The sequence below is a fragment of the Anser anser genome (genome assembly GCF_964211835.1).
Source record: "Anser anser genome assembly, chromosome: 5".
NCBI lineage: Eukaryota > Metazoa > Chordata > Aves > Anseriformes > Anatidae > Anser > Anser anser.
Genome location: NC_139725.1, coordinates 41,035,273 through 41,107,361, shown reverse-complemented (window position 1 = coordinate 41,107,361; position 72,089 = coordinate 41,035,273). Strand labels below are relative to the sequence as shown.

At 37.9% G+C, this 72,089-nt stretch overlaps 1 protein-coding gene across 2 annotated transcripts; it reads left to right on the top strand.

The window, feature by feature from the left end:
* Window positions 1-32,625: 32,625 nt before the first annotated feature.
* On the top strand, window positions 32,626-49,332 carry MBIP (MAP3K12 binding inhibitory protein 1). 2 transcript variants are annotated; one of them, XM_083837741.1, is made up of 9 exons: window positions 32,626-32,819; window positions 36,243-36,362; window positions 38,656-38,877; window positions 38,971-39,067; window positions 40,507-40,572; window positions 41,763-41,915; window positions 44,345-44,442; window positions 45,833-45,871; window positions 46,987-49,332. In XM_083837741.1, exons 1-9 carry the CDS (start codon window positions 32,694-32,696, stop codon window positions 47,092-47,094), a joined length of 1,029 nt encoding a protein of 342 aa, XP_083693867.1. In that variant the 5' UTR covers window positions 32,626-32,693; the 3' UTR covers window positions 47,095-49,332. The 2 variants fall into 2 exon arrangements, with proteins under 2 accessions (XP_083693867.1, XP_083693866.1); XM_083837740.1 differs by having other exon boundaries at window positions 32,629-32,819; window positions 46,984-49,332.
* Window positions 49,333-72,089: the final 22,757 nt, after the last annotated feature.

The following is a 72,089-nucleotide window of genomic DNA, read 5'->3' as shown; positions in this document are numbered from 1 at the left end:
TCCATCTTTCAGGTATAAAGGAGTACTGTCACAGGGTTGGGATCCTAGATCCTGGGCATTTCTGCTGGAGTCAGGAGTAGACCTTTCAGCATTATCCTGATCCACAGTCGCCTCACCCAGTTTCACTGTTAAGTAACTGTGTAGAAAGGTTGCTTCTCCAGCTGAAAGAAAAACAGTTTGTCAAAATTGTTATATGAATGCAACGACATAAAAAAAAAAAAAAAAAAGTTAACAAATTTAATTCCTTAAAATACCTTCAATTTAGTTTTCTGAATTATTTCCATTTACTTTGCTCTGGACATAACATTGTCTCCCGTGGTGAGGCCCAAAGACTACAGCCCCATGAAGAACGAAGGACAGGCTGATGCAGAAACTGGGCTGTTATGAAACCGTTGCAGTGGGAGCATTTCAGTGTGGCTATGGGAGAGCAGGAGATCAGGCCCATTGTCTCAAGTATCATTAACTGGCTTTTCTTGAGGACTGATTGTAGTCTGGAGTAAGTATCCATTTAGCTTGCCTCTGACTTTTGTCTCCTCATATCTGTTTCTGTTCTTATTCCAGATGATTCATGGAAGAATCTATCTGGAGAGAAGAGGTTCAGGTAAGAAGGGAAAAACCCTTCAAAAATCACTTTCTAAACTGCTTGCCCCCATCTTAGCTTTTTTAATAGATTTTTCACTCCTGTGCTCTAGGGGAACAGGAAGTATATACATATTGGTTATTAACATTTATTTAACCACTGCTGCTGGCTGAATTGAAAGGAGTTCAGACCCCATGATTATTTTATCTAGACATATTAGTTAGATTTTTTTTTTTTACCACCATGGTTCATACAAGATAGATCCTTATATGTAAAAATGGTGACAAATCTTAGAGTGGTTTGTTGAACTTTCATTTTTCGTCCTGCTAGAAATCATTCTAAGGTGGTAGGAATTTCCTTTAGCTTTTTTTTTTTTTTTTTTTTTTTAAATTTATAGTATCAAGTTGTATCAGTTTCCTGCTTTTTCTTGTTATGTCTGAAGTTGATTTTTTTTTCCAAATGCTAAGAGATGCTGTGGACTTACTAATTTTAAAAGAAGAAAACACAAAACTATGCTAATGAAGAGTCATGATTTTCAGATATCTTAGGCAGCATATTGGCACTAATCACATGGTATTCAAAACAGCGAACATTATACACAAGGTATTATTTTTATATTTGCATTCTTAACAACCAGTTTTTTTCCTGCTCTTCTGGAGACCACACAAATTTGGTGGTATGATCTGCTCTGGTTCTTTGTACCCCTCATTACATATCTCAGAAAAAATAATAAATATATCAAAAATGGCAATATTTCCTTTTGAAAGGAAATGCAAGTTGTGCCAGTTACTAGTGCTGTGCATCCTGCCTTCTCCTTCAGTAAAGGTTACACTGGGAAAAGAAAGAAATAGCTACAATGGACACTTAGAGTATGGCCTTTTGCTATTGATACCCTCTTTGGCACAGGATCAGATGGGAATCCTTCATCACTAGAGAAATCAGGGCTACTAGAAAACAAAGGGCAAATTCAGTAAAGACCAGTCTCCACCTCCTGCATGGTGGAGACTGCAGAAGTCTCTGGGTAGAAGTAGGAAGAAGAGGTTCAGTAACTGATGCCAGGTCACACTTTGCTGCAAATACAGTTGAAGAATGCCAAGTCAAAATGCAAATTTCATTTCCATTTGGATTTTTTACTGACAAGTTCAGAAAAGACCAGAAAGTGAAACTGGGAATAATTTATTGGAAAGCTTGTGCAGTAAGGTTAATTTTATAAAATAGAAAGATTCACCTCAAAAAGTGATATCTACCTGGAAGCACTTCTGATGAAAGAGTTAGTTGTGCCCTTTGTAATTTCCTCAGTTTTAACCAGACCTTTACATTTCTGCTCAGATTTAATATTATATTGTGTTAAATTTATTTCTCCATCTCTCAGTAATTTTACAGTTATTTTTTGACTGTCTTGGGCCTGATCCTTACTACTTTGGCAAATGTTTTATCAATTCAATTGCAATAATATTAGTAGAATAACTCCTGCCCAGCACTTGTTCCAGTAAAGACAGGTTTTGGCTTTATATTTCAGAACTTCTCCAAATGACAAGTTTCTATACTAAGCGTTTGCTTGAATCCCTAACAAGAATAATATATAAGATAAATGCCTCCTTTACAGCCTAATATTACAAAGCAATGGCCTCTGTGAGGGGAATAAAGTTGCTCAGTAGGAAAATAACTTCCACCTAGTGGCTTTCCAGAAAACTGCCATAGTAGTGAATTCCTCGTGGAACTCAAATTTCTATTTTTACATAAACTGAGGATAATCTTGTCACCACAATGCGTATTCAGTTTAAGTGAACTCAAATGCACTACCCACACATATATAGTACTTAGTATACAGTTCACAGTTATTTTAGCATCACCATGCTTTTGAATTTATCAAAACGTAATTCTGACAAACTTTAGATTAAAAACTCTTACAATTTCTAGTGGTAAACAGACTTTATTTCAGCTTTGCTATTTCACATTGAAAACATGTTTAAACACTAACTATACTAATATCCCCATACCCACTTCAGAAAAAGCTCTCTGTATTATCTCTGTACTTAAACAACCAGCTCATCAAAACTGTATATATAGCCATTTTGGGTAGTAGAGCTTACTGAAATATAAATGAATAATAATTCTGATAAGATCTGAATCCACCGTTTAATTTAAAATTGAATTATTCAAGAGTTTAGTATTATACATCTGGCATAGCTGAATAAAGAAACGCCTGGAAATGTGTGTCCGTACATTATTTCTCATGCTATTGAAACAACTATTCTGGATCAATGATTCCAATGCTCTCACTAGCTAAGAATTTGGCCACTAGGCTACTCTGAATGTTTTCTTTTTATTCTGGAACACGAATATTAAGAAATTATTTTTAAATTCGGGCAGAGATTATTTTCTCTGCTATGCAATTAGTGTTACATAGAATTCAAGTTAAGCATCAAAGATATATGTATTGGTTGAAAATGGACTCTGATGAATAGCATTGCTTGATAAATAATTTTTATGGGACTTATTCAATTGCTAGCTGTGGGCTAAATTCTGAAATGTAATCCAAACTCATGCTTTTATAACATTAATTTTTTTCCAAACAAAATAATCAGTAGAAATATTTAATATAGCAAAAGTATTTGTTGGAATCTGAGAAGCTAAAAGGAATCTCATAATAAGCTGCAGTGAAATTTGTTTCATAATTTAGAAATTCCAGTGAATTTTGGACTTTTTTCCATTTCAGTAATGTAAAGTATTTAGTAATACAAAGAAAGGAATAAACCATTTTCCTCCTGCTGTTTTGCCCTTTGTACAACCTCATATTATTTTGCAAAATTATCAGAAACTGAAGGCTGCAAATTCTTTGCATATGTGTGTAAAATTATGTGTGATGCAAAACAGGCAATAAGACTGTACTTTTCAAGTTAACAACAATTCTCTGTACTATTATAGCACATACTTAATTAATTTAGAATAGTTCTCTTGGCAAGTAAATGCAGAAATGTTAATCTCTTAATATTATCAATGTATGTGCAATTGTATTTGTAACTTTATCTTAAGCTAGCTGGTTACCCCGTATGTATCTACTATAAACTCTGATTGCATACACTGCAACTGAGGCTTTGCCAAAGGGAAAAATAAGGATTAGAGTCAGAGCAGTAGAATTTAGTTAACATGTTTTGCACTGATGTTTAAAAGATCCCATTGTGTTCTTCATTCAGAATGCTTATCCCAGATAGAAAAGTTGTTTATATTTGGGTTTTGTGTGAAATGGGTAGAAACCGAGTTCAGAATAAACCAGCTGTGTGCAAACTGATTAACTTTGATTCTTATGATTTCTAATGGTAAACTGATTTTATTCCAGCTTTGCTATTTCACATGGAAAACATGTTTAAACACCAGCTATAATAACATATCCATACCCACTTCAGAAAAAGCTTGGGAGCTGGCGGTATGCAAATATTTTTTGTATTTGTGTGAGTGGTTAAACTAGTAAATTAAGCTAAATCAACATTATTTTGAATTAGGTGATTACTATATGGCAGTTTTCATTAGTATGGTTCTTATCAACAGAGTTTTTGCTAATTTTTCTTTACATCATCCACCATGATGTATAATATTTTAGTCATTATGTATCAAGCTGTGCACTATGTGGACTATGTAAATTCAGTTACATGAATTATAACAGTAGGATGTGAAGAGAAGTCTTTAAGTATATGACAGGAGATCCGCAAAGCCAGGCAGCCTCTCTCAACCCTAACTATGGCTTTGTTGAAGCTCAGTGATTTCTAAATGTGATGGGAATTATCTTTAGAGTACCTTTAAAGGGTGGTGGGGCCATATGCCTCTCCTTCAGTCTGGCTTGAAACAGGAAGTTACCCTAGTGGAACCAGGAGCAATGGGAGAGGAGATGCAAGTCTCAAAATCATCATCTGGCTGGCCACCTCCTTGCCCTCTGAAGCTGTGAGCCTATTCAACTAGCTTTTAAAAATCTTCATTTTCAGGATCAAATGTTTTTATCCTGATGCCCTGTAGTGAGGTGTCAGAAACAGTTTGAGGATTGCAGTGCACCCATTTACACCAGACTTAAATTATCATTACAGCTCAGACGCAGAATGCCAGTAATTGATTATTTACTATAATGGGTATATATTTATTCAGGCTAGCGAATTGCAATTAATCTTGTTTATGGAAGGCAAAATTAAACAATTAGGCAATCAAACATACCGTACAAATTTGTCAGAAAACACTACAAGAAAAAAATAAATCAAAAGACATATGGCTCCTTCACTTTGTTCCCAAGATTTTAAATTCTATTTTGGAATAAAAATACAAAAAAATAAAAAAATAAAAAAAATAAAAAGAGAACTCATAAAAGTTTTTAAACAAATCATTTTATAATTACAGGAGGTTTTTGTTTGTTTGTTTGTTTGTTTGTTTGTTTGAATTAAAATTTTTTATTACAAGCAATTCTCAGCGTAGTGAACTGACAAGTTGCATATCATGACTCTGGATAAGAGATAATAAAACCCACACCTTGCCACATCCTCCAAATTAGGCAAATAAAACTCTAGTCTATGAATGCTCTATTAAAGCTATGAAAAAAAGCATCTGGAAACACTTTGATATAAAGCTGGAAAATGAATTAAGATGAACACAAACAATATTATAACCAGTGAGAAAAATAGAGAATTGTGATAGAATCTGACACCCAAATACGTAGGCAAGTACTGCATCTTGTCCAGGAAGACAGGCAGTATGTGAAGAGTTAGGGAAGGGATATTTCAAAATATGTCTGTGATGGTTATTTGCACAGTAGACAGAGAAAGAAGATTATTTTTGTTCCTATGGAAAAAGTGCTGGAACTGAAAAGGTATTTGTTGCTCTAAAAATGAACACGTTCATAATTTTTTACATTTTATCAAAATACAGACATAACCATCACCTTTCTCCTTTTCTCTCTTTTTTGACAATAAAATACTAACATTGGGTGAGTTTGGATAATAAGAAATCATTTTATTTCTAACTGTCTGAACAAAATGTTAAGTATTTTATTTCTTCAAGAGAATTATTGCTGCTGATATTTTCCAAAAAGGCTACATTTCGACAACAAACAAACTACAAAACCATGTCAATCAAAAAAAAAAAAAAAAGAGAGAGAGAGAAGTTGATATGCTTATTTATTACTTTTCATATCATATAAACAAATACATCTCCACCTATCCAAAACTGCATGTCTGTTTGAGGGGAGATTGATCCATGCATGTAGGGGTGAATATAAATATTTTACGGTATGCTTAACAAAGGGGAGGTGCAGACGTTTTATATCTTATTACCAAAAATGTCTAACAACCACTGCAGCACTCTAACAACACACATTGCACCACCAGCCACACTGTAGAATGGATTTATAAATCCACAGCAGAAAGTACACTGACAGGCGGCCTCCAACAGCCATATAATAGAGAGCCAGCCATAACGCTCGCTCTTTTCTTTGAAACTCAGTTGCTTCTGTTGTCACCAATCAGGTTGAAGTACTTTGTATTTACAGCTTAAAACTACAAAATGGATTAGTTTATCACAGCATAATATCATGACACTAGGATATGAAGGATAGAAGATTTATTCTCTTTGATGCAAGTAAAAGAAGCTTTTATTTTTAAATTTCTACCACTCAGTGCAGTACATCAAACAATCAGTTTTAATATCTTTAGGGTTAAGTGCACTCTTGTAATTTAGAATTAAATGATTTTTATTAAGCACTTTTACTGAATATCTACATGCTGTACAACTCTGCTGATTAAGGATCTGATAGTGACTGGTAAAGCAGCCACCTCCACGAATTAGGGAAGCATTAGTGAATGCATTGTGTCTATGGTCCTTAGCGCTCAGGGAGTATTTCAAAATAAGTGCAATTTCTATAAAATGTATCCATAAAACTGCGAGTGAGTCAATGCACATGAAGCCCAGTGCCTGTGCTGCACAGTGACATCTTTTAACAGGTTAAAGGCATTTTTCCAGAGTGAGGAGAAATCAAATAGAGTCCCCGTGGGGTGAAACTTGCACTGCAGGGGTTATGAAATGTTCCTCTGTGACACTGAAACTTGAAATGTAAAGCTAGCTAGCAATACCCCACATGAGATGGCCAGCTTGCCACTGAAAACCTAGACCTGAGAGAGGCCTGGTCGGACAGCCTGAGCGTGGCTCTGGGACGAAGGAATGTCCGCTGCATACTGATAGTAGCCTCCTCTGCAAGCTTCCACAAGCTCCTTTATTTCCAGAGATGTTGTTCCCTCCACACTCTCATTAACTTCAATGGGAGCCAAGAATGCACAGCACCTTTGAAAATCAAGCGGCTCAACTCACAGCTTCAGTTTCCCCAGCTATAAAATGAGGCTAAACCTTTCCTATCAGCCTCACAGATCTGTTGTGAAGATTAATTAGATAATGACTGCAAAGCCCTTTGAACATGAAAAGTGCTAAGAATTGTTGTTACCAAATGATGGCAAAGATTGGGCTATTCTTCATTGCTGTCAAATAATAATAAAGAGATGTGCTAGTCTAAGGAAAGAAGAGGTGGGAAATAAAGGGCAATAATGGCTGCTGTTGTTTGCGCATATGGTACTGAATAATCTTTGCAAGAAGAAGCCAATCTTGTGAAAAGCTATCTACTGTAATGGTGCTAGGGTTATTGACAGGTCTGGCTATAAGTGCAGGTTCCATTAGATACATCAGCCGCAATGTATTCGCGGCAAATCTCACTGATGATTGCCCTCCTGCAGAGGGAGAGATAAGACAAACTATGATTGAAGTAAAAATGTAAACAGTTAAAAAAGAAATAGAAGTCAACCACCGCTCTCCCACAGGGGCAAGGACCAAGGATTGTTGCACCTGCGAAGCTGTAATAACATCAAATGTTAATGTGATATGTGATTGTAGCACGGATACTGCTTCAAGCTCTTGCTGAAGAATTTATGTTGTTTAGTATTTTTATATGTATATTAAGTGAAGTGCACTTTCCTAGCCTGGGGCAGTGCAGGGCACAATACTGGCAAACTGAAGGGGTTTTACATGAGTCGCATTAACAAGAGCATTCTTTGGCAGTACAAGTTATAGCTTTTGCTTTTTACAGGTCTCCAGCAAAAAACTCTGACTGAATACTGACCCTCTTAATCTCAGGGCTGCGTTATGAAGTATTTGTGCTACTGTTTTCTCTCTTGTATTTGAAGTTTCTATTAGACTCACTATTGTAAGGAGATATTGTTAATTCTTGTCAAAACATGACATAAATACTTGTATTTGGCAACTAGAAAGGAACTAGGTGGTACCTCAGTGATAACAAGGTACCTCCCACTTTCCCAGGGACAGGGAACGTGCTAAGCACTGATGTTAAATCATTTTCAGATCTGAAGGGAGGCATAATATGCATCCCAGAGTTTTGAAACAATTGGCCAAAGTAGCATTCTAAGGTTGATTTGTGTGCGTGTCTAAATAAATAATGAAGTTCACGTGACTGTTCCTTCAGCTGCCTATTAACTCTCCTTCCCCACCCTTTTTCCCCCACCCCAATGTAATTTTCACCCTTTTGGTTAGTTGCAGTCATATTTAGCAGAGGGATAGAAGCAGCAATTAATTTTCTACACATTTAATTGAAAAAAAAAATCATGTCTGGGTAGAAGAGAGACTCTATTCATGCCACAGAAGAGAATTCATTGTCCATCACACGTAGCAGCAGCCAGCTCATTCAACGACTACACGTGTACTAGCCAGCTAGTCAGCGTGCCTGTGCCAGATGTGTTGTCTTTCTCCCAGCTGGCAGGACAAAATACAGAGGTAGAGAACGTGGGAAAAAAAAGAAAAAAAAAAAAAGAATATAGAGAACACAGAGCTTTTGTTGCACTGGACCTACCGGAGATAGAAGGAAGCTAGAGACAGGTACAACAGTATCAGAGATCAAAGACACTGGAAGGAGTGCACAGCAGTGTTGTGGGGAGTTAGGTGATGTGATGGAGAAGAGCTGGAGACATGGAGGGGAGGGCATGGCAGAACTATGTTGGGAAAGATTAGAAGATACAGAGAGAGCTGGGATTAAGCAGTAAGCAAGTGCAAGATACAACTCCAAAGATAATAAGGTTTAATTCTTTCAACTACTCAGGGAACAACCTCTTAAAAATATTGCAATGCTGTTAAAGTTTCAGTAAATACTGGAAAATACTTAATACATTGACATTTTTGAAGAAGCCTGAACAACATTACCAAAGGTACTAAAAATTGAGTGACCTTATATTCATTCCAGACAGTACATTGGGATATAGAAGAGAATGGGATCTAATCAGTAAATCCATAAAGACAGTAGCATAATCCATTTCAGTGAATGAGGTTTCATGGAAAATTAGTGATAAATCTGGTTACATTTTTTGATGAAATGAAAAGGTTTTGTTGCTAAAGGAAGTTGCATAATATAACTGATCTAAAATATTTTACTTTGTATTCTGACCTTCTAGTTAAAAGTGACACAACATAAAATCTGTGTAGCATATTTTAACTGGCTTGAAATTGCTGATACAGCAAAAAAAGTAATTGTATAGAGGGCATCGTTATATAATGGGGTTCCACATAGATCTATTCTTAGTTCAGCGCTATTCAATATCTTTATCAATGAGATGGAAGAAAATAGAAACTTGTTGTTGGTAAAGGCTGCAGATGCCATATTCATATATAAGAAGATAGTACGTGACCTGATTTTTAGAGGCGTTATGCATATTTAGGCAATCAAAAAGGAGGGTTTTGGCTTAGAAAATAAAACCACAGATATGGAGCTCTTGCAGTGCCAAGCTCTTAAGCACCTTTTGGGCTAAACTCATCTCAAAATGGGCTTCATAACAGATGGTAAGAGAGAGATGCCCAAGACGGCCAGTACAAAATGGCCCTGTTCTTCAGTACTTAGGCACCTATTTCTGATTTGTCAGGCCAGAAGGAAACTGCTTCATCACAAAACCCTCACATTGAAATAAACATGTAATTTCTGCTCTACACAACCAAGCTGTCTAGAAGTGAGTGCTCACTGGGCTACTTGGGATACCAGGGCTGGGCAGGGCTGGCAGGGATACCATACATACCCTTTTGTATGAGCAAGCTGATGTGCACCTCTCTCATTCTAGGAAGGTGTCTTCACATACAGGATGGTTTTGATGGAGGCACTTTCCATCCCTCCTGTCTAAAGTGGGGCACTATGTAGAAGTGCTAAAAGAACACCATACATACTCAGGTAAGTATTATATGACGTAATAGCTACAGTGTTTTCAGCCCTCACTACCTGATAGTGAGAAACAGACAACCACTGACATAAAATAAAATTACTCAGAATTACTCAGTGTTATCACACTTTTTTTTTTTTTTTGAGGCAAAACTTGGGGCAAGAGAGAAAAGGCGAGCAGATGAGCATATGCTGGCAGGTTTTCTCTTTCTATGTATGTAGAAAAAAAAAAAAAGCATTAGGATCTTGCTTCTTTATGGTCCATGTAGGAACCTGACCAGACTATGTTACCACCACTGTTGCTCCTCACATTAAGGTTCGTTCTCCATGAAAGGAAGAGCAGAGGGGACAGACAAAGAAGACATATACACTCCAGCTGAGAGATAAGCTCCTACTTACATCATGTACCTGGAGCAGAAGGTGGAGAATTATTCCCAAATCTTGAAGTTAAGACATAGCCTGAGGGAACAGAAGTTCCTCCTCAGTCTTCTGTCTCTTTATTCATCATACATACTCTAATCTGATCCCATTTATTCACTTCCTCTCTCAGGTAATTATTTCTAGGCTTTTACATTTCTCTTCATAAAACTTTTTCTAGCCCTAAGAGTAAAACAAAGGCCTAGAACACTCATTACTCCAGACAGCAAATATAAACACACTGGAAGGAAAGAGTAAAAAAAAATAATAATCCTAAAGGATTTTTATTAATTATGATCATGAAGTTGGGGGTAATAGAAAAGGATATCAACCCCTTTATTTGTCCAAACTATGGATTCCTAGTGTCAGAGGCTGTGCAGACCTTCCTGATGCACATATTTACTATAGTGGCACTTGGCAGCTTGCTCTCCAGACTTACTCTTTCTTTATCTTGCTGCTGGGACTACTAACAAATGCCACATTCAGGTGTATTTTCTATAAAGTGGATCATTACCAGCAAATACGTAAAGGGAAACTATCAATTCATTAAATGTTGAATACCTGTGAGCATTCAGATGCCGCCGCTTCTGGGCACGGATGCTCTTGGCTAAATTTGATTACCTGCGCACAGCACTGCTTTCTGCCACCAGCCTGGACCTGGATTCCAGGTTGTGACTACCAGATGCGCTGGCCATGAAAGAGCTGATAGAACTCCTCTGTGCTACCCACACAGCAGCAGTCCCTCTGTGCTCTCAGTGACCCAGCAAGAACTGCAGCTTGTGTTGTCTCAGGGTGACTTTTGAAGAAGTTCTGGGATATCTGATGTGATTTCAGCTATTGTTTTCAGGGCCATTTTATATCTGTTGTACTGCTAGAACAAAAAGACCCCATGCATGAAAAGGTTCTTTTATCTATATATGTCTTTATTTTTTCTAACATCTAAATCAAAGTGTCCAAATGTCATTTTATAAGAAAAAAAATAATCACGGAGTAACTATTTAATTACAGTACTTGCACATGGACTACTTTGTGCATGTCTGGGCTGCAATGCAGGGTGAAATATCTGAACTGGCCTTAAATGACTTAGATGCAGTCTAGCCATTCCAGCACAGCTGTCAGCTTTGATCAATTTTCCCTTCCAAAAAAAATTGCTGCCATCAGTAGGAACTCTTTGTGAGCTATCTTGATCCCTCACTACAGTTGCAGCAAGGATCTAGCTTATTTATATTCTCCAGCAAACAGCAATGAATGAGGGCTCCTGAACTGGGAATTGTTGTGTACCCCATTCCTGTTGTAACTAATGCCAGAGGGAATTGCGTTGTAGTCTGCAAGAAAGTCCCTCATTTGGATGACTGCATACAGGGATCTATTATGGCAACTACAGTCCAATGACCTTTATCAGCCCCAGCAGAATTCAGGTCTTTTATTAGAGATAGTGGAGTTTATCTCAATTTTACCTAACATGATTTGGAGCCACTTTATGTATTTAAATACTTCTTCAACACAGAATGTAGTCCTCCCCAGCACAGGTAATTAGTAGCTATCAGTGTGCAGTATGGTAATGTTTTTCTCATTTTGCTCCTACAAAGAGAGCACACTGTGTATCACATTAACACGGTCTGATAGCAACAGATGACAGCTATAAAAAACCCAACAAGAAAATTAACAATAATGCTTCAAAAATGATCACTAAGGACCTGATCGTGCTAATTGATGTTTAGGATGAGTCATCCAATTAGTTCTTTAAAACCGGACTGGCTTCTGTTCTTACATTATTCAGATTGCTGTATTGTAGACCTTTGACAGTATCAAGCAGTCAATGAATGCAAATTAATGACCATTGACCCACAGAAGCAGAAACAATTATATCTATGTTATCTTGCTTCAGCAAGGGGTGTCCTGACTCACTGTCTACACTGCCTAGCCACTAACAGTCCCTCCGGGACTCTGTGTTCTTCGACTGATAGCAAGCAGGGAACCTCAGAGCACCCAGACCTTCGAGTACCCACAGGGCACTATGGATACCTGAATGGTCTACAGAAGCTCAAGTTAGCTAGAGAAAATACTGAGAAATGCTTCAAACAGGGCTAAAGATGGACAGTTTGTAATTATGCAGAAGAAGGTAGACTTTGTTCCTCAGAAAGAGGGGGTCAAATATTCTGGAGACAATCTCAGAAAGGCTGTAAATGAAATATCCATTTCAGTGCATACCTCAATACAAATGGACCCACAGAAACCTCCGCTGTGAAGGGTGAGACATCTCATCCCATGAACAGAGTGTGAGACCACTGCCAGCAAGGGGTAACTATCCAGCACCACACTTCCGCATACCCTGCCACAGTCCGGAGCCTCTCCGTATCTGAGTAAGGATGGAAGAAGAATGCTCAGTGGGGCAATGGAACCAGGCTCAGCGGAACAAGATGGGAGTAAACAGGAAACTAAGAAGAAAATATCTTGTAGAGAGATGTTGGATGCTGGCAGGTGGGAGGCAGGAAGCTACATGCTTCCTTGTACATTTTCTTTGTGATTATGTGAAGCGAATTCATGGAATGACTGTTGCTTTAAATTCTAGTTGCTGTCTTCAAAAAAAGAATTGAGAAGAAATGTGTATAATTATACACAGAATATTAATCTTCTTCCTGGTGATCTACAACTCTAGCATATTCATCATACTGGAACTGTGCTCAAAAGTATTTTCATCTGATTAAAACTGCTGATTCATCGATGCATGTAATCCATTCCTAATAGTATGTATATAAATGGCTCTTAACAATTTGCACATCAGTTATTCCTCATTTTTCATTGTTATTTGCTTTCCCTTAAACACTGGATGCAACACAGAACTTTTATGTTTTGATCTAGCTTTTTGGAGAGGTAAGGTGCAGTGGTCTGGGATAAGAAGTAGGAAATCAAAAATCCTAACATCTCATTTTAGCTCTGGCACCAGCTTCACATTGTGACTTTGGAAAACTCATTCTAGTCATGCCTACACTGATAGCTAGGAGTCAGTTTTACAGTTACCTTCAATCCTGGACCCACATTTTTAGGACTTGTGAATACTTACACATGATTAACAGCCATCTACCTCAGTACTGGAAGCTCTGTCAAACTTTGGGGTGAGGATACTGACAATAATACTGCAAGGTCTTTCTCCACTAGCTCAGAAATTCACACTGGAAGATACTTGTATACTCTCACCAGGAATGCATCAATTTACTATTCTTTAATTCTGACTCTTCAGTACCTCCAACTATTTAGAAATGGAAGCTACCTTAGAGAATAGACTAGGCTGCCAAATGATTGACAGCTGTGTTCCACAAGGAAACTTGGGATACATCTTCTATTCTTATGAAATAAAAATGCAATGCAAACAGCTTTGGTTTACACCAAGCAACCCATAGAAATATTATGCAAACAGGAAATATTTGTCTCATGTGGCTCAAACTGTTTGACAGTAACTTCAAGGTGAACCCTAAATATCATTATAGATATACCCTTAGGGCATACATTTATAAGTTTCAATAGCACCCTGTCAGAATCATCAAAGCTGAAATTTAGTCACAAAGGCTAGAGATAGTGTTAGATAAAATTCCCACTGCTTGAACATCTGCTTCAATACATGTTCAGAACTACTCAGCAGTAGAACATGAATCTAATACCCACTATCCCTTGTTCATATCCACAAATTGGGCATATCCCACCTGTGTCTCCTGGGGATCCTGAAATAGTAGTTGTGCTCATAGCATGTGAAACATATCTGGGAGATTGATTTTCTGTGAAACCCAATGTTAGCCACTTCATTTATTAAAAATTAAGACATTGGCGATCAGAGCATTTCCCCTATGTTCAGTTCTCTCCTCAAGCTGGGAGAAAAATCAAGGTCAAATCCACACTGCCCAGGAGCACAACTTCACTATTTGGCTGCAAACTCTTGGGAGACACTGATCTTCTCTGGCTCTTGGAGCTAGTAAGTACAATCCTAACATTTCCCCACTCTTGGGAAAACTCTAGGCAATAAATTTTGCAATCTTGCTCCCAGTCTCAATCTCCTCTTCCACTAAAAATGATTTATGCAGTTAATGCCAAGAAAGGCTTCAGAGTTGTTTAGCCTACATGGAGGGAAGTTTGTAAAGGGTTATTTATACATCAGAACAGCTGGAATTGAGAGAATCTGGAGATCATTCTTCCCTTCATGGTAGTTTAGGCAGCTTCAGGCTTACCTGCTGTAATTATTATTCTGAACCAATGAACTCCTCCCATGTTTTGATCTGGGTAGTTATGCAGTCACTGCACATCTGTGGATTGGGTTATAGTTACATAAAAATTTGTAATAACTCAGTATTTTGGTATCCAAGATTGTTTAGGAATTTAGCTACTAGGCCAAAAGTTACCATTATGAATATGCAAATTTCTTCAGTGCTTCTGAAAATTAGATCATGTATCTATCTAGTCTGTGCCTAATTTTATAGTCAATATTCAGAAATGTTTTCCCAACCTCTGTTTTTTTGTTTGTAAAAATGGATCATTAATACTTCATTGCTTCTCAAAACTTTGTGGGAGTTAACGTTTCTAAAACATTTCAAGAATGAAAAGGACCACATAACTGACAACTACTGTAATTAAGTACGAATTATTTAAAATGGAAAATTTGTATTGCAAATGAAGTGCTGGAGCAATACATTGAAGAAAACACCAAAAAGCTCATAAAAATTACTAACCAAAACATTAGGCTTAGACATCTTTCACTACCACCTCTTAGCAAAATATTAAGCATTAACTGAGCTGTAGTGCTTGACCATATGTGCACATTGTCTTATTTCCATGGAAATTATAAAATTTAGCTGCTAAGCTAAATGAATAGCTTAATTCTCTACTCGTTCCTTTTAAAATCTGTTCTGTGAAGACTGTCTTTTAACATATAAGACAATATATTAAACAAAGCAATGTAGCTTTTTTCCTATTTGTAAAATAATACTTCCTTTTAAGGACATTTACTATAAATAACTATATGCAAGCAGATAAAAAATGCAAAAAAAATGCATTTAGAGTAAATAACTCAAGTGATTATTTTCTAGATGAAATATAGACGGTGGATTTAGTATCAGGAAAAGGAAACTAATAATTCATCTATAATATGGTATAATAATATAGTGACATTTAATAACAACATTCCACTAGTAAGTAGTTACCGATATTCAATATTTCTGTTTAAAAGTACAGGTGTTATTATTTTGCAGACATTTTACAAAGTCATTCTATTCAGCAAAAGACCTGATGGCTGGAAAATGGCCAACGTAATGTCACTATTGAAGATAGACTCTGGGAACACTTCAGAAAATTATAGACCATTTAGTTTGGATGCCTTTTGGGAGGAGGGAATCTTAAAAAGCATTTTTTGGAGATTAAATGGGTACCATTTAGAAAAGCACAGCTTGATGAAGGATAGCCAATATTGCCTCAGGAATGAAAAGTCATGCTTCACTACATTCTGAATTTCTTTAAGGTTATACATAATCAGGGGGACAAATAGTATATATTTGGTCATCATTTTCAGAGAGTATTCAGGAAAAATTCAAATCAACAACTAATATAGTGTACTATGATTTTGGTAAAGGAATAAAGGAAATATTTCTTTTAAGAGGAAAACTTTATTATTCTGAAACAAAGAGAAGCAGAACAACATGGGTATTAATGATAGGGCTTTGTATTTTCATTTTATACATATTAATGTGAATCATAGTACCGAGATCAGGCTATCCAAAACACATTATTTAAGTCCCAAGAGAGTACTTAAGTATGTATACAACTCTATCCAGATGCTGAAACAATATTGTTAAAGTAAGTGGAATTACTCAGGTGCTTAAATGATTCATAGAGAACAGAATGATCAGCCCTTTCAAATTTAAGCTTACAGGTTTCAGATGAAAAAAAAAAAAGTATCACTCATATGAAGAAACGAAACAATTTTTGAAACATATTCATCAGGAAGCTGATATGATAATTACAGGACACAGTTTCTTAACCTCTCCCCTCTCATCACTTCCAAAATACTGTGATTTCTTTTATGAGATTCAGATCAGTTCAACTTCCTGAGCCCGTGGCCTACAACTTTTTGTGTCCCTGGCTCAGAAATTTTTGTGTTCTTTAAACAAAAGAAAATGTAGTACAATCAAGAATTTACAAAAACAAATGAAGACTTTGAGTATCTTTTTGCTTAGCCATGGGAACAAGAAACCTTTGAAGTACCTGCCTTACAGAAAACAAGTAAGTACCAGCACCTCTGAAAATCAGTCCCATTTTAAAGTCCCAAATTTAGCATGAACAAATGGAGACACCCAAGACTATGAGAGGTTACCCTACTTGAAATTCTTAGCAAAGAGATACTTAAAGCATCTAAGATTAATTGTGCAGCACATTCAACAGAAACATATTATTCTGATGTAGAATTATCCAATTCAGATAGAGATAAAGACATATAGATATCAACAAGTTAATTACTGTATCAGTTTACATTAAGCATACCACTATCATAAGACCCAAGTACATAATTATATAATACATATTTTAAAACTTAATAAAATTAAATTTTATAACTTTTATTTTTTATAAAATACAATTTTAAAACTGAATAAATTTAGCTAAAATTTTCTCTTCTCTTTCTTCCTCCATTCTTTTTCTGTTTCTTCTCCAATATCAGTAGTAGTTTGAGATTTCAGCTCAAACATCAAGCTTCATGCTTAAAAGTGCTATTATAGAGAAAATCCTTCAAACAAATTTATGACTGTAATTCTGGAAATATTATGACAAAATAATGACTTAGTTTGCACAGCAGCATTTTTTTCATTTCTTCCAAGACCTATGCAGACATCCATTTGAGATACAAATACTAAAGTTAATATCTTATAAACATGTTAACATCTCATTACCTTTCAATCTCTTACTTCTTTGAGTGTTTGATAAAGGAGCTCCTAATGTGGAAAAGTATGGGGAAGACTGACAGGATTAAAAAAATGAAAATATGTAAGAAGATTTTTAACAATTACCCTTGACATATGCTTCATCTTGGAATCTGAACACTTTCCAAGTCATTTACTAAAGACAGTGCTCGGAAAATGAAGCACAAGGAGAATACAAGATAGACCTCTCTCCAAGAGATCTTAGAAATCCTAAATTTTTCACTCAGGTTCTGAATAAAGAAGTCAAGACAAAACTCCTCAATTAACTAAAGAAAAATAAATCTCCTAACTGTAATTTAAGACACACACAGTTCATACAAAGAAATAATATTTTCTGTAAGACAAGTTGGAGTAGCTGGGAAAGGGGAACAAGCATTCAGCTGGTCCCTAATCACAGCTCTATTGGTGCAACAATTTGGTGAGGAGACTGCTCCTAAAAGCTTGTCTTTCTTTCCCAGCTACATCAGCTAATCTTATTTACTTCTTTCTCCATGCTCTGTATCCTCTCTATTCTTAGATCACTGCTACGACAACAGCACTACTATTTCCAGCTGAAGGCAGGGAAATCTGACACAGGATATTTAAATAGAGGAAAGTGAAGCTAAAAGCCATTTGCAGGATAAATCATATAACTACTCCCTTTTCTGAGCCCTGCTTATTTATACCCCTTTTAAATATGCCCTGAGATTATGAAGTTAATGGAAACGTATTCTGTGAGTACTAGTACAACACAGCACTCACAAGATCATAATTAGTTTGATGCAATTCTACAGATGTAAAAGCTAGTCTCTGTGGTTTCACTCTATCATGGAATATTGCAAGCCTACTCTAAGACAATAGGAAGTATAAAATAAAAGTGATTCATTAGTGATTCAATTTTGACCCCTTTAATTCATTTAAAACCAATAGCTTTAGGAAAAAAAAAAAACAAACAAACAACTGTCTATAGATACAGCCCAAATGCTTATATACTGATACTGCCCAGATGATTTGGGCAACCTGATCTAGGGGGTGGCCTTCTTGCCCATGGCAGGTGGGTTGGAACTAGATGACCTTTAAGGTCCCTTCCAACCCAAACCAGTTCTATCATTCAGTGATTTTATCACAGAATTCTGCTCTCTGATCAGACCAGATGGAAGTATGGACATACTGAATTTTTTGTTGAATATAAGGTTTAGCCTGGCCTGATGCATATATGCCAATTATAACTGTGGTCTCATGATCTGTATGCACAAGTACAAGAGTGTTGATAAAGGGAGACAGTGTACATTACCTTTTTCTTGCTGCAGGTTCAACCTTTTTTAGAGGTACTTTGCTTCATTTCAAAGGAAAATAAACAATCACTTGTATATTGCATTAAAAATGTCTTTAAGGTAAGGTAGTTTGCAACTTAGCTATTTAGCATTCATCTGATGGGTGTACCTGGTAAACTGGAGCTGTTAAGATAAAGAATGATTTGGCCAAGTTCTGTAATATTTTTACTAAAGAAAGATGACTGAAGTCTTCAGTTTGGGCAAATCTCGGTACAAGACTCCTATTGCTGAAATTAAAAGCTACATAAATTTAGACTAAAGGTCCCATTTTTTTGATAGTTATGATAATCTTTGAAACATCATATTCAGAATTTTGGTAAATTTTTCACGTCTGGAAATGTTATAATCAAGAAGAGAATGCTTTCTCAAACACAGTCTGTAATTTCAGAAGGAACCAATTCCAGGAAATTCTTAGATCTATGTTATGTGGGAGGTCCAACTAGATAATTGCAGTGGTTTCTACTGGCTTTATACTATACAACCAACCTAAAAACGTGTGACTAAATAGTTGTTGCCACTCCTGTCTGGGCAATAGGCATTATGGTCACAATGCTCTTTCAGTGGCAAAGCTCATTTTAACTACAGGCTAAAGTATCAGACCCTAAAAAGAGACTAACAATTTGGCAGTATCACCTATTTTGTATAGCTCTTTGTACTTCTTTAATAATTTTACATTTCTTTCTAGTTTTACTGAATCATTGTCACTGATTAAAATCACAAATAATTATCAATATTTTTGTAAATGCACTCATTAAAAATATATATTTATAATGACAGATCACACTGATCTGCCATGTATAAGTTGACTATTAAAGTCTAGTAATTCAGTGATTAATGTATGACTCATGTATATATCTGTCCAGATAATACAATTGTAAAATAAGCATTCAGAAATATATTTTGCCCAGTATTATAGTTTGAAATAATATTGATAGAAGCCCATACATGTGAAGAAGACCAGTTGTCACCTAAGACATAAATGAGGACTTTTGATCACAAAGAAATGAGATTTTTCTGAAAGCAAACTTTCAGAAGTTAAAAACTGGAAAATAAGGCTATGACAGCATTTCTTGTTATAGTATAAGAAAGATTGCTGAAGTACATCACTATATGTAGTTTCAATACCTGGCTCCTATTTTTTTTTTTACCAACACTGGTACAGTTTCAGTTTGGATGCTGTTTTAGGAATCAGCTTCTCTGGTTTTGAAAATTACAAGTGTGCCAGGATCTGTCACCCTTTTATCTTTGTGAAGAATGCTGGGCTAAACTGAATCTGATTCTTGGGCAAATGTAAAGACTGGTGAGGATGCAAGGGATCCTAACTTTTGTAAACACTAGCAAATCTGCGGAGGGACAAAGAGAGGGAAAAAGAGAATGAGAAACATTAGTGAAAGAATTCACGGTGCTTAGAAGCCCCAATTATGGACCAAGATCCCATTTGCATTGTTCAATAACAAAAGATGGTTCTTGCCTCCAAAGCACTTACAATAAATGTGGATTTAAAAATCATTTTCAAGGAATGCTAAAATACTTGTGTGTGCATGGTGTTTAATACATAGGCAACACACTTTTGGAAATGGCATGTATTAGTGGAATAAAGCCAGCCTGAGCCTGTATATTGTTAAATTCTGTTCACAAGATAAAAAAATGGTTGTGTGATATCAGGCAAAGACAATTTCTTCATTAATTAATTTAAATTTTTAAATGCTTTTCTACATTAGCTAAAGAATTTATGCATCTAACAATATCTGAATGAGAAAAATAAGATTTTGCATTCTGTCACCGAATGACCTTGACAGCCATAATAGAAATTAGAAAATATGTTCTGTATTTGTTATGACAAATGTATTCCCCAAAGTATTACAGTAATTATTTTTAAAATCATAATAATTTAACAGTTCTTCAAGTACTTTGGCCTTGGATGATTGAGTGAACCTTCACATACAGTACCTATGAAATATTTGTATATGTTTTTTAATATCTAAAACTCCTTACTTTCCTTGAAATATGTTTAAAGATAGTGTGATTTAATGAAGAGCCAGTTGAAGATATTTCATGGTCTTTCATGCCACAGCTGAGGTAAAATGGAACTATGTTCACAGACATATTATCAAGTGTTTTATCTTCACTTTTATGAAAATCTTTTTATTTTCTGCTGTAACAAAAGAAATGAGCTCCCACAGAAGATACATCTTTCATGTCGAGCAGCAAGCACCACTGTTTCACTCCATGGGCTTGGATCTGTGAATGAAATTCCCTACCATGACTCCATAGGTCAGTTCTTAGCAGCACTGCTAATAGATGAACTAGTCCCTGTGTCTCAAAAAGTCATTAGAAATGGTGCACATCACTGCTGACACTCCTGGGATCTTGCCACGCTTTTAAGCACAAACCATCACCCTGACAGCTATGCTGATCTGTGGAACTCTCTGGAAATTTTCAGTTGTTCTTTTCCATATGCTGCTTTTTTTTTTTTTTCCCACTCCCCACCACCTGCCCCTTTCTGTAAGCTGATCTTGTGCCACTACTCAAGAGAACAACATTCCTCCCTACACTCCCCACATTGTTTGGATCTACGGCATCTTAATCAGCTGTAATGTTCCATGAAGACAATAATGTTGCCTGTAAAACTACTGGAGAAGAACAATGCCTTCTCAGACAGAAGGCATTGTCTCCATTTCTGGTCCCTCAACTTGTCAGTCAAAATAGGCACCCCGCCATGAACTCCCTCTCACATTTCCTACCTATGTTCCCTAATTTCCTAACCTATTTGAAGTCCTTAAACCTATAAGGTGCAATCTTCCACTCATTTCCCAAACTGTTTCTTACATGAGCCATCAGCTGGTTTCTTTCTTCCTCAGATTTATTTTCTTCCCTTCAAACAAGGTTCATACTCACATCTTTTGCATCTGTTTGCACATCAGGTCGAGCAGGATCAGGCTGGAAGAGCATTTATCGGCACTATCTACTGACATACATCTGAACCACCTACAGAAAAAGGTATCTCATTGTGGTACTGTCAGGAGATGGTGAATACATTGCATTACACCACTTCCTTTCCCATGACACCTGATTTGTGAACCTCGACTGTCAGAAAGGAGCTGCTGGATGTATCCAAACCCTGTTAAGAGGAAAACAATTCCACTGAGCCAAGAATGACACCATGCCCCTCTCCCGAACCACAAGAACCAGTTCTTCTCTCCTAGTTATCACAGGACCACAGAGATTCCTCCTCGGCTCTAACAAGCAGCCTTCCTCTCTCTTCTGCAGTCTGTCAGCAAGCCCAAGGAGACCTGCTGTAAAGTTTATTTGGGTGTATGTGATTATACCAAGGTCTACTTTCCTGTGTTTTACCTCATTAAGTCCATCCTTTGCATCCACAGTAGCAAATACAGGAAGTATTTCTGTCTTATGAGCATTTACAATGAATTCAGAGCAAAACTGCCTCTGACTTCTGCTTGCCAAAGTATTGTGTACTTGAGCAGAGTCTAAAATTTGCCAAAGGTACTTCCAAAGGTTATGCAAGGCCGTGATTCAGAGAAATGGTGCTGAACATTTATGTCAGAAACTGAACTGTGCTCAGCTGCATACACTGACTCAGCTGTTAAGCAGACACCTGGCAGATACAGACCTTCAGCTGCCATCTGTGCTGCCTGCATTGTGCAATCACATCCCTGTAATCTTAGAGTAAAAATGGAGGGGAAGAAGTAGCAATAACTGTGAGAAAGGAGAGTGCAGTAAGTTTCATATAACCTCTAATATCAAGAAGTGTAGGTCACAGAGTAGTTGATTTTGCTTGCCACCAAAGCAATTTTCACAGTAGGTGATATACAAAATTATCCTAGACTCATTCAGTTTTTTAGAATAATCGAGGAGAATTACACACACATAAAACTCATGTTATATATAGGGCAGTAACAGTCATTACCATAGGAACTGTCTGTGAGATGCCTGCTTCCAAAGAATCTGTCAGAGACATCACAAGGAGAAGCCATTAGGTTTTTGTAATCTGCAGAGGGTAATAAATTCTGAGTGACACTATTGGGAGCAACTTTTTACAATAGCATCTCTAGTTGCTGATAAATGCCTCTTACCTTCTCCCCCTAGAATGAAAAAAATGAGGATGTCTAGTGGCAGGAAAAGGTTTATTCTTTAATACCCAACTCTGTATCAAACACACAGGAACACATCCCAACACCAGAAATTTAAGACAGGGAAAAGCAGCAATGCAAAAGCAATGTACTGGGGTGGTGGTCTCACACCTTTTGGGCTAAAAGGGAAATAGTCGGAGGATGACTATGTTGACCATTCGTGCAGTTAACTCTACCTCTTGCTTATCTTCCCTACCTTTCACAGAACTCCTCAGAACTTTCCAAGTTGAGCTGGGCTGCCCTCAATATGACTAGGTTTCAGAGAAAGGCTATCCGGAATAAATAGACTAAATTAAAAAAATCATTTGTACAATGGCAATCATGCCTTGAGCTTTTATAATTGAGCTTTTGTTTTCAGTCCTTTTCATATGTCTTTTTTCTTAGAACTAAACTTATGTGTGAAAGCTAAAGCAGCTTCTTCATAGATAGCCTTCTGTGCCCCAGACGTCATCCAGAGATTAGCCAAGGAATTATTTCTCTTGTCATCTTCTTTTCTGTAGCTCTGTGTTTGGTTTCTGTAGTTTTTTTTTGTTTGTTTGTTTGTTTGTTTTCCCAGGTTTAGAGCCCATATGTTCATTTTCTTGTTATATTTAGAAAAATTTTGAGCAGTATGTGCACACAATTCCAGGAACGTACATATTCTTAATATGGATAACTTTGTTTTAATTTACTTTCATTTGGTTTTTTTATGAATTACTTGTTGCACCTAGTCTTCAGGTGAAAAGCAGGCTCATCCTACACATTAGTATATTCAGTATGCAATGCGGTAAAATCATAAATTAAACTATTCTGCTGTACTACAACATATTAAATGATATAACCTGCAATTGCTTTTTCTTACGGAGTTGCTAGGTTTGCACACTGGAACTTTTGGTTCCATTTTGTTCAGTTGACTGTTTATTAGATTTCAATAATGAAAGCTTTATTGTACTGTGTTTATTATTTCTTTAACTTCTGCATTCTTCCACGGGCTTCTATGACAGAGCCAAAGGCAGTGTGTTGTTTGGGAGAACCTTTTCTCAGGGGAGGTGAATGTGTGGGAGAGGCACACAGCACAAGACAGTAGTTCACTAAATGGCTTGTTGCTCTTACAGAAGTCTCAGATGTTAGGGAATGTTCATCATCTATTGAATTTCCTTGGTTTTGCTAGTACATGGTAGATGTTTGTTCCTCCTGCATGAGTAACCTAACATTTAGTAGTATTCTTTGATGAAGCCCTTCTCCTAGTCCACACTTGAACCAGGCACATCCTATCCCCTTTGGGAGAAGAAGTGGCACGTCTCTCATAGCCTGACCCCACTGCTTTGTACTGAGGCTTCTCTTATCTTAATACCTCCTGGGGTACCTGGCGAGCTTGGGAAGTGCCTCTTTTGCATGTTAGGCTAAGCACAGTCAGCTGGGCACTTTGCCTTGTGTGCTTTTCACCATGTCCATTGTGCCTGCGATTCCACTTCAATGTCATCACAATTCCTAGTATTCAAGGAATTCTGTGCAAGCTACCCACTTCAGTATTTATTTTACTTAATCATGAATATTTTAAAACACATGCCTCTTGGAATCACAGAATCATGTCATTTAATTAAAAAGTTGGGTGACCATCAAATGGCTATAGATTGTAGTTTCATCACATGCAGGCTGCCCCAAAGATACAATCTTTAGTGAATCTGTTTCAAAACTTAGGAAAGACCTTTCTTACCCATCCCTTCAGGAACTCAAACATGCTGCTTACACTGAATTGGGAAAATAGTATGAAAGCATGAAGTGCTTATTAAATTAAATGCTCTTGTTACTGCCTCCTCATCTGCCCTTTACTTGTAGATAACTTAAGATAGAAGCTGAAGTAAATGCAGTTATCCTGCTGTTGTCTATTTAGCTTTCATTAAGTAAGTTGGTGTGCAGCTCATACTCATGCGCAAAACCAGCCCATCATCTAAAAGTATTTACATAAGACTCTTTGCATTATGTACCAACCTCTGCAACACTAGTATTAACTACTGACATCTGCCAAGGCTGACTAGCAAGTGCTTTACAGTATCAATTCATCCTAAGCAAAAAGCATGTTTGAGTGCTGCAGTGCTCTTGTTAACGCCAATAAGAAGTATCAGAGCTCATATGACACCTAGCAGAAATTAGTACCCACATTCAAAGAAAAGCTTTTGTTATTTTCCAGAGTATTATGTGGACTTTATTGAGATGACTGCATCTGACACCTGCTGTAATATAAAATGCAGCTATAATTAGCCAACTGATGCTCTCCGCAGTTTAGGTCGAATCCCTTCTGTGGGAATTATGCTTTAAAATATTCAGAACTCCAAGTGGCTCTCATTACATTTAATTTTTACTTAGAATTAGGTGGTCTAGAAAAAAAATTTAGGATTGTAATAGCCCCCCGCTGAATGCCACACAGCAATGTGAAAACCCATAGATTTTTTTCCAAATAAAAAAATGAGAACAGCAGACTACACTACAGCCTTCAATTGAAGTCTGGCTTTGCTTAATTGTACTTTTTGCACTCATCAGTCTCTCCTCTTCAGAGCAAGCTACAAAAATTGCCTGAATAGCCAAAGAAAAGTTTCCCACAGTCACTGGCCACAGAAAAACACCATTGTCCTTCCTCACAGTTTGATGGACAACATTTCTATAAATGGGTAGCCAGTCTGTCAATGGCACCCTTGCTGAAAAGGCAAAAGAAGAGAACAGATTCTGCCAATATCTGACAAAGCATGTTAACACATAATCAGGCATTCACTAGTCAGGCAGCTGCCCCTGGGACCTTCATAACACAGGTGCCTTTAAGCCATTTCCTATTCACAGATAAAGGAAACAAGCAGGAGATACCTGGGAAAGGAGCAGTCTATTGTGGCCTGTCAAATGTCCATCTTCTAGGCTGCCTGCATAAAAACAGAAAGAACATAAAGGAGACTTCAGCATGAACTGCTAAATTATTAAATGGCAAAATACTCTCCAACTCCATAACTTTTATCTTTGTTTAAATAATAATTAGAGTGGCAAAGGAGGAACACCAGGCCTTATAAGGGCTATCTTCTTCCTTCTTTTTATTGCTTCGAACTGAGCAAAAGTTCTGTCATGTCCCCAAAGCCAACAGCTAGAACAAAGCCAGCAGTGGTGGTCCCAGGACCATCACCTTCACTCACTGCATCTTTGGTATGATTTTTTTCCATGGCTGATATGCTCACTTCTTCGAGGTTATTAAATTCATCCTTTAACTGAGGAAACAAGAGTTTTCTTGTGGATCGGTCTATTATGACTAAAAGTTGATTAAGCTGCAAGTCATTCTCTCCCTTTTGGCAACTTTATCATAACACCTTCATCTTCATGATAAACCAGGCTCACTGAGTGTAACAAGTGACATTTCACAGTTGGTATTACCTAAAGGCCACTAAGTAGAGTGATCATTGTAGCAGGGAATAGATCATGATCAGACAACAATCACAGTTAGCTTTATGTAAAAAAAAGATGTTTCTCTTTTGTGACAGCACATAAACATGTCTGTTTCATACACTCAGAATATTAAATGCCAAAATCTATAGCCCCAGGTGGGAATTTAGCTTACATTTATGTAATCTCCTTGATTTCTTACAGTCAGTTAAAAAAAAAATGGTGATTTTGGTAGCACTGCCTGCATGTTTAATGTTAAAGACATGAACAAATATTTATCATTTTCTATGGAAGTTCCTGATGTAAGCACCTCCCAGAAATAATATTGAGAAAAAGGTTTTGGGAGATGTATCATAACCACTGGAATCACCCTGATGTTGTTGAGATGCTCCTGCAGGTGAGGAGCTGCCTCTGAGAACACAAACTGCTGCAGCACAACACAAAGCACATGCAGCAGAAGCCAGAGTATGTCAGGGTAAGAACAAGGAAAGCTCTTCTGCGCTCTTCTGTATGGAACAGCACCTTCTCCAAAAGCAATGAGCATGGTTATGATTTCTCACAATTATCATTCTCTAACCAGATCTATTCTTTAAAACAAGCTACATATATGTAAAAATAATAAATATATGTTTATACGAATTTTAAACAGGAAAGATCCTGAGCTCTTGCAATAAAGTTATTCAAATGGAATTCATTGCCATAATGAAATTAAGCTGAAGCCAAGAGTTAAAAAGATTTAGGAAAAATGAAGTATCATAAAATGTAAATGAAAAAAGACTTGGGATACCCATTGTCATTTTTTCTTGGTCAGCTTTGAGAGTTCCTTGTAGTACAAGGTTTCTTAGAATTGCCCATACCTGTTCAGCTGAACTGGAGTTATACTTCTCAACATTTAAAAAAGACTGCTTGTTCTCCCTTGAATCAGCCTCAGGTCATTATCAAACTTACAACCTAGGCCCAGTCTTGCAAAGGCTTTTACACACAGGCTTAGCTTTATGCACATGAATAGTCCTTTAGAATTCATTAGAATGATTTGTGCACAAAGTAAGCAGGTGCACGGCTAGTTTCACTGAAGGATTGGGACCCAAAATGTCAAAGACTCCATATTCCCTACTAACAAATGCCTCTTCTGCATTAAAAAAATACTGACAGTGTAAAGATGAGTGTGATCTTTTGTTTTGTCTGTTTACTATAATACAATGGAGAACACTCAAATAACTTTATAGGTACTTTATATCAAAAATAGAGCATTATGTATTTACTCATACAGATGTAGAAGCTGAAGAATACTGCAGGTGGTATGAAGACAGGATGATATTTCCAGAGGAGCCTAAAGGATTTAGGTGCCCATCTTACATTGTAATATGGATATGTTAACCCCTTAAGCCTGTCTTGAGAAGCTCAACTCAACTATGTAATATAGGCCCCTAATTTCAACCATCAGTTCATGAATCTCATATCAAAGTTCAGATCTGGACCTGGTTCCTGAAGTCAAGAGCCTGAAAGGGTACTGAATGACTGATCAGACCAATAATGGCAGATGCGGTCTAGTGGATGGTAATTGTCCAGCTACTGGGCTATAGAAATGTATAAACTAAACTGCTGAAGCAGGAGGTAAATTTAAATTTGAGCAGCTTCATAGTTCTGCAGAAAATGCTAGGAAGAGTGTATGTTTAGTAAAGGATTTGGCTCCCATCTAAGCTGATCTGAAAAACTTGTATATAACGCAGCTGAAGAACCCCATTTTAAATATTCTGAACCGCCTATCACTATTATTTCTTTTAAAATAATAGTCCAATTATACTAATAAAGATGCAAGCTACAGCTTTTAAAATCAAGCACTCAGCAATCAAGGAATCCCAAAAGTTAAAGTTTCTCTGAAGTAAATGTGCTATATTCCTGTTTCCCTGTTAAATATAGATTTTCAAGCATCCTATTAAACCTGAGTTAAATATATAATATGTGCAGCATGTACATATTAATGCAGTGGAAAATTATTAATTCTTAGAATATCTTCAGGTATGAGTGCTTAATTTCACAATGCTTGTGTCAATTTACTGACAGTTCACAGACAAGTGAAACACTGTGAGCATAGATACCTACTCTGCAAGATACCTTCCTTATTTTCATGTTAGAGTTTCAAAAGGAAATTATAGGAAGGAGGTTTACAATCAAACCTTTCCAAGTAACTATAGAAATCTAAATTTCAGCACACAGAATGATTCCAATAATAGTTCACCGTCTTCTTAGAAGAGTTGTTGAGCTGGGCCTTGCTGAGGTCAGTTCTTGATCCTAAATTTTATAAGATTTGAATTAATGAAATGAAGAATTTTGCAGAGTATGCAAATGTTATTTGCCAATGGGTCAAGAAAGAAGGGGGCAGGCAAGGAAGATAAAACTTAAATATGTTAGGAAAACTACTAAAGAAAGACATGAAAAATAATGACCAAAGTAAAGCAAAACATAGAGCATTATTAGAAAGCATCAAGGGTAAAACAAAAACAGGATTCTGACAGGAATAGCCATGCATCTAAGTGCATGGTAAGGTAAGGACATTAATCATGAAGCAGGTAACAGTTGCATGAAGATTTTGTATTTTGTTAGGAATTATAAAATTACTGCAAGTAATAAATATAAGATATTGATAAGTTTGTGAGTTATCTTTTTCTTTTTCTTTCTTTTTTTCCTTTTTCTTTTTTCTTTTTCCTTTTTTCCCTCCCTTTGAATGCAAATACATCACAGCTGTATTTCCCACAGGGCTTTTCACACAAATCCCATTCCAATCCTGTCTGAATAGGGCTTTTTTAATATTGATACAGTGAGAGAAACACCAAAAGGTCAGCAAAGATGTTTGCTTTGAAGGAAGACAGTTTATTTGACAATGAATTGATCTGATATTTGATGAAGTGATTAAGCACATGGCTACACTTTAGTGAAGTAGGCTACATTTTAGGGCTACTGCATAAATTTAGGCACCAGCTTAAGCATCTTGTTGAACCAGAACTGAATCACTCCATTGGTTGGAGTGATGCCTTTTCCTGGGTACCCAGGCAGCAACAGAACAAGGGCTCTTCTTCTGAAATTAATGCTTGGAAAAATAAATAAACTTTTATTCTGGAGGGGACTTTGTTATGTGCTATTCTATTTTAATCCAACGAGTAGGCTACTATCAATTTTCTATTTATAACCTGAAATGATTTGGAGCAGCACTGATAATCTGGATATTAAGGAAAACACTACATTTACAGCAGTGAGTGCTGAACTGCACCACTTTCCTGGGGCTCTGGGCAGAATTCAGGGTATTGTTTTTATCTTTCAAGCTTCAGATAATTTCAGTTTAATTTTTCTGAAGTGTTGTCTCTTTTGCCTTTCCATGGTGCTATAGCTGACATAAGCAAAAGTATGCAAAATGAGCTTTTCAATTCAGGAGATAAATCTGCTTGTATGTTACACAGGCTCCTTAGCTCAGCACTTCACTCTTTAGCACAACAAACCTCAAACACTGCTACATTCTGCAAAGCACCCACCTTTCTTTGCGTGTTAGTTAGGGACAAAATTAAAGTGCGAGTTCAGAAACGATGTTTAATGCCATGCTCAGCAGAAGAAATAGTGTTAGTAATTATGGTGATCAGCAAACTCAAGTTGTGACAACTTATTAAAATTTACTGGCATTTTAGAGTCCTTAAAGGACTCTAACCTGGAGTTGGAAAGAGCTGTATATCTTTATTATTTTATGAACCACGTTAAAAGGAGCAATAGTCCAGAAACCAAAAGAAAATCCTTTTTTATTTCAAAATAATTTTCACTCTTTTGTTGTTGTTGTTGTTGTTGTTATTGAACAGCTGAATGTTTTGATGTTTATATTTTTCAAGTTGTGGGGCTTTTATATGTCTCAGATGTCAATTTCAGGGATCAAAGCTGCAGAAAATTTAATCTTACCCCAATAACTCTATCCCTCATTGTTCAAAGCAGTTCCAGATTTTCCCTTCCCTCAGTAGTCACATCATTAAAATATCTGAAAATGACCACTATTGCCAAGTTATACATATTTAAATCTTCAGATCCTTCCTTGGAAACTAGTATCTCTATCTCCGGCAATCCACTTTTTGCCAGTTTTCTACAAATTCCCTGCAAATGAACAGTATCTTTCCAGCAATGAGAGCTTCCAATATTGTATTGTTTCAACAGCTTTAGTGAGCATGCCATGTAATTTCCTCTGTCTTTATGCGAGGCCTGGATTTACTGTGGCCAGTTTTACTGCCAGAGGCGATTGCAAGTGTATTCATTTTCACTGAGCACTACATGCAGTGAGCATATAATCATCTTTTGGAACTGTTCTTCTCTGGTCTGTCTTCCCCATTAGATATGAACATTTAACACAGTTTGTCTTAGTTGTATTTCCACATTTTTTGCTCTGTTCTCATTTTCTCACATGCTCTCATCTTTCTAATCTCTTAAATCACTGGATTATTACTGTTTCTGTTCATGTTTGCATAATGCATTACATAATTTAATCTGTGGAATTTCAGATGATACATTTATTCAGCTAGCAGCTGCAACATGGATCAAGGCTTTCTGAGACAGTGAAAACAGGAAGAAATTCTGTGCCCTCTTTACCAACATGAATCATTACTATTTCTCAAAGAGAAGACATGATGGTTCACATCATCTGAATCCAGCCAAGTGCAATCTAGCTCAGTTTAGGTAAGATATTTTTGTAAAAAACATCTCGAAATGAAATATGTTTGTAAATCATTAGCTCTGAAGTCAATTATTTTCCTCTGGAACTGAGCAGTACTTTCTCTTTTGGTGGATGCTCCAGAAAATGTTCATGATCACATAAGAGTTCTGAAACAGTGCCATCTCCCAAAAGCTTAAGGCAGCCATAGCAGCTAGAAAAACACTACCTGGGCTGCTGGAATTTCAGCATCACCTAGAAAAAAGCAAGGGTAGCAGGACAGAAAATGAAATAAAAACCAAAGATCACAGTGCTTTCTCAAAAACTCAGGAGGTCTAATACAATATGAAAATGAAACAATACATCTGGTTGATCAGTGGGTATCCTCTGTCCATCTTGTCTGGATTTTCTCTTACCCTTAACATTCTATTCCTTCTTACTAATGATGTATGTTCTGAATTACTACAACTGGCATGAAAAGTGCAAGATAGACAGAAAGGAAAAACGTCAAGACTGATCTATGCTGCACAGCTATGTGGTCTCCCTTTATATGAGAGAATGAGAATTTGTTCATACACCTAGGAAGATCCTTTTCAAGAGATAGAAAGAGATAAAAGAATCAAGAGAAACAACTTATTCTAAAGGAAAGCTATTGGGGGAAGGGAACAGGAAAATGTATGAAGGCTAAAGGATCAAAATTAGGCAATGAAAGGAAACATCATGAAGAAAACCTTTGTCAGCACTCCTACTGTCCTAAAAAAAAAGTTGAGACTGTGTTTGAGCAAATATTTTTGCAAGCCCTATAAACAGAGTATTCTGAGAAACTTGCTCCTTGTGGTCTAGTGAAAAAACAACCTTGTTGTAAACTGAAGAGTCAAGGCACAGCTGAAACGAGTGCACTAATCTGATATACTTAGATGTAGCACACGTCCTTCCCTCCACGAAAGAGCACTCAGTCAAGGCACTGCTAGAAGTGCCTGCCACGTGCCCATGCTGACAGCTCTTTGGAAGCAGCTAAGGACCTGAAGGAGCAAGGAGGCAAAAAGAAGGGCAAGGGGACAAGCTGACCTTGCAGGGAGAGGATGTAGCTGCAGTTCAGGCTTGAAAAACTGGTTATACCATAGGTGCCAAAGCAGCACACAGAGGGGAGTCTATGCCACTGGCCAAACACACTTGTGACTGTGCAAAAACTGAGATGGTCTTTTATCTGAGAGTGGCAATGGACCTGAGCTGAGAACAGCTTAAAGGTCCCAGGGAAGTGTAAGAGAGGAGCAAAAGCTGAGCTAGCTTATGATAGGACAAGAAGGAATGGACTAATGTTGCACCAGGGGAGGTTCAAGTTGGAAATTAGGAGACATTTCACAGAAAGAGACATTACTCAGAAAGAGTAGTCAGGCATTGGAACGTGTTGCCCAGGGATGTGATGGAGTCATCATCCCCGGGAGTGATTAAGAAAAGGTTGGACCTGGTGCTTATGGACATGGTTTAGGGGTTGATACCAGTGGTATGGGGATGGTTGGACCAGATGATCTTGGAGGGCTTTTCCAACCTTTATAATTCTAGGATTCTTAGTTTCCTCAGACTTGGGGAACCCATACGCTTAACATGCTGGGGAGCTGGACACTGCAGGCCACACCACAGCGTGGACGCACAGGTGTCCTTCCTTCCCTGTGGTACAGGGGACCAGAACTGCGCGACCTACGGCTCCTTCCCCACCGGGGGCCCAGCTGCCCCATCCTTCGCCCCCAGCCGCTGGCCGAGGAGCCCTGCGTAGCCCGGTCCCCCTCAGCACCGCCCGGGACAGCCGCAGCGCCCGCCTCAGGAGCGCAGCCCGCGATTGGCTGACGCTACCGTCCATCACCCGCAGGGGCGGGGCTGGCGGCAGGGCCACCCGAGGCGTTCGTCATCGCCCAGCGACGCCGGGGACGGCGCTGACGGCGGGGCCCGGCCAGGCCCGGCCCGGCGTCATGGCGGCGGCGGCAGCGCCCAGCCCGCTCCAGGCCGGCGACCGCGCTCCAGGGGCCGGTGCCGACTTGGCGGCCTCGGAGGTGGCGAGCAGCGCCCTGCGCTCCCTGGTCGGGCTGGCGGGGCAGGTGAGTGTGGGGCGGGTGGGGGGATCCCCTGGCGCTGAGAGCTTTGGGGTCTGGCGGACAGCCTCGCCTGTGAGAAGCTGGGTGCTGCCTAGTAGTGGTCTCTTAAAATTTGAGCATTCTGAGTTGAAATGCTACCAAAGAGTTATTGTAGTTTGAATGACAATAAATGATCAGGAGCTTGACGCTTGATCTTGGCGTTGATGTAATAATGTATAATCAGGCACAAAGTGCTTAAGAGTGGCTTTGCTGTGTGGTACGTTAGGTTGAATCACCTGTTTTAGGTTATAGTGGTGCTAAATTATTTAGCAGATGTTACAGTAGTGGTGGAAGGCCCTTATCACAGTATCACAGCCATTTAGGTTGGAAGGGACCTCTGGAGATCATCTGGTCCAACCCCCCTGCGCAAGCAGGAATACCAAGAGCAGGTTGCCAATGACTATGTCCAGAAAAGGTTTCAGTAACAACTTAGTCATAACGCTAAATATTTTACAGATTAAATCCTTTTCTACTGTGGAAGCAGGTATGCAGCTCTGTGAAGGCAGTAGAAGCACACTTACACTTCTGAAATTAGACAGTGGATTGAAGGTTTGGGGCTGGGTGATGAATAATGTCTTGGGGCAATAAGATAGCTTCATGTTAGAGTTGCTGCATCCCCTCAGTTGAGCAGCAGTAGTTATGGTGCAGAATAAAATTGTCATTATTGGTGTCTGGAGTGTTTTCTTTCCATGACAATTTAAACAATCCCATTTTACTGTAAGCTGCATTGAACTATGAGCAGGTAGGGTTTGGTTGGCCTATCTTAGCTGAAGAGACAATTTTAATTGCTCAGTCATGATTTTTTCCTGTTGTCCAGTTACACTTGTTTGCCAGCGCTTGAGTTCTGTTAGATTTAACCATGGTGTATTATTAGCTTACCCACCCTAGTATTCCATCTTGCACTTTTGGCTAAAGCTGCTGGTCTCCTCCCTTGTCTAGAGAGGTGGAACATATGCCAAGTCTATCACAGTTTGTCACAGTAGCTTAAGTTAGATTTATGCTAGCCATTTGCACTGTAAACAGGAATCATTCTGGCATAGGATTTTTATTTACTAGAGCAGTGACTTGCAGCACATTGACTAGGAGGAGATCTGGGGATAACAACTCTTAAAACCAAGATGACTGCCAAGTTCTTTAAGCCCCGAGTGATAATTAGTGTCTTTCATAAAAACACTTTCAAAGGGCTGAAATAACTTACGTTCTTGTAGACTGCTACAGAAGAGACCGTGCGGCTGTAAACCTATGAAGGCTTTGAAGTTATCAAATCACAGAATTTACAAGGCTGCTTGTCACAGTTCTTATAGGTAGAAGGATGTGAAACAATGAGAAAACTAACTGCACTGTATTTGAAACATGTTTGGTTGCAGGAGGGGTTTATTCTTTGCTTAAAAACTGCGTGTGAGTTTATTGCTATATTATTCTAAGTCAGAAGCTGCAATGTTTTTGCACATTGAACCACCTGGGTTGGAGCTACACAGTATGATATGAAGGCACACATCAGCTGATCCTTTTTGAAAAAGGAGACTTATTAGACAATTACAGTAGGACTCATATTTTGTCTTGTTACAATGGATTGCATCTACACCTTTTTTACCCTGTCAGTGGACTATAATATAGCCTATAACTTTAGGAAGTTTCTTGCTTCAGATAGAGCCCTTCAGATGATCACATACACACAGTTGTTTAATTTTTAAGGTAAAGTTTTATTCTCACTAAATTCTTTATGCATTCTTGTTTCTCTAAGATGTTCAAAACTACTATTTCCTAAACCATTACTTTCTCTGCCTCCTTTGCAGATTAAGAATTAATGGACAATAACAGTTTTTGTGAAAATTATCTAAAATATATATCTAGCCAGATAAAAAGCATGATACAATCAATTGCTATTTTGTAGTGCATAGAAAAAAATGCAGATTTGTTCACTATTCCACTAGGTGGTTTTTGTTTTGTTTTGTTTTTTCTTTAAAGGTCAGTAGATCTCCCATCTCTTTTACTATGTAATTGATTTTGAATCTAACACTGGATTTAATGAGACTGTTCTTTGACTAAAGAACGAAGGTTCAGGCCTGGAGTTCTTTACATACAAAGTTATTATGGTAATGCCTGGTTTTGAAACTAATGTAGAGCAATATAGTATTCTATTGATTTGCCTTCAGTTTAATGGAAGCATTCTTGTGTTTGTTTCTCACTGTTTCCTAATGTGCTGTGCGGTGGAATCAGGAAACAAGTACATACACATTCTGTGTATGTATCCATAATATTTGATGCTGTTGGAAGTAGCCATTTGTAGACCACGTTAAAGGTCAATTTCATCATCTGCCTAAATGTTTTTATTTATTTTTATTTTTTACATGTACTAATATGCAGACTTGGGAATTCTGCATCTGTAACAGGGTACCTGTAGGTCCTGTTGATTTTTAAACAAGAGTTTTATCCGTATTTGTAAACTGGGAGATCACTTGGGGGTTGTCTGGTTGGAAAGCAACCTGCTTGGCTTAGGAAAATGAAAGTGTTGGTCACTTCCACATCTTGTGCGAAGAGCTTTAGCGTAACAAATATGACAAGTGTGTGTGTAGAAGTATGTAATTCATTAGTGATTATTAACAATCAGCTTTGCATTAAGAAGTCAGACTTTATTTTTGGCTTATAGAATACAACTTCAGATCCCCTACATGTATTTCTCTTTATTGTTTTGGTAGTTAAGTGCTGGCTTTCCTCAGCAAAGACAATAGCATTTGGTGATTGTTTGTTTTTTTTTTTGTTCTGAATGTGTATAAAGGGAAACCGTGATTTGGAAATAGGTTTGGCAGTTGTGCTGTGTAGTCTAGAGTTTGTTTAACCTGAAGATTTTGTAAAGACTTTAACACTGTTAATCTCAATGTAAAGCCTGCTTTGGATTAGCAACAAGTACAAACGATGCAGATCAAGACCTTATTCATACTGGCTGATATATACTCTTGCACATGTAAGAATAAAATACACGGATTTACAGGATGCTGACACCCTGGGTGTGTGTTTCTTTCTATTGCTGGTTCTGTCATATGTTTAAAAAAAGATTTGAGTGATTAACAAAAACAGTATGTTTTAGTACAAGGATTAATTGAATAGATAAATGACCAAAGTTAAAGCTCAAATTAACACAGTAAAATTGTGATTAGGTAACTAGGATTTTCAATTTTTTTTAACATACTCTACAAATATGATCTTACTTTGAAAATGGAAGCCATTTTAGTAATAATTAATGTCAAACTTATCCCGTATCCCCACTTAAAAATGGGATCTGTATAAGATTGAGTGTAATTGTTGTCCTGTAGAACTCTTGCATATTTTTGTGACATTAGCGCAACATAACATATTTTTTGCGGTGTTTCTTTTGCTCTGTTGAAGCTTAACCTTGGAGATGATATCGTGAAAGTTGTAATCGACTGGAGCAAGCTTCAAAGCACATCAGCACTTCAGCCAACATTGCTCTTTAGTGCGCTCCAGCAGCATATTTTATGTTTGCAGGTAAACATTTCATTCGACACATTCAACTTGACTAAAGTGGTCAAAAACTGGATGTAGTTACATTATCTAAACTGTAAAATTTTAGTTGTTTTGATCTTATTGCTATGTTCAACAAAAAAGGGTTCACAAGTATTATACACTTGAGATCCTGGTATGCTTCATAGGTACTCGCAGATTTTTCAGATTAGTGGTGGGAATAGCCACTGTAGGTGAGCAGGCTGAATAAATGCAGCCTCATTGATTTCTAGACTTGCATTGTAAATGTGATACATTTCCATCTATGGTGGGTTATAATTAAGCAATAAGACACGGCAGGTGTGTGTCATGCTATGATAATGATTCCATGCGTTGGGTGAGTTTTGAGGCTCATGGAGTGCTTTCAGTGGTTCAAGAAGTGGCATTATCCCAGCATGACACATCCTGGAGTGTCTTACTGCAATTAAATATATTTTCAGCGTAGGTTTTTTTTTTTTTAAAAGAGTAATTTCTTTGACATTAATGTCTCATCTTGCCAAGTAGCCAGTCACCATTACTGTCATTTCTTTTGACTGTTTGAAACTTTCCAACCCTGTCAAAAGTGTCTAGAATTCAGTTGCATGGTGGGGAGCGTGTGGTCAGCTGGTAACTGAACAGTGTTTTGACCTTGATAGTTGATGTGTAAAAGGTGGGGATTTGAATACCTGTTTTCCTTTCAGCTAGTCAATGAATTATTCCAAGTATGTAGTTCTGAGAGGGTGAAAAAAAAAAGGAAGTTTCTGTATTTGCTTCTGTTGTGGTTTAAGCCGGCTGGCAGCTAAACACCACACAGCCGTTCGCTCACCCTCCCCCCTCCCTCTCTGGGATGGGGGAGAGAAACGGGAAAGTGAAGCCGGTGAGCTGAGATAAAGACAGTTTATTAAGACAGGAATATAATAATAACAATAATAATAATAATAGTGATAATGATAATAGTATTAATAATAATAATGTGTAAGAAAACAAGTGATGCACAATGCAATTGCTCACCACCCGCTGACCGATGCCCAGCCTATCCCCGAGCAGCCAGCCCCCCACCCCGGCCAGCCACCCCTATATATTGTTTAGCATGACGTCAGATGGTATGGAATACCCCTTTGGCCAGTTTGGGTCAGCTGTCCTGGGTCTGTCCCCTCCCAGCTCCTGCTGCACCCCCAGCCTGCTCGCTGGCAGGACAGAGTGAGAAGCCGAAAAGTCCTTGGCCTGGTGTAAACACTGCTCTGCAACAATTAAAACATCAGCATGTTATCAGCGCTCTTCTCATCCTAATCCAAAACATAGCACCCTACCAGCTACTAGGAGGGAAAATTAACTCTGTCCTAACTGGAACCAGGACACTTCGCTCCAAGTATAAGAAAAAACCTTCATGTTTCCCAGAAATAAGAAAGCTTTGGTGCAATAAACACAAAGGGAAAATAAGCGAGTTAAATAAAAATAAAAATTACTTGTGGTGTTCTTACAGTTGAATGGAGAAATATATTCCATTTCAGGAAATGACTAGCAAAAATCATGTGTTTAAAAATAAATAAATGAGTTGTGGATTTCCAGAGGGAAAAGAAGTACTAAAATTTAGATTAGATGAAACTGGTAAAAACAAAAAAAAGGGGTTATGTGACTTTTCTATATACAGCAAGGTCTTGTTTTACATCACGTGTAAGAGTTACTGCAGTAGAATAATAAGCATTTATTTTGCTGCTACAAATGTAAGTGCATTCTCTCATTTAATTTCATGACCTAAGTAGATAATCAACCATGTCAAGAAAAGCATGTGCTCTGGATAATACCTATATATTTCATGTCCGTGTTCTCTCATTCACTTGGGCAACTGCAGTTTCAAGTGGAGAATGTAGTGCTGTGGTGATAAAGTAAAGGCTTTACAGTGTGAAAGCATTAGCTTTCGTGTTAAGAAGGAAAAATAGTAAGCCTTACTGTTCTGAGTAGGCATTTGAATGACATGTTAATTAAGTGGCATTGGTGCCAACGACTGAAGCTTTGATTTAGCTACCAACAGATGAGTAGCAGACAGATTTTCTCAGAAATTTGTGAGTTTCCCTATACAAATCTCTAAAAGACGCAGGTCAAAAAGGCCAAAATCATGATGTGTGTAGTATTTCTAACTATAGATTTTTATTTTAATTTTAATTAATGTTCTCTGTCAGAGGCAGATGTTACAATTCCTAAAATTATTTCAGTTGGTCTGTTTCAGAAATTATAACAGTACTAGATTTTTTTTTCTTTTTTTCCCCTTTAACCATAACATACCGTTTTCTTTGTTCAGCCTCTTTTAGAAAAACTCCAGCCATTGATTAAAGAGGAAGGTATAGGTCATGTTGAACCTGCAGGTAAAACAGAAGGCCAAACTTGTGAAACAAGTTTAAATATTTATGATGATAACTCTCAGACTGAAGAAAAGTATGCAAGTTATGACTTGGGAGATCTGAAGGATGCTCATATTAATTTTGATCCAGAGGTGGTCCAAATAAAAGCTGGAAAAGCAGAAGTAAGTGATTTGCCTAAATTAAAAAAAAAAAAAATCTAAATTTTAAATTTAAAGAATGACAGAGATATATGCCATCATGTTTATTACCTACAGATTGACAGGCGGATATCAGCCTTCATCGAGAGGAAACAAGCTGAGATCAATGAAAATAATGTCAGGGAATTTTGCAATGTTATTGATTGTAATCAAGGTAACTGGCTGGCCAGACTTTAATCTTCATAGCAATTTAAGTTTTTTTATTATTGTTTTTATTATTTTTTTTAAGATACCATTCTATATGTAAAACAGAACTTTATTTTAAGAGTAACTTTTCTTTAAAGTTAAGAACATGCATGTGCACTGTAGATGCTGCCAGATGGACCAAAAAAGCAAAAAATACTATTTACTGGATGACAGTGTTTAATGGATTCCATACGGAAAGATTACAGATATTACTGTATTCATTTTAAAAACTGTGATTTTAAATCAGATGATTTTTGCAGCTGTAGTTCTCAGTGTTTTAGCTAGATGTTCCTTCCAAAGTTAACAGAATTGCAATTCAGAAATGTCTTGGGAACGACATATTTGAAGTTAATTTAATGCTAGTTGAAGCATTACAAAGAAATATTTTTTTTAATCATTGTGAATTGTAAGCTACTTGGAATAACTAACTCTTTTATTTCAATGTAACTCATGCTATTGGTATTTTTAATATACCACCTTGCACAATTGATCAGTCTTAAATCCATCTGTTAGGCTGGATCCCATTAGTACAATCAGTGTCTGTGTAACCAAATGCATCTTAACGGTGAAGACACTTATGTATATAAAAGTAGTAAAGAGACATAGATTTTCTAAGTAACTGTGAACCCAGATGTGCATTGTCTCTGTGATGTACTTAATCCTTTTAGAGATCAAAGTGTATTGTTCCACAAGTTTTACGTGAAGAGAGTTTAACTCTTTGAATATTATTTGGAATGAAAATGACATCTACAGTCTAGTAGAAGGTGCTAGCTGGTAAAATACTGCTTCCTAAAACTGTTAATTAAGTACAGAAGAAATGACAAGATCTTCCTTTGTATGTTCAACCATAATAAAATACTTGTAAACCTTTGGTGTATATGAACGGATATTTAAATATAAACATTTGAATAAACTAAGATGGCCTGTACAGTAGATTTTTATGGCAGGAAGGTGAAAATAGGATGCTGATGAGTAAATTAAGCCAGTCCAAAATACGAGGAAAACAGTTTCAAGAAAGGACATAAAAACAGAACAACAGTGGTATGCAAGGAAATGACTTCTGTGCAGGAAAAAAGGAACAAGTTAGAAGAGTGCAGTAACAAGTGTGTTTTTTTTTTTTCTTTAAAAAAATTGGTCCTCTGTGTGTGTGTGTATATATATACACACACACGTATATATGTGCGTACATTCGTATAAGTGACTTCTCCAGTTAAAACCATTTGATCCATGCAAGTGTGTAAAATTATTCATGAGCAAGTGTTTATGGAATGAATGAATTATTTCTGATGTTTCTGTTGTATTAAAAATTTTAATTAGATTTGTTAAAGTCTGTAAACTGATATTTAAAATTATAAATACACAATTAGGATTTCACTCTTTTCATTATTGTTACTATTATTTATTTAGAAAATAGCTGTGCCAGAACAGATGCAATTTTCACACCTTATCCTGGATTTAAAAGCCATATAAAGGGTAAGCAACTATTTTAATACCCATTTATTAAGAGAGTCAAGACAGAACAGTACTGATAAATTTTGGCTTAGAATCTTTTTACAGAGTGCTTAAAAATGGAAACTTAAATTAATTTATGACTGTAATGAATACTTCTAGATCTTCCCTTGCGTCTCCAAGGTTTTCAATCCCGTAACTTCCTCATTAGACTATTGGTTATGCACTGAATACCAAAACAAAGTAGCCTGTTGTCATTGTCTGAAAGCAAAGATGCAAAACATAAAGCATGACAGGGAAGCTGTACGATTCATAGCATTTTTTTTTCTAAGGTGAAACCAGCAGTCCAGTTAAGGAATTGAGATTAAAAAAAAATCTCTTATTTTCCATTAATCATTATAATTATATTGAGTTAGAAAATAATTTGGGGACACGGTGAAAGTTCTGAGACAAATTTATGGGAAGTGACAAGTTGGGGAACAAAGTTACCATGGCGCTATCTTTTGTAAAAGATTAAATAGTGTAGAAATGATTATCTAGCAGAAGTTATTTATAAAAGATTGCTTGTACACAGGTTACTCTGGGATTAAAACAAAATCCAAGAATGGAAGTAATCCTCTCTTCCATTTTTGAAAAACTCAGAAAAATACTGTGAAGCACAATGCTAGGTATAAGCATTAAAGGGTCTCATGAGCTAAGAAGTGGATGGGGAAGCAAGTTAAAGTTAAGGATCTTTGTTTAAGAACTTCTCTCAGTAGTCTTTTTTTTTAAAACTGACTGTGCTTCTGGTCGTACATCTTCCCTCAACTGCATGTACTTTTGGTGCTTTCTGTAATATTAGGTCTGAACTCTTTGCATTCACAACGGTCCACACGTGCAACTACTGACAGATACCTATTTTTCTGCTATTCATCTGCAGCTGATGACAAATTCTTCATACTGCCATACTGCATGAATGCATGATTGTTTTTCCTTTGCAAATATAAACTGCTAGTTTTTTTTGTTTAGTTTAGTTACTCATATATAAAAATAAGGACTTCCACCAAACCTTTGATCTCAGTGTGTGAGGGACCCTTCAAATATGACAGTAGTGAAATAGATTTAACACAGCTTTTCACATTTTAATGACATATTAATTGTTTAACAACAATTTTTGTTTTAATTGTACATATGTTTATGTTTCATGTGCATATGTGTTAAATTTCTTTTCCTAGTTTCTAGGGTAGTAAATACGTATGGGCCTCAGACTAGATCTGAAGGAGCGCATGGGTCCAGTCACAAAGCCAGTGTACCCATTCACGATTGTGGAAACCAAGCTGTTGAGGAGAGATTGCAAAATATTGAAGCACACTTACGGTTACAAACAGGTTTGTGCTACGTTTTAATTTTGACATTGGTGTGCCAGTTTGTATTACAGTTATTACTGTACTAAAAATGGGCAAGTCTATAAGCTCTGTGAATGTAAAAGCAGTGGGCTAGATCCACTGAAAAGTTTAGTTCCCCCAAGTACTACAACCTAATATTAAGGATCTTATGTGGAAAATGGAACCCAGATTTATGTCCAGACTAGGTTGCTGAGTTAATAAATTTAAGCTTCAAGTGGTAGCCAAGGAGAGAGAAGTACTTCAGTGGGATTTAAAACAGTCTGGAATTTGGACATAGAGGTTCTCCACAGTCATTGCAGTCCTTCTAACTTCTACCTATTGAAAAGGAAAAGATGAGGTCAGGACTCAGTCTTGCTTTGTGGACAGCCTGTGGGTTCTGGATAGGATGAACCCAAAACACCACCTGAGACCTTTTCCTAAAAGTGGATGATTCATGAAATTTGGTTATCTGAGAGGCTTGTGATAGTCCGTTTACTAGAATGTGTGAAGCTCCTTGTCAATAATTTCCTTTAGCCATATGGACATGAGTCCACACCTTTCACTAAAATAAATGCTCTAGCCACCAGGCTTCTGATTTCTTAAAAAGTAGCTCATCCCAGCCCCGGCTTTCTAGAATTCAAATCCATGAGTACTCATCAAGGAGGAATCTGTATTTTTCTTGAAAGTGTTTTCAAAAGAGAGTAGAAATCCAGATCCTTACCTCTTAATGTTGTACACGTGTTGTACACATCACACTGCAGGCACATGCTGACTTTTTTGTCTTTTAAATAACTGAATAGATGCCACTCCATTTTCTAGAGTATGGTGAATAAGTGACTAGACCACTAGATTCCTGTGAATGCATACTGCATCAGTCTTCAGGCAGAGAGGAGAGTAGATGCTCCTTGATACTGTTGAGGCAACAGTCAGAGCTTGATACTTAGCTGCACTATCTCAAAAATAAGGTGTTTTTCATGTGTAGAAATAGAATTTGCAAGTGGCTGGTGGGCATTAAAGCTACAAATATAGTAGCTTTGGAGTTAATGCATATCAGGGATGATAATTAGGGGTAGTTAAGGAGGGATCCTTGCCTCAAGGTTGTGCCTACAATAAATAAATGGCATAATTTTATTTGAAGGAATGAATAAGCTAAAATACAGTATAGGGGGGAAGAGGATGAAAGTGTGTAATTCCAGCTCAGCTCCTGTCCAAATCAGCATTTCTGGGGAAGGCCGTGAGATAACTTGTTACTTCCCCAGCAGCTGTGCAAAAAGTATTCATTTAAGCAGGTAATCTACCTCAGCTAACTGCTCCCTAGCTTTCATTTCTGATGTCTGAGAGGTGTTCTTGACTTACTAGTTGTTTTTCAGAACGATTTCTTTTAGTGCTAGTACTGTTCTTTTCTCTGCTCTTTAAATTAAGAGACAGCAATATTAAGAAGAAGGAGAGGTTTGCTGAATTTAATTAGTAGCTGCTGAGTGACAAATAGAGAGCAGAACTGAGGGAGAAGGTACCTAAAAAACTGTCTATTTGAAGTGAGGAAATAGATGAATGGCAAAAAAGAAAAAATTCGACAACATTAGTTTGTGGAACAGAAATGTCTTATCTAACAGACCGAGAAATAAACAGAAAGAGGTGGCAAGAGAAGAAAAAGCTTACAAAGGCCTTGATTGTCACTACTGATCAGAACCAATTCAAATTGGAATACCCAATAGTTTTGATAAACAGTGATTTCAGTTTATAGAATACTATGTAGCATAAATGAGATGCTTTCTAAAGGTGATCTTTTGATCACTTTTGTTATGTGGGGAAACAAGCCCAGGCTTCTGTAGTATAGCTGCCAACAGCAAGTGGGTTTAGGTGGTGGTGTTTGTTTGTTTGTTTGTTTTAAAGCTCTTTTATTTCATCCTCCATACACATTTCCCACCCCTACTTCTCCCATCCATACCCAGGCAAATGTTGTTCTTTGTCAAGCACAACTCATACCTCTTCCCTAGCCTCTCTGATGTTTGGTGGAGATAGGCTTCCTTCACTTCAATCTTACGTATCAAAGCTGAATTGATATGTGGCTTGCCATCCTGTCTGCACCCTCCTGTTGTCACTGTCTGTTTTGAGGTGGCATCTGGCATGTTTGCTATTGTAAAAGTGATCATTTGTTGTTCTGGGGGCCTTCTGAGACATTCTTTCAACCATGAGTTGTTGTTTCAACCATAAAGTTGTCTATTGGCTTCATGGATTGTACCGGCTTACCAACCAGGTTTTACTGTGATTTATGTTAATTACACTTCCCTTTTATTTTCCCATCCACTCATTTTGTTCCAGCTGCTGGTTGGTAGCAGGACTCAAAGTCAAAACTTGCAGTCTTTAATTAAAAAAAGTTATTCAAGTGCTTTTCCTGATTTTTTTTTTTTTATTTGTACTGATGTATTTAGGTGGTCCTGTACCAAGAGATATTTATCAGAGAATTAAGAAGCTTGAAGATAAAATCCTTGAGCTGGAAGGACTATCTCCTGAATATTTTCAATCTGTAGTAAGAAATTCTTTCATTCTTTTACTATACCTAAATGGATTTTGGGCTTCTGTGCTTGAATGTTTGATGTACAGAAAAATAACGGGTTAGAGTGCAGATACTATTGGTAGACAACTCTGGCTTGGTACAATAGTTACATTTCACGGGGACCATTTCCGTAACGTCGTATTTCTACCTAATTTTTCATTTGAAAGAAAACAGTTTTTGTTTGAAAAAAAATAAATGTAGCTACCTGAGCTTAACTAGTTTGTAAGAACTGTCTTATAGAGGATGGATTTTGTTTTTTGTCCCCTTAAAATATGAAGTGTTTCTGATGACAAGAAAATTGACTAAAGTTTAGATCTTGATACAAATCATTAATGGCTTAAAAAATCAGCTGCAATTCTTTGGGCTTCTGTACATGATCTGATTACTAAAGATCAGGTATATAAAATAGTTGTTCCAGTAGGATGAGAGGGTAAACCACTTAGAAATTGTCTGTTTTATATGATTCTATGACTTCAGTTTCTTTGTTGCTGGTTTTCAGGCAGAGTTCTGTCTGTTTCTGAGTAGTGGGCTGTATCCTTCATTTGCTAGTGGAGATTAGAGCAAGAGAACAGTAGTTTTTTCTACATGAGGCTCTGCATGGCTGCACAAATTTCTGATCTGGTATCTTGCTCTTCCTTCTTTCCTTATGTAATAATCAATAAGACAGTTTCTGTTGATCATATTTGAATTTATATATTCTCCTTTGAGACCAGTCAAAGAAGAGTCAGCATTTAAAAGTCAACAGCAACAATACCATTCTTTTTCACTTTTTTCCATGGTAGAGACCAATAAAGTCCTTTTTCTGTAAGGTTATTCCTTCAAGTTCTTGTAAAGTAGACGTTAAAAAACATGTACTTTCATATGCTGAAATTTCCTTGGAAACTACTTTATGATCATCTCTATTATGGGGACCAGGGGGTGGGGGGAGTTACGGAGGCAAGATTAGTTTTGTGGAGGAATTAGTTTTTTGGGTTTTTTTTTTGTCCAAAGTTTGCTTAAATATTAGTGTGGATACAGGAGAATCTTAGGGAGAAAAATATTGATGGTTTCAAAAGCTGGATATTGATTTTTGTTTTTACTGAAGGAAGCTCCAGTTAAGTTGATGGTGAATATGTTGGCTGCCAAGCATGGAGAAGCTTCAACAACTTCTGACTGCTCTCCAGTGGTATTTCTCATGATCCAGAGTACACTTAATTATAAAAAGGTTTCTTTAACCCATGGAATGGCAGTCACAATTCTTTCTGTACTTTTAAGACTCTTGTCAACATAGTTACAGGCTCTGTAGATTTCGCAATTACTTATCTGAACTAATGTCCTCTGTCAACTCAACATTAAGTCTGTTTTGATTATGTCTTTTCTTTAGAGCTGTTCTGGCAAGAGGAGAAAGGTTCAACCTCCGCATGTAAGTGTTGTTAACTTTTGTTTACCTTCAGTTTAGGATGTTTTGAGAGAGAAGTAATCAGAAGTTTTACCAAGCAAACGTCTGACTTCTCAAAAATAGCTGCATCAGTATGGGCTAGCTTGCTGCTAAAGAAAGGGCAGGATGGAGAAAAAGTTAATGGATGTCACAATGAAACGAGTCTTTCACAAGTCTGTACTAGGGTTGGGTTACTTGATGTTTTCAACAATTAGAAAGATGATGGAGCAAAATAACACTATAATAGATTCTAATCATGCTGGGGGTAACAAGCAGTTTGTGAATTCTAATCACCTTCCTAGTAATGTTGTCATCTTTTTTTTTAAATTACTTTATCAGTTTATGAAGAGACGATAAAAGTGGAAATTGCTGTCTCAGCAAAAGTGTTGCAGCAAGACCTGACATTTTAGCAGACAGAAACTTAAGTCAGTGAGGCGTGCTATTTTCATACCACTATCAGAGAATACATTACCAGTGACAGCAACACAAGAGGGAATTTCTCCTTAGCGGAAGTGGTACCATAATTGGAACACAGTCTGCTGCTAGTAATGCTTGAAGACAGATGACTGGGGAGAACACTTAGAAAGGGATGTGGGCCATATAAGGCTTGAGGAAGTAGGTTTATTTATGCCAGAAAAAAAGTCTTCTGTAGGGTAAAATATTTTTATGAAATTGATGATGACCGTTTCTTCTTATGTGTAAAAGGTGGTCAAAACACATGTCACTTTATACAGACACAAAGGAGATTGATGTTGGGCAACAGGGGAAAAATAAATTACTTGAGTTGTAAAGCTGAGTTCTGTGAGCTCTAGATAGTCTGATCCAGTCTTTTACCATCAGTGTTTTATTTATTTATTTAGGTTAACAGATTAAGCAAGCATGTAATGGAAATAGTATGGATATATTGATCCATGATTAGGATCGTCAGTTTCTTTCAAGTTCACATTCTTTTTTTAGACATAGACAAGATTCACACAATTCTTCAAAAGTATTTCTGTCATTTAGTGCAATATGCAATGACCTCAAGTATCAAATGCTAGGCCACTGCTCTAGCAGTTACAAGATGTAAATAATTACTTTTTATTTCGTTCTTTCAGCAGAACTATTCGTTGGCTGAACTTGATGAAAAGATCAATGCTATAAAACAGGCATTACTGAGGAAAACAAAGGAAAGCAAGTGCAAGGAGGCTGAGCGGCTTCTTCGATAATTCAAAAAAAGTCTTTTCAGAATCTTCATCATGGTTCACACAAACCCAAACCATAGGACCTGAGTAGTGTTCATCAAGGATGACTTTAGCAATGAAAACAAAGCATGCATATATAAGCTCATTTTGGATGATTTTGAAAGCTTGCTTTCAGAAGAACTCATTTAAAAACAATCTTATGAATGAAATAGTTACTTTAAAATGAAGAATGTTTTAGGAATAGCATTCTAATATTCTGTTCCCTTCTGTTATAAAGGAGGATTGCAGTATTGTTCTTATGTGGGAAGTCTTAACCTCCATACAAAAGCTACACTTCACATGTAATTCTTGGTGATTGAGTATTCAAAAGGGCTATCTTTTGAATATTTTTCATGTAAGTAGTTTGCAGAGACTTGTGAAATAAAATGAAATGCTTCCTCATAAGTAAACTGTCTTAGTAGGGGAAAAAAGGTATTACAAAATTTGCAGTATGCATATTTATCTGCATTTTTGCCATATTTGTCACTGTTTTCACAGCTGTTAGAAAAGCAGCAAATTGCATTTTTGCCATATTTAAAACAGAAAGATGGTTACAGAAATCCTGCCTGTGTAAATAGAGACAGACAACTGTTTTTTCAATTCCTCAGTGCCCTGTAAGAATTAAAACTTTATACCCTGCTAACAACCTAACTTTGTTATAAACACTGTTCAAGAGGAGGTTCTGAGGAGTTGCTAGGAGGCACCAGCTTCCCTTCCTTCCATAAGCATGTCTATATCACTGAAGAAGCATGGATGCTAGGTGTATAGTTTATATTAAAAATCAGACCTTTGACCACATGCTGAAATGTGATTATCATTGCTTATTTGTTTTTGAGTAAACCATTTTCTATGTATGCCATTTTTTTTAGTGTATTTGCTGTCTCTTTGTTCCACTTTAGAAGAGAAGTAGCTGTTACAGAGGGAGCCTTTATAGGGGAAGTGTACTTTAACTGCTCTGCTTACAGCAGCTGTACTATTGATGACCCTTTATCAGTTGCTGTGACAGGTGTTATGAACAGCACTGACTGGACAGTCCTGCCCTTTGAAGAATAGCAAGCATTTTCTGTGATTCAATGCTCTTATCTAGAGTAAGATCTGTTGTAGCAAATACACATATTGCTTCTCTGTCAGTGAATCAACAAAGGTGGGTAACTAAGCTGCCTGAGGTCTGGTCCCAGCTCTAGGAAAGGAAACACTACAACAGTTATCTGTTCAGATCCTTAATGTCCGCAGAAGAGATTGCCCCAGGCAGTCATGACTGCATCAAATACGACACCAGGTACAAAGAGGTACTTTCACAATTTGAAGACTGGGACCTGCCTGTGCATAAGACCATTGCTCAGATTGTATGCTACAAATTAATACAGCATCAGACATAGGCTACTTGTGTTTACACTCTGTTGCCATTGTTCTAAGCCCTAGCAGCTCATACAGAGGAGTATTTTGGTGAAGAAGTACCCTCAGTTGCAGCTTTTACCTCAAGTAGGTAACTGTTAGGTGTTCCCTGCAATACATTTCCTTGTATTGTGTCTAAAGATCTGGAAGGTCAAAGGGTGTAATGCAGAGATAAATGGGCCCAGCACCACACACTTCACATGGTGGTGCTTGTAAGAGTGGTGTGAGGTGGTAGTTACAACTGGGGACAGGGAGGATGACTGCAGCAACTTAACTTTTATAAAGCAATAACTTCTAGTTACATGCAGCATAATTCAAGTACACTTGGGACATGGTATTTAACTCTATTGCATTTGCACTATGCAGTTTGCTCTGGAAAATTAGAGCACAGCCATAGAGGAGACTAACCTGGGTCAAGATTTGTCTCAAATTATTTGCTGTTAACATTAAAGCAAGTGCGTATGTATTTGTTTTCTATGTGTATATACACACATACAGGGGGAACCTTAAGTCTTCATCTGGGGTCAGTTCTTGGAATAAATTGCAAACACTGCTGATTTCTTCAGGGGAGACTGGTTACAAAAAGACTGCATTAGCAGTTTCAAAGTGGCTTTTTCTATAGTGAATTGCCCTGCTACTTGAAAGATCTCTTGCCATGGGATTCTCCTTCTCTTAAGATGGCAGCAACATAAGTTAAGGGTTGAAAGCATAATGAAGATGCATTATAACAAGACAATAGCTAAAGAGGCAACAGCAGAAGTACTCTGGATGGTAATTTATTAGCCCTATATACTTTGTCAAATAAATGGTACAGATACACTTGAAAAATGTCAAGGTATTCATCTTGCTTTGTTATTAGACCTCTGCCATTCTTTGGTTTCAAGTTGTTAATTTCTTGTGCACTTAATGCCAATATGCATGTACTATAAATATTCTTTAGAAAGATGTTCTCTGCTCTAAGTTGCACATTAGATGTAGTTGCAGATTTCAGAGGGCTTCCAACCTGTTGGAAGTTTCCCTTTCTCTGCTATGTGTATACCACTTGTATGCATAAAGGGATGGATAAAGAGGACATAAAACATTGTTCTGGTCTTAGCAGTTTATCCTTGCTTGCCTTCTGTCTGGGCTTTACCATATACGACTAATTTTATAAGGACAACTCCTGCAGGAAGAGATATGCTACTTAATTCCATGCACCCCATTACAAAGGGGAGGTAGAATGAGAGACCTCTTGCATTATTAGTTTTCCAAAACTATAATTTCAGCTATTTTTCCTCTGCCTGAAACACCATGGTACCAGTAGGTGAGGTTGTGTTAGCCAAAGTCTGAAACATAACCACAAGTGAAGCACAAGCAGAGGCACTGTTTATTATCATCTCATAAACAGTCTCACCACCTGGACCAAGATCTATTTACTGATAGTGGACTGATTTCTACTCACTTTGTTCCAAAAAGGGATACTGAAGTACTATTTTCTAACTAGAGCACCAGCAGTGCAATACAGCAGTGAGGATACCTTCCTTCATACAACATTTTCCTCTCAGGCTGCTCTTGATAATCTGTCTGATTATCTGATAATTAATAAATCTGTCTTGCCTTCAACATGTGGACATTTGGGAAAGGTCTCGATACCACTCTCCCCATAATCAGTAGCAGAAAACTTCCTGACATCAGTCAGCCTAGAATGCCATAGCTGGATTCTGAGATCTGTTATAGGAGTCACGCAAGAGTAAGAAAATGGATTCATTTTTAGGACAGTGTGAATGCCTAATGTAGTGGAAGCCAAAATACACCAGGATTTGGGTTACATGATGGTAATTCTGTGTAGGTTTCCCCTTTGGGGAATCCCTTCATAGAACATAACTACAATCTATTGTGGGATGATACTCCACAAGGTTCAGATGAAGTTCTGTTAGCATTTCCCACACATGTCAAATCTGTATATTAAAATTGCATGTAATTAGGAATAGTATTGCTTAACTGACTTACCTAGGGAGGGGTTAGTGTTCTAGTGCACAGCTGTTTTGTCAACACCAAAAAGCTTATCCTGCTGTAAACTGTCTGAAAGAACAACCATGGTAGGTCCTGTTGGAGAGAGACTGCAAAGTATTTCAGCCTGCCAAGACCATTAACCAAACTGCATCTTTTTGTCATGATGTTTTCAAGATGCATGCTTTGGAGGAAACACTTACAAATCTCTAGCCAACCAAGAATTGCAAGGACTTTTGCTTACCTGAAGCTAATCTAGAGATCTTCCCAGGTTTCTCCTAGAGTCCCATAGCCTACGGTACAAACTCCACCTCAGTTAGCAAAGGCTTCCAGTTAAATAAATAAATAAAATCCTACAGTACTGTAAAGTTGGCATTAATTATCTGAGGACAAAGTCTAAGCATTGCTTTTAAGCCAAGAACATTTGTCCCCCTGAGGAATGCTGAACAATTGCTGTTTAGCAACTTGCACAAGAGATGTAGTGAAGCATTTGATCCTGTGTTACTGTGCAGTTCTGCAATGTGTGCATGATTGGTTTCTTTGCTGCAAGCTCCCCTGAGTAGGGAGTGATTCACCTCTAGGAGGCTAATTTCTTATAGTTGAGTGCAGGATTTTAATAAATAAACCCAAAAGTGAAGTACCCTTTTGAACAGCCCTCATATCAGCAGGTAATATCAGTAATTTAGGAAACTCAAACCATTCACCATTCCATCCAATGTATTGTTGTGATTGGTACTGGATTTTATTTTATTTTTTTAAATACATAACTTATCTCTTGTTTTAATTAAGACCTTACAATACCACTGAGAAATTTTAACCCCAGAATGCCAAAGATGTATTATTTGAAGGAGAAACAGTCAAACACACTTTTGGTTGATTACAAATTATTTGCAGCAATGAGAAAAAAAACAAACCACTTTCAGCTGTAACACAAGCTGAGCCACCCTGTTTTGAACACAAACCCATATAGTCCTCTCACAATTGTTTGCTACCACAAGAGGTGCCAGAAAGTAGCTGAGAACTGTCTGTATCCAGTCAGCCTGCCCAAAAAACATTGGCCTACACCTTGTGTTTGCTGCCAGCATTGCTTTAGCCCAGGTAGGTGGCTCTTATGGCTGGAAATAGGATTACCGTCCTGTTGGAGACTCTATCCCACCCAAGAGCAGTGAGACCAACTCAGGTCTCCAAACGATGATTTTTCTTGCCATTGCTTGCTGGGATAAGTGCATGTGACTTCTCCTGACTTCAGGGAAGGGCTTAATGGGGGAGAGGTGGGAGTATTCATTGTAAAAAGTCTGGTGATGGGGGGGGGGGGGGGGGACACAACACACATTTAAACACCTACCTCTGTAGATCTTCTAATGAAACTATGCCTTGTCATGGACAAAACACTTACAAGTAACAATGAAAAGAATAGGTATTGTTTAAAGGTATTATTTAGAAATCATCTAAATTTTTAAAGGTTAATTAGTGTAATTTACCCATCTTAGTTATTAAAAAGGGTTATACATAAACAATAAATGCAAGAGTTCAATCCATTTTATTTCCACAGTTGATTCATCCACATCTGTTTAGCTTTTTATGACCATCTAATTGATTTGTAGAATTCTGTCCAGTACAGATGGGCTACTGCTCATGACTACTTTTGTACCATTTATATTATTGTTGCTCTGATTTTTATTCAAGGCCAAACAGAGGGGAATATAAGAGTGTGATGTTCACCTAAACATAACAATGACATTAAATTTCTATTTGGCTCTGAGACAAGAATAGATTTGCAGAGACAATCCACTATGAATACAAATAAGTTGTTTATACATAAATATAATAAGAGTTCTTACTTAATTATGACCTATTTTACCGGTTCTACAATATGCTCTGTTATTACTAAGTTTTGTAGCAACAGCCAGGCTAAATCAATTGTCACAAAACTCATTTGGCTGAAAACTAGAATTACACCCCTACTAACACTTGTGAGAGAATAAAAGCTCCTTCTCTGTAGCCTGCTCTGTGCCTATGGTAAGGCTGCACTTAAACTTACTAGAATATCTCACACAGCTGTACATGCATACGCTACATTATTTTATACACAGTTTATATGTATAGGTTTCTGCATGCAATTGAGACTCTCCCCATTCATTTTGAGCTGTCAAAACTATCAGAAGCTGGCTAGGTGTTTTCCACTATGGAGTCTCTCTTGTGAAAGCACAGCATAAGCAAGTCTTCTACCAACCCTGACGTTCAAAGCTAGCTCTTGCTCTGTTTTGCTTCTGGGTGTATGGGGAGTAGTTTGAATAAGTTTTGCTAGTTGTCTTTAGACATAATTATTGTTATTAATCACATAGCACAAATCATTCAAAGAATGAAGGAACCATCCTTACTTGCCTACTTCTGCACTAGGTGGCTGGGGTGCTCATGCACATAACCTGTGTGTACAACAGCTAGGAAGTAAGGTGTATGCAGTCAACTCATTAAAGAGAGGCACACTTCCATTTCAGTCATTTTGCAAGTTATGTTTCAGGTGTATGCTTAAGTCTGCTCTGCTGAATACCACACAGGGCATTTGTTTTGTGATCAGTCACAACAGCCTCCACTAGTTAACCTGAAGAAAACTAATGAGTTTTAATGACTAGACATTGTGGCCAAGAGGTTATGTAGTAGCAAGCAAACTCAAATCCTGAGCTACAATCTTTGCACAAAAATGTGAAGAAAATATATGGATTGTTGCCTTCAGGTATGCGTCAATTTTTCAGAAATGGTTGTCACTAAACATCATAAAATGGAGGAGGAGAACAGAAAGACTCTTGTGTTTGGGACAGATTAAAGGCAGCCATTTCGGATAGCACAGCTAAAGAGATCCTGCTGTGTGTAACTCCAGTTACAGGTGCAACAAGAAGCCTCATGCTTGCTTGAGTTATCCACTACAGCTGAGCATAGGGCAACCAGAGGAATTCCTCAGTGCAGCAGGAAAGCTTCCCTGGCATGTTGCAATCCCATATGACAAAATATTCTTATGTTGTGGAATCAGAGGTTCTCCTTTAGAGTGGTCACTGTCACAACTATTCATTTTGCATGTCCCAAACAGCAAAGGAGGAAAAACACTGCAAGACTGGAATGTTCTGGAGCATTTAAAACAACCAATATGTTAAAAGGTGCTGAGGCTAATTGCTTCTTACTCACAGAGTGCTGATCCACCCTCCAGCATAGACTGAGGAAGTGCTTCATCTCTGCTTTGGTTTTACAACAATAACATATTAAACAAGTCATCCTGGCCTGCAAATTCTGCTTTAATATAGTACAATGACATTTGCATATGTGGACTTGTCTTTTATCTATACCGAAGTGTGAATGGAGTGCCTCTAATGCAATTACAAGGTAAGCAAGCAGCAGAGAATGAGAAAAACAGGTATAGCAAAAGCAAAAAGCTATTTCAAATGCTGTTTGAGACAAGACAGAGTCAAAAAGAGAGAAAATGAAGTTGTTCCAGCTGGTGGAACAGCAGAAGAGAAGACACTTACCCATCAGAGGCAGCCCTGAAAGAAGGGAAGAGACTTGTGTGATACATGATGAGCCAGAGGAGAGTGCCAGAGACTGACCTTGCAGGATACTCGTGACAAGGAGCTGTAAACAAAGGAAAAGCAATTTGACAAGAGAGGAAGGAACCAGTTCTGGTTACGCGACTCTGATAGCAGCCAGGCTGCTGCTGTTGAAGGTTACACAGGCACCAGGAAATCTTAAGGGTATCAGGTCACTAAATACATAGAGAAGAGCTGCTACCATGCAGAAGAAAACCAGACTAATAGTCCCTCAGAACATCACAGTGCAAGTGATATTTCTGATGCCCCATGACAGAGAGCCCCAGGGTTCTGCTTGCAGTGGCCGCAGGTCTCAGGAAGAAGCTTTCACTCAGTTAATACCAATATTGATTCTTATAACCAGGGCTCAGGGTTCTTGGCGAATTAGCTAAGGAAGGAATCAGCTTCACAATCTAGGTTTTAAGGAGACCATTATGGTCATTTTTGTGACCATAGTAATTTAGTCAATTAGAAAATATTTGTAACATCCTTTCAGTTCTATTTAGCCATCACACAACATCTGTTGTGCAAGAACTGTGAATTTTGCCTGCTTTCCTTCTTCTGGGGAAATAGACTTACTACAAAAAGTGTCAAAAAAACAGCTTTACCAAGAACATGCACACACCTTTACGACAAGTAAACCCTACCATCCTTCCACCATCCAGCGCTCCTCACCACATCCCAGCATATCCCCCACAACTGCAGCTGCTGTGATTTAAGTCACTCCCATGCTTGACAATTTAGCTGTGCAATCACTGCTACCATTCCCACCTGCTCTTCTTTGTTGAGATCTCTGCTCTTGTCCTTCCCTTTTCTGCCATGTTTTTAGTGGTTTTCCCATTGTTCACTGCTTTGACCATGTGAAAAAGCCCGGTAGTTTTGTATAAGGATGACACAGAGGTCTCCATTTTACAGGAAGGCGCCTTCGTTTCACGTGTGGTTCTGCGGTCAACCAGAAGTCAGCAAAGGTTTGAAATACAAGGGAACAGAAACACTCAAAAACAAAGAATTCACTTAAAGGAATACAAACATGTTCTTAGTGGAAAGGATGTTCAAATGGTTAGAGCTCTCTCTTGAGATTTAGCAGAGACTGATCCAGTTCCTGGCACGTTAACAATTTACTAGTGAAGCTCTGTGCAAACCTTTTGATTTTTCTGTGCTTTATCCCTAAGTTCCGTGTTGGTAAATGTAGATCATAAAGTCTTTCTGTCTCACAGGGTCGCTCTGATCATACATCAAGATTTGTTCAGGATGTGTTTGGGTTCTTCAGTGCTTAAAGTGTTGCTACTACATATTTTATTATCTAGAATAAGCAGACTTTCTAGTAGGATTTAGTTTTAATAATGCTGCAGAGTAAAAATGCCTGTATCATATTCTATCCAGCTGCAAGGTTGTAGGTAAACTGCTCACGTTGCAGCTGAATCCAAACTAACACAGCTTTACAGCTCCTGAAGCCAAAGCCGTTCAGGCAAGAGCTATGCTGCAGGTGGTTTGACCACGAAATGTCATCACAAGCTCCTTGAACTGTCAGCACACTTCTGCCAACCTCTGCTTTCCCTGCAGGTCCCTGCAATGGGGGAAATCTGTTCCCTGCTCAGCATGAGGTCTTCAGGCAGCTCTGGCCCGGCAGCACTGCCTGCGTGCTGCGCTGGCTCCAGGTGGGTCTGAGAGCAGGAGCTGGGCTTCAGGCTGGAAGCCCTCCCAAGTGGCATGGCAAAACCTTAGTTCTGGTTTCAACCTTTCTGTGTGTGGTTCTTTAAGTGTTTATAGGTATTTTCTTCACTTTTTTTTTTTTTTCAGGAGAATCAGTAAAAATAATTTTTAAAATCCATTCTTTTAGAAAGACATCATTTCTGAAAGTATTTCTTTAAAGGAAAATTAATTTCTACCCAGCCAGAAACCACTAGTTATAGTACCATTCCTGCATCTTAATACTTAGGTGTCCCAAAGAAAATAAAAGGAAAAAAAAAAGGAAAAACATATATATGTGCTTTTTTTATCTGTGTTTATTTCACTGAAATAATGTTCTCAAATTGAAAGGAATGAAGGGATGCAGAAAATATTGAAAAGTCATGAATCAATTTCAATCAATTTTAATTCCAGTATAAGAGGAAGTAATGCCACTTGTCAAAAACAAAGCAATCATTTCTGACAGCTAAATTTGCAAGAGACTTATTGCTGTCTGGAGAGAGGTAAAGCTGGATGGCTTCCCTGCTTCTACCTCTGCATTAATTGACTTTCACTGCTATTTGATTTATTCTAACGAAATTTCTGTGTCCTGTGACTCCTAGTTTTTTTCCTTTAAATGAGCACTTCCGTACAAACATTTTTGTTTTGTTTTGTTTTGTTTTTTTCCCTCCAAAGCAACTTTTCTGGCCTGTGCATAGTTTGTGCTTGAAATAAGTCAAAGTCATCTTATAACATATATTCACCACTTAGCACCCACCAATCATTTTAGATGGTGGTTGCCTAAACAGCAGTAGCACTTGAGGGACACATTTCCTTATGCAACTATTTAAATAGTTACAAGCAGTGATCAAAATACCTTTCTAGTATTGTAAGCAATTATGAACATAGGTATTTTAAAACTCAAATGCATTAATCTTTTATGTATTCTGCAGTATAACTTTTCATGAGACAGTTTGAAGCAAATTATGTTTTCCACCAAAAACTGTATGCTGAAAGTAAGAGGTAAACAGTGTCTCATTTTAATCTAGCTGCTTAGCAAAGGTCTAGTGTCAAAGCCTGACAGCACACCAGGATTGTCTACAAACACACACCTCATCCACACCCCAGCAGACATCTGATCCCCATGACTCTCACAGGCATTGGGTGGCATGCACTGCCTAGCATCATGCTGCTACACATGAGAGTGTTCCAGTTCCTCAACCTGCAGCAGAGGAAAGTCTGATATATCAAAAAATTGTACATTTAATATGGAAATTCATTTACAGTAGAGACCCCCATAGAGCTACCTCGGTAGGTTGGCTTGATGGAGCCATAACAACTCTGCCAAGGGTGGCCTGAAGCTCCCCCTCTGCTGCCAGGCACTGCTCAGAGCAGCCAATTTCCTCAGCAATACTCTGTGCACCAGTAGTAGAGATAGAGGGATGAGATACTGATGTGTCCCTCTGTAAGTCAGAAGTCCCTGTATGCACAGTTAGCCAACCTGCAAGGAGCCAGGCAATTCCTTGCTTGCCCAAGTTCAGTGTGGGGAAAATCCCCAAGGTAATGGCAGTGGGAAAGCCTGAAAGTGTTGAATTGAGCTGGAAATGACAAAAACAAACAAACAAACAAACAAAAAAACCACCAAATCCAACCAACCAAACAAACAGAACCAACCAAAAATTCCTCAACCTTATACTTCATTAAAAAAATATTTATTTCATTAATAATTGTTATTTAAATTCATTTAAATACTCCATTCATTTAAAATATACAGCAGCAGATCTGACTCAGTAAATTTAAAGTTTTAAAGATAAATTCAATTACTGGACTCAAACAGGTAGGTACCGTTTTAGCTCAGCCTTTTATACAAAATGTGTGTTTTACACATTTCTTCACACATAGGAGGAAAAAAAGCTTGCTCTGCCTATGTGCCCACTACTTGTGTGAGTAATTCCTTGCAGTGCAATAAAGGCGGTTGTAAAGGCTCCTTGCATCATTAAAGACTCATAGGACTGGGTCCATCTTTTGTTACACATGTTGAGACTGAGATCACTGTAACAAGGAACTTTTAAAACTTTTAAAATACCAAGAAACAAGTATTTCATCTTAGATTTCACCCCTGATGTTCATAATTGCTGGTTAACTAATAGTTCCCTCCAAAGAGAGTCCACAATGCAGAAGTATATTTTCAGACATTCAAGAGCCTGTCAACGTGACACCCAGTCTTCCAGGCAAATTCATTAGGCCAGAATTAAATACTTACTTTTGAGGAAAATATAGGAAGAGAAACTTCATCCTTTGTCAACCATACTTTTGTTAACCTAGACTTTGCCAGATTTGGAGCATGTTAAAACTGGTGCTTTCCTCAGCCATTGAGGCACCAAGAATGCATGCTCATTGTTAATAAGTAGTTTCCGCTTGCATGTGACAAAACAGCTAGCTGGCTAGTCAGCCTCAGTCAGTGTCTATTTATGGCAAAATGTCAAAAAAGAATGTCCTGCATTTGTGGCTCAACAATAATGAACATGGCTAAATCTGAAAATTAACAAAGGAAAGTGAACAGCTTTTTAAATTCTGAAGAACATTAGATTCTGGTGTCCTTTTTGTTCCAATTGTTTTGGCTTAACCCTGTGAAAAGACCACCTGTTGGGCTGCCATTTTGGGATTGTATTAAATGCAGTGATTGCATGAAAGACCACTTTCCAAAATAACCTAGTATTATTATTCACTTATTTTATAGTAAATCTGCATTCAAAACCGGCAGGAAAGTATAAGGCTTTTTTTCTAAGTGAAATTTAAAGCTGTAAGTTCTCTATAAATGCACTTTCTGCAGATGCATGATTTTATAGTGACAATCATGATACTTTAAAAGGATCTCAATTAAATCTTTGATGCAGCAATAGGCTTCTGTATAACAGAAAACTAACCTTTTGAAGTAATAAATATAAGAGGAATGAGAGATTAAGTTACACAGGACTGAGGATCTGTGATGATTAAATTAGCAAGAACTACTTGTAAACAGCATAACTAAAATATTTGTTTTGCTTCTGGCATGAACTTGAGATTTTTAGTGACGCCAATTATTTTTAATGTCTATAACAATGTTCCTGTAATTTACTTTTGCTCAGAAGACCACACTGACTTGTGCTAAAATCTTAGTGAATTTTGAGAAAGTTTACCATAAACCATTATAAATACTTTATTTAAAAATATGAAAGCTGCATTAATTTTTTAAAGTTTTTGTTTGATTGTTAGTTTTTAATGAAAGTTATTATATGCAGTTAAGTGATGATTTATTTAAATAATAAAATCAGAGTAAATGCTACCCAAATTAAAGAAAACAAACAAACAAGGAAACAACAACATAACCTCATTTATCTTTTAAAAACGTCAAATAATCCAACCATTAGATTTTAATTTCAGACACATGAATCCATTCACACATTTTAATTTCTTTTAATATTATGCTTAAAAACTTCCACCTGATTCTAATAAATATGCCCATTAATGTACAAATGTAAATAACAAGTATTTTCCATGAGTGTTAAAGAACTTTTTTGCCCAAAGCTAATAATGCTTGAATTAGAAAGGAACAACAATGGTTTCCAAAATATGTTTTCTTTTTATATATTCATGAAGAATTCTGAAATTATCTACATAATCTTCAATATTTTACCTTAATTTTTCTGAAATATAGATGTCTGCATAAGCCTATTGACACATGAATGTTATTTAACAGGACGAGCAATGAGCCTTCTGTGTGTGTCTGTGTATCAGAATATACACTCTCGCCTTCTGGTATGCAACATGCAATTCCAAAAACTTTATATGAATTTTGACTGGGAAAGAACTTCAGGATCAAAACTGGGTTACACAGTACATTTGAGTGATAATAAAAAGGGAAATCTGCATAAATAATTGGTCATTTCCAGCCCCCTTCACCAGCGTCAGTCACAGAAGTTAAAGCTAAAGCTCAGGCATTAAATCTCTGAGGTTTTGCACGTTTTTCATCCTCGGAAAAGTCAATGCAGTATATTGGAAAAAATATTTCTAAATGTATTGTCATACCTGTGAGAAGTTATTTTCTAGAAAGCCCTGTATATTTTATGCCAGCAGAAATGTAGTTTAATGTTTCTTCGCTACCACTACCTTCAAAAGTTAAAATGTGATTTTAAATACATTGCTATAGGCTAAAGTGGCTCTTATGAAACAATAGTTTTGTTGGTCAAACAAAACTTCTGGCCAAGCAGATTTTTTTACACGGGAACTATTTCCTATGTGAGAAAAGTATGAGTTTATGTGACTATTGGATTCAGAGGGGGAAAAGGTAAAATGCAAGAGCGTACAGCGTACAAGTATAAATTAATGTCTGGCTTTATTGTTCACTGCAACATAAAGAGCATGTACTACACACAGCTATTTTGCCAGGGAATTATGGATACTGAGGCTAGCAAGCAAAAATGACTTATGTCTGAATAAAAATATGTATCTTTGGGAGAGATACAATGTGTTTGGAACCCTGAGGGTTAATGAGAGGTAAGCTGGTGAAGGGGGAGATGAGATAAGGGAAATAACAGAAGCTGAATAGATGAAAGAAGTGATTCAGTGGGAAGCATTGTTGATCACAGCTAGGTGTCAGAAACAAACTAGAGAAATGGGAACTGCTTTAACATTGGCAGGAAAATAATAATAATAAAAAAAAGAACTTATGCCACATACTAAAAAAGAAAAAGAAAATAAGAAATAATAAAAGGCTTTCAGGCTTTCTTTGGACACGTCAATGAAAAATAATGCAAGCAAGCAGGAAAGAAAGCACTGAAATGGAATCCTCTCTAAAGGTATCTTGGGGAGAGGGACTTATTGTCCCATCCTTTTCACATTGAGAATTTAATTTTGCATTCTCTTTGTCTGTCTTGAGATACACTTGCAGTTATTCTACGCCGGTTACTTTTTTTTCTTTTTGTCCACTTAGGTAGGCTACACTAGTGGAGAGACAGTTAGAATGGAAGAAATCTAAGCATGAATTAAAACAGCCAGGTGTCCTTTGCCAGTGTGGGTTTTGCCTGAAGTTGGAATTGTACTCAAAGGCAGAGAGGGATTCTTATTCGCGAGTCCTACAGGGAACTGCAGTTTACTTACAGTCCCCTCATTTTCTGCTCCTGCTTATAACATCTGTTTTTACAAAGAAATTATTTCTGGAGCATCCAGATTTCAGTACGTTTATGGTATGCGGGATGCATGCACAGCTCATTGAACTTTATCACCTCTTTACCCATATTTCACTTTAGGCAACTTGCAAATAAGGTGCAACCTTATATTTTCACTCTTGAAAGAACTGCACCGAGGTGTTATTAACAGAACATTTGAAAACCCCCAAATGGCATTTGCTTTTTAGTGCCAGGGACATTCCAGTTCCTACCTACGTCTTATGTTTACACCCATCCCCCATGAATTCCTAAGACAGTTTCTCTTATATTAAGCTTCCTTCTGGTGCCCATAGCAACACCATCTAGTACTGAAATGTTCCTGCAGGATTTGCAGGAGTCCTTTCAAAACAAGATGCTGATTCTGCAGTTATTGCACACCCGGCTACTTGTATCAGACACACAGTCTGAGTCCTCATTTCTCAATGAAAGGCAATTCAGCTGGCCACTGGCTGTCCTCACCACCCTTACTGACAACGCGTATTTCATACGTTCTGCTTGTTTGGGTATTTTCTTGACAATAGCAATAACTTATTTATTTTTCATAGTTGTCTTAACTATGCAAAAAAAAAAAATCACATAGGGTAGAGGGGTTATGATTTTAACACGATTCTGTTTTCTTTTTTTTTTTTTTTCTTTTTCCATTTCTCCATCTGTAAATGCATTGACATGCAAATGGGCCTCTGCCCTCTGCTGCATGGCTCAGGAGCCTCTTCCTGTTCTTGTGGGCAATAGTGTGTGGGGACAAAAAAGTATGTCAGGTTAAAAACCAGACAGGATATGTTCAGGGGATGCCCGGTGCTGCAGGAACCTCTCTGGCACAAGCTTGCGCACTGCGAAGCTGGGTCACTTGGGAAGCCTGGTAGGGCTCAGAGCCTTCATGGGTAGGGCCCATGACTTTGCCACAGGCCCCTTTGTGCCTTGGGGTTGAGTAGGCTCAAAAATAAGTAGCTACATTCCCAGAAGTATCTCTCAGGTCCACGAGGTGCTGCCACCCTGGTTCCTGTGGCAGGAAGAGGCCTTCAAGCCTTCCCCACCTTGCTCCTCCCTGGGGGCCACTGTCCTGTCTGCAGCGAGCAGGGAACTGCCCCGGCCCCACAGCCCTCCGCAGGGCAGCCCTGCCTCCAGTGGGATGCTCTCTCCCAGGGATGCTCCCTCTCCTTGGCTGTGGGAGCTGAGCTGCCTCCAGGCCTCTCTCCTGTGCCAGGGCAGTGGAGAAGACTCGGGGCTTCTCCCAAAGCAAGCTCTGAGCCTCTCAGCCTTCACTCCAGATCCGTGGGCTGAAGAGGAAAAAGGCTGTTCCCAAGCGCCTAAGCCCTGCTAATTTTCAGTACCGGTAGTTTATGCGATTTTGGCCAAAAAAAAAAGAGTACTGTTTGACAATACGTACTTTGTTCATTCATTGTGAACACGACATATCATTTAAATTCTGTGTTGTGCCATGCTTCATGCTAGGAAATGTACCCTAGGATATTTTTACAGCTATAAAAGTTCAGTAAATGGAGACTTCCCTGCAGGACTCAGCTATTAAATCTTTGCTGGAAAGTGGGAGCCACGTCCATTAAAAAAATAATATTCTGGTGAGACTAATCACATCTTTGCGCTACTAAAGTATGCTTGAATTCAGATGTTAATCACATAAATATTTGGCAGTTATACGTTGTGTAGAACAAATGCTGTGATTTGACAGAGTTAAGTAACCCCTTATCTCTGGTGTTATCTCAAGGGCATGGAAATATTTGGGACATAGGTGAAGAGTGAACCCAGAACGTTTGCCAGGTTAAGGCAAGAAGAATCCCTTCCCTTTCCATTATTTAGCAAGAGAATAATTCACTCAGTCACAGCAGACTGAGGTGGGGACTGGGCCAGCAGCACCCCCAGGAGGAGCTAGACATAAAACAGACAGACAGTTGGGGCCTCTGTGCAGAAAAACTGCAAAGTATGGAAAGATATCACACAGCCCCATTGGTTGAGAGATGCCTCAGGCCTGGGAAAGGGGTCAAAACAAGCTTTCTCAAAACAAGCTTTGAGAAAAGGGAAAGGTGGTAGACAAGGCAGCCTCCTGCTCGCCAGCTGTAGCAGAGACCTTCCAGAGTCGTCCCTCTGGCACAGGACAGGAGCTGTACAAGCAGCATGCAAGGGGCAGCACCAACATTTTTCTTCCTTGCAGCCTTCACATAGGTAGTGCAAAAAGTATAATCCCAAATAACTCTAATAAACTAAGTTTAATTCCAAGTTTACAGCTTATTTAAAGAAAGAAAAATTTATTTATATGTCAAGCACCACCTTCACTTTGCAATGAGCTATGAATGACTTCTAAAATTACTATTGGACAGTCTTATTTTTATCTGATGTCATTCTTCCTATCCATTGTTTCTTCACCGATTCCTGACAATTAACTCCTTATCTGGTCATTGCTATTCCTGTTCAATCAAAATTGAGGTTCCAGGAATTTTCCTTTTTTTCAGGGATGGAAAACTGCTTATCATATCTAGTCCACAAGACAGTTTTATCCATCCTCCTGGGAACACTGCTTGCTCAGAGGAAAGCAAAACTTGAGGTATTTGCATGTGTGTTGCAGGAAAGAAGGGTTGCCAGGGGGAGGTAGAGAGGAATTTGCAGCCCAGCTTGAATCTGGCAGCATGTCTTTGATCATTTGAGATGCTGCATTAATATTTCTGTATTGGAGGGGCTCAGAATACCAGTTTAGAGTTGGAAGTGGCACCCAAATATACCGAATTTGGTGATCCCTCCTGGCACAGACAGGACTTGGTATAGGGGGCTTGAAGTGTGAGAGATGGAAAAATATGGGCCAATGCATTTGGTTAAGAGCATAAAAGATAGGAAAAAAAAAAAAGTGTTATTACAATTGATTTACACTGATTCTCAGGTTTTCATCCCATTTTGTTTGTTTGTTTGGGTTTTGTACTCTCCTTTATATCTTATTATTAGGCAGTATTTCTTTCATGCAAAGGAATTCCAATGTTACACAAATCTTCAAGGAGAAAAAAAATACATTTTTGTTGTTATGGGTCTTACGTAGAAACTGCAATCTGAAAGAGTTGTTTATCCTCCATTTGTTAAGAAATCATTTTTTGTGAAGATGCATTAATCCTGCAAAGTTAAGAGTAAGATTCTGCAGTTAAGATTCTGTGATTTACTATTTAGATTTCAGAAAGGTCTAAATTGTGGGGCATGATTCATCACTTTTAATTGTGGTTTAAGCTTGTGTAAAGCTGTTGCTTCTGAGTTATTTTAAATTAGTGTAAAAAGTTTTCAAGACACATACTTCCTCTTTCTGATGTTTTAGAGAGTCCCTGGCAAAATTTACAATGGAATTTTTCTCAACATAATCCATAATGATAATAATAAATCACTTCCAAAGTTGTTTGTGTTCACGTGTGTGCAATGCACAACTTATTAAAAAGAAAGGAGAAAAAAAATGCAAGAAATACTTGGAGAGCAAAACTGCATAACTCAGGGTTGTCAAGATTGCTCTCTATTATAAATTTTGTCTTAGTTCTTAACCTAGATTAATAGTCAGTGTTTCTTGCAATGGGGATCCTAGAACACCTTTTGAAAAGCTGTTTTGCTACTTGTAGGTGCTACTGAGGGAAAACCTGGGCTTTTGTCCAGCTATCGTTCTCTTTAAAAAATTCTTGGTTGCCAGTCTTTATCAATATTTACCAAGTCAAGAAATGCTATTCTTTATCTGAACAGTCTGTATAGTTGTATCCAGTTATAACCCATGCTTTTATTATCAATTTGCTGTGCTGAAATAACAGAGATTCTTTTCTTAAAATGATGAAAAATCAGAATTGTTGATCGCGTAAGTGTTTGGATTTTCTTTTTGTAGTAGTTTTGTTTAATAAGAGAGGTAACAATCAGGTACGTGACATACAAATTTTGAGAATGAAGCCTAGTTAATTTAATATGAGCGATGAGTTTCATATTCTGAAACTATAAACGCTACACAGATTAATTTTTTATAATCCCATTTAACTAAAGCTCCCCATTTCATCCTTCTAACCTTTCCTCATAAACAAATCTTTCCAACTTCTCAGTCATGTTTTCTATCCTCCCTGGAATTCCTCTCTCTATTTGTCTACATATTTTGAGTATAAAGAAGGGCTCAGGGTGAATGCAGGAATCGGGAAGCAACTCCGTCAGCATTGTGCTAAATCCGTAATTAAAAAGGGTTAAAGTTAATATATTTAAGCTACAACAGCGAATCCACTTGATCACACATGACAACAGAAGTATTTATAATTATAACAATTGTCTTACCTCTCAAATGGTCAGACTTAGAGTGTATAATCTGTACAGACTTGTTTTCTATAATGAAGATATTAAGGGCATTTCCAAGACACTGCAAATTTCACCTGATTTGGGGAAAGAGAATTATTTTTAAAGGGTTTCAAAAGTCTTATGTCCTGAGGATTTGGGTCGACAAATAACAAGCTCTCTATTCTCTGCCTTCACTTTAACACTGAGCCTTCTGGCTCGGTACAGCAGGACCGGCGGTGAGTTTCCTTATGTGGTAGCCTCTGCATGCAGGCACAGAGCACTCAGGACGATGCTCAGCAGCAGCGGCAGCTGCAAATAACATTTGCAAAACATTTTTGTGCACTTTTACTGAAATGCTTAAATAACAGAGTGGAGATGTAGGAAACCCACGCGTTTATTCCAGTGAGCATTACTGACTGCAAACAGAGTTTTCTTCTGTAAATTTTATTATTTGTATATCCACATAACTACGCTGGAAAAACAGCTGCAGACAGAAAATCCAAAGCTGTTGACTGCACGGGTGCAGTGTTAAACTCTGAGCCATCACAGATTACAATTAGACAACCATAATCTGTTTTTTTATTATTATTATTTTATTATCTTTCTGACCTAATAACCAAAGGTGAATATAATTTTGGTGTAGGCACAGTTTAAAGTCAAGAACACAATCTGTGCCACTTGTTTATTAACAGGAAGCATAGCCCACATTCTGACTAAAATCTGTTTTTTTGACAACTCTTCTGCAAAACTGCTACTTGTTTTGCCACTGATGGACATGAATGTGGTTCCTAGGACAGCCCTGTGCAGTGGGACCTTGACAGGCCAATGACACTTCCATCCTCACAGAAGATCTCTGATCTGAAGAACTTCCAGTGGGCACAAGTTCTCAACACCTCATGTTATCAGACTGGCAGACTCAGCATTCAAAAAGTTTGGTTTTTTGTTGTTGTTGTTGTTGTTTTTTACCTTTCCAGCCATTGATGTTATGGAATTAATCCAAACCAGCTAACTTGTGAAAATAAATTGTATTCTTTGCAAAGATTAATTTAATGGTATGAAGCACATATGCATGTGTACCTTACCCCCCCACACACCTGCACAAGTACACACACACATTTACATGAGTAGATTAACTGCATCTAAAAATCAATTACTTATCTGTATGCACACGTGTTATTAAGATTTATGAAGACTATGCATAGATTTAACTACAGGTTCTACTTACATTCCTAAAAATTTAAATCAAAATATAGCCCTGATGCTCTTCACCCCAGCGCTATTTACCTACACACCATGAGCATGTGATGTTCATTTTTATATGGTATATACAGATGTTGGGGGGAAGATGTATACAGATACATACATAGATGTATCTGTATATGACCATCATGCATTATTTATAAAAGGAGTTTATTGCATATACAAACAATAATTATTATAAACATGCAATTATATATCCATATTTGTGTATATAGAGAGATTTTTTTGTCCTTAATGGAAAACTTGAACTGCCAGCAGCCATGTCAGAACTCAGATGGTTAACATTCACTTCTTGCTGTTTTATTGCATATTACTGTGCGCTCCTGAGCAGCAGGAGCAGATTCAGGCAATTACAATCAAGTCAGGGCACACGCCGTGGCTGAGCAACACGATCATGATGAGGATACTGATGAGGCACTTATCGAAAACCCCACATCATCCACACTCATCAGCCACAACATGTCACCCCAAATGAGGCATCAGCTGCCTTCAAATGGCTCATTGCACACTGTTTACAGCTTTCTTTGGACCCACTTTTGATTTTGCGGTCAGGACTTAGTTCAAACAGCAGCTGACTGGCACTGGCAAGCCTCAGGTTTCGGCATTGCCGCCTTCCTGGGAGTCAGGAGTGTTTTGATACGGGGCCTGACCGGCGGAGAGAAGAGATCCTGGCTCGGTCCCCCCAGAAACTGGCCCTCGGAGGCAGGGTGCAAGCTGCTGCACAAGTGGCTGCAGCTCAGAAACTTGGCCAGGGGGGCACTGGGGAAGAAGGAAAGGGAAAGCAAACAAACAAATAGTCCCACAGCACTTGCTGATATTTTTGATTTCTTGTCTCCAAGGGCAGCCTTAACAAGCAGCTGACAACAGGAATTTGGGCAGAAACACCGTAGACCAGATCCCTGTTCTTCCTGGGGCAAAAGGGTCCTTAAAACTGGGGCAAAACTCACAGATTCTGGATACAAAAACTTATTTGCACTAAGCAGGGCAGAAAACTTTTCCTGAGCTGCAAAACGTATTGGTATTCAGGAGGACCTTTATTTCTTTCTGATTTATTTAGTTATGCAAAAAGCAACCAAACTAAAAAACAAAACAAAACAACAACAAAAAAAAAAGAGCCAAGAAGGGAGGGTGAGGGGTGTCAGCCTCACTACAGTGTGCCCAGGCAGACTCCCAAGACAAAAAACAACTCCAAAACAGAGAAATGGCGAGCAGCTTCCCCCAGCCCCACTGATAGGTACCCTGAAGAGGGGCTTGGAGACTCGCTGAAGTAAGCAAGGCCACATCCAGACCCTTGCTGAAATGAAACTCCAAAGCAGAGCTCAGTTACTGATGGGTTGCACTTCCCTGGGCTGAGCAAACGTGTAGAGCTTCCTCCTGCCACCACCGCCTGTGAGCAGGCATTGCCACAGTGTGGATTAAAACTCATTTGTTTTGACAAATAGAGACTTCCTGATGAGGAAGTGCTACGTCATGGAGTCCCTGATGCTCTGCCAAAAGGAGGTGAAAGGACCTTGGGGTGCACAGACATCTGGTCCTTGAACCTCATCGTTTTGCTAGTGAAAATGATCGGTTGTTGTCAGTCCAGCCTATGTGAGAGGGTGAAAAAAACACATCTATTTTCTTTTGCTATTCTTCTTCCCTTGTCTTGTCGTATCTTATGAAATTAATGTATTAATTTATGACAGTATCAAATACCAGAATTCCCAGATGATTGGCTTCCGTGGTAATTAGACTACTTTACAAACAGACAAACTTCTGAACTGAAAGCAGAAGTTATTCACCCAGTTTTATGTGGCCAGCTCAGCCAAGGAAGTAAATCTTCACTCCCTTTTCAACACTCCCTTTTCTGATAGCTCAATTAAGGTGTAGGATTATATGTATACATATATATATATATATATATAGTTACCTTCACGGTTACTGTCTGCAGTCTGCACTGTCTGCCTCAGTGGTTCTCAATGCTAGATTGCAGCACGCTCACTCTGTATGCCACACTGTAACAGCATATTGCATCACGGAAACATTTAAAGCAAAAACAGCAGATCTGTGCAGGTTTTCCTACCTTGGTACATATATCTGATTTTTTTTCCCCCTTGCTGCTTTTATTTCTAACTTGTGTTGCAAAATTCTTTTCCTGTAAGGGACGGGTCTTTCCTGTTCCTTACTTTAATGAGGGTTTTATTTAACATTAAATAGAGGAAAAATATTTTCAAAAAAGGCCAAATATACAGTCCAAAGAGAGAAAGAAATTAATTTGTGCAATCCGTTTACCATTCTTACTAAATCCTTTTTTTCTTTCCCAGGGCTAGCAAACACTCTATACAATTCCTAAACTAATTAATTTTCTCAGAATAGCTTAAACTTGTTAAGGACTCCTATCATACTGTCTTCTCTGTGGTACTCAGCGATATAAGCAGAGGGGGGAGGTAAGGAGTGTGCATGCATTAGGATGGAACAGCATAAAAATCCCTGAAAACTGCTTGGGCAAAACAAAATTGAGCTCCTCATGCACAGCGCTGCAAAGACACTAAACTCTGTGTGAATGATGCTAGATAGGAACTGAAGCACCAGTGGTAAAACATCCTAATTACAAACCTGCGGCGCAAACAGAATAATGGACAGAGCAGCAGCCCTGGTAGCTGCGTAAAAAGGAGTGGAAGTTTGCATTTTTGTGTCTCTATCTTGAATTGAAGTGTGTGCATGCGTGCGTGCGTGCGTGTGTGTGTAAAGAACTGTTTTTGGGTCATCATCTTACGCTCTTTGTGATGCACATTCTAATTTAGGCAAAAGGGATGCATCTTTCAAATGCAGATCATGTTTGCATTAGAAGAGCAATGAGAACACTTGTCACTTTCAGAACATTTATGTGCTAGAAGTACTGTTAGCAGAAGAGCAGTTTAGATAAATTCAAGACTTTTTTTTGCTGATCACAAACATTAAGCTTCACACCTGAAACCCTCAACCCCCCGCTGTGCTCTAATCCTAGCACCATTCACCCTTAGAGACTCAAAGTGCTGTGCCACTGCTCTCAAACATTTGATTGCCCTTACTTTGAATGCCACCACCTGCAAAAATGCCTTTTTATTCCCTTTGAGCCTCTTGAGAAGGAAGTAAAAATGATAATTCATGACAAACATTAATTAATTGTTTACAAGATGATCTTTTCTTTTTCTAACTTCTGTTCAGCAGACATGTTGAGCTGCAAGACTCCACGCTTGATGCCAGAGCTTGTCAAGAGGTCTGCATTGTTGTTTATCACTCAGGCATAGGATAGACTGCAGGTCATTGTTTCTTCAGTTCAAGTAGCACTGTCTAGCTCTTGTTTGAAGAATGGAAGCGACATGCATGAGTTCTCGCGTATAAAAGAACTACCGGTTCTAAGAAGGAACAGGGATTTAGCTTCTAATGCAGAGTAAATAAACATTTTTCACCATCTCTTTCTCCATGTGATTTCTGAAAGGTCAAGAGGTGCCATTACAGTATTTTAAAAGCTTCAAATTATGTTTAAATAACGTATCACTAAACTCGGAGAAATCTTATCAGAATTTAAGAACCTATTGTCGTTGTTTTAGTTCTTGAATTCGTCACCAGAGGAAGGCGTGTTTTGAAAGGAATGCACTGTTGTTGGGAGGGCTGAGATTCACTCGAGGCCGGGACCCAGGCTCTCCCACCAGCTAAAGGAGAAAAATTGCCCTGACAACGCAGACTTGATTTAATTGAGTCTTTAAATTCAAGAATCAATTCCACTAGGGATGTTATGCCATGCTAGTGTCTGACCTGTGTATCCTGATGTCAGGCTAAAAGAGAACAAGATCACCAAATTTAAAACAATGAGGATGAAACATTGCAACTTGGGCAGCAACATTTACCTCCCCAAAATTACACTTAGGCAGCTAAAGATAAACACACGTGTTCACAGAGAAAATGAGGTGCCACAACCCTGCTGAAATCATTAGAAACCATGGTGAACAGCACCCTTACAAATCAGACCACATTTTATCTACACATCCATGCATGTAGGCTGGCATGTTTGGTCATGTCACCCCACTCCTCTTGCAACAAAACCAGTCTAAGAACTTTAAAATACATCAAAAGTCCAGCAAAAATGTAAAGAGAGTGAAAGGTCTTACTTGTAGGAAGCATATAGTGATACCGCTTCATGGAGAACTCAGGCTTCCACATTCCAAATTAGGAGCCCTTAGATCACGGCTGCAAGGCTAAAAATCAATGCTATATTTTCTGAGTTAATACTAAGGGTTGCACTTAACAGACATGGAGACTAATAAGGTATGCAGAAGGAGTAAAAGCAGTGCACAAAAAATTCAGGCCTTCGTCTTGGCGATGATCCAGCACAATGATGTTTCAACCAGATTTGAAAAAAAAAAATAAAAAAATCAATAACATCTGTGGTATAATGGTTAATTAAAGAAGCTCTTCAGCAGAGCTCAAGATGAGAGGCTCGGCCTGAAATTCAGACAGCTGAAGCTTGATTATCAGGAAAGAATGCTTTTTTAGCTATGAGTGGATAGGCCAAAAGCTGCAATGTGTGGAAATGGGGAAAAAATTGCTTTTATTTTAACTTTCTTTAAGTAATCAATACATGGTTTTCACCTGCATTAGGAGCTGTCTGTAGCAAAAGCCTGTTTCTATATATGTAGAGAAATATAAACCACTGCCTTTGGAATGTATAGATTTTAAAACAGCAGTAAAGATAAGCATGTTGGCTGCCTACCCTTAATTCACAAATTCTCCACCTGCCAGCTCCTCTAACTGAGCTTTACATACAACACCCATCCCATGGCAGATCCCTCAAGTATTGTTCTCCTCTTATTTAGTTTAATTTTTAAGATCTCAGCCTTTCCAGATTAAGCCTGAAACAACTGAATCAAAGATTGAATATGAAAGCATAATACCTCTAGTAACCATACAATTCTACTGTTGACCTCTACATCTTTTTGTCCTGTTCTTTCTGCTCTTTTATTTATCACCACTGTCTAAAATGTATATGCACAAATTTACAGGCAGAACGGACTATTCTAATCCCTTGCATGACGCAGGACAGGTCTGCAGCTGGTGATTCCTCTGTGTGTTTCTATATCCCAGGGATGGGCAGGAAGACACATAGTAAAAAAATAATAATAACAAATGGATCCTGATTTAGAGATTTCATATGAGAGAAAATCAACTCCAGCAAGTTGTTCTGAAAGTTAATTAGCATCACCATAAAACTGCCTTACTTTCAGTCTGAATTTTTCTGCCTACTTCTGCAAAGTTCAAGAGCCCTGGGCTATCAGAAATCATCTATCTCTCTGTAGGAATTACAAACCATGGTCTCCTCTGCATCTTCTTCTGGATAAACTGAAAGAGATGGTACTTCTGTACTTTCTGTAGAAAGTAGAAGTTCTGTAGACACTCTTTCTTACTGCAGACAGATTTCTCAGACTTTTTCTTGTAACTCTTTTCTGAACCTATTTCACCATGTCAGGATCCTTTTCAAGGTCAGAGAGATGAACACAATCTCTTCTTCCAGTAGCAATCTCATTAATGCTTAGTATTAGGGATCTGGCTTCTGTTTAGTTTTTTCTTTTTTTTTCCATTGATC

Excerpts from the sequence above, each read along its gene's own strand:
- MBIP (XM_083837740.1), top strand. The coding sequence starts at position 32,694 with ATGGCGGCGGCGGCAGCGCCCAGCCCGCTCCAGGCCGGCGACCGCGCT. Across the intron at positions 39,068-40,506 it reads TGTTATTGATTGTAATCAAG|AAAATAGCTGTGCCAGAACA; the intron begins GTAACTGGCTGG and ends TTATTTATTTAG. Across the intron at positions 44,443-45,832 it reads CTGAATATTTTCAATCTGTA|AGCTGTTCTGGCAAGAGGAG; the intron begins GTAAGAAATTCT and ends TCTTTTCTTTAG.